Source organism: Lactuca saligna, chromosome 3 (assembly GCF_052625555.1).
Source record: "Lactuca saligna cultivar CGN05327 chromosome 3, ASM5262555v1, whole genome shotgun sequence".
In the NCBI taxonomy this organism is placed as follows: domain Eukaryota; kingdom Viridiplantae; phylum Streptophyta; class Magnoliopsida; order Asterales; family Asteraceae; genus Lactuca; species Lactuca saligna.
In genome coordinates, this window is record NC_136419.1 from 138,933,487 (window position 1) to 139,005,575 (window position 72,089).

The window sequence follows — 72,089 nt, forward strand, 5'->3', positions numbered from 1 at the left end:
GTTGTAGAGTATGGTCTCACCTTCGCGGGGATATAAAGAACATCGAAAACGGAGTTTGTATGAAGAAGATATGAATTTTTGAAGTTTTCTAAATAATTAATATATAAATTTAATTCAAAAATTCGGTATTATCCGAAGGGTGAGTCGCCGGGTTCATCCGAGTTACACGTCGCGTACGCGAGGCCTTGGTCTCGGTTCGTCCACATCGCCCCTATGCGAGCCTGCCCGTCCCATCCCATCCGAAGCCGAGGCAGTCGAGGACTCGGTCACGCATGACGCACGAGTATGCCCCGTGTAAGCTCGTACGCCCCGCGTACCGAGGTCTCTCAGCCCCCTATAAATAGAGATGCGAGGGTTCCGGGAAAAACACACCAATTCTCTCATTTCTCTTACGATTTTGCCTCGTTTTCCGCACCCGTACTACCCCGTAGCCCCGATCACTTTACTCGAGTCCCGAAGGTCATTTGTGCCACCGAGATTCCCGAGAATCCCGAGGAAATCCACTTTCTCAAGCCGAAATTCTATCCGATTTTCATCCTGCAACCTCCGATCTTGCAAGTGAGTTCATACCCTTATAATTCACACTTTTAAATGTTTTATGACTACTTTTACATGCTTTAAGGGGGGGGGGGGGTGGAATACAAGTAAAACACTCGATTATTATCGTGTGTTATATAAACTTTCAGTTTACACGTTTTATCGAAGGAATTATATGTGATTTGAAACTATCAAAGGGAAACTTTCATATGCAAATTATACCACGACAACATTTTATCTTTTGAAATGAGAAACCGATTTATTTATTTATATAAATCAGATACTTGCTTATACTACCTTTCTGTGTGTCGGTTTTGGCACTGCAAAAACTACACTTTTCATATTAAGTGAACATTTTTACTAAGGGTTTATTATACAAACGAAACACACTTTTCGGAAACTATAATAGGTATAGTTTCACGAGAATACTACGAACTTTTACATACATGGAAATACTATTTCAAGAAGCTACTTACATATACAATAACGAACGAACATTTTCACAAGTAAATCTGTTTTATACTAAGTTTTGTGAGACAATAACTTCATGTACGTTCGAGTACACATTTCAAGTTCTGTATTATATACCAGAATCCCTTGGAGGGGGAGCATGGTGTTTGTGTATAGATCTATACGGGCTTGACAACCCGTGCCCTGACTGTTAGCTATAGTCCACCATTTGGGGTGACAAATGTTAGAACATTCCAACGCCTGAAGAACGTTGTGTATAGGCATTTCTAGTCAATAGCATGGTTATAAAAATCACATGGAGTATTAAAAACACAATGATTTACGGGGTTTTTCAGACGTATTGGAAATTTTATACATACATACATTTACTAGAAACAAACATTGGTCTTAAAAGAAGGCTACATTTATACTAGTAGAAAATATAGGATTTTCTAGGAACAAGCAAACAAGGAACAAAAACATTTCATTTCATACAAACATTATCATTAAATACTTATGAAACTCACCAGCTTAAATGCTGATCTACTCTTTCAAAACTACTTGTATGTCCCAGGGATTCAGTAATTACAGGTAACAAACGGATTTTGGAGAAGGGACGCTGCGGCGCCAGTTTAATTTCATATTTTGGACATCATATTGTAATTGATTTTGAACATGTACACTTTTAAACAATGTAAACTTTCAATTATATATATGATGGTTGAATTGCTTTCTTTACTATGTATTCATTTGTTACGTTACCACATGAAGTCATCCGCCCCCGAACGTTTCCGCCGTTCCGGTTTGGGGGTGTGACATATATATATATATATATATATATATATATATATATATATATATATATATATATATATATATATATATATATGTACTTGGGGAATATGGGTTGTAAATGGGTTTACGACCATAAATGGGTTTACGGTCGTAAACACCCATTGGGCCGTAAATACAACTGCAAAAATATATTACATGACCAAAAACTATTAATGCCTAGAAAAGTAAAGTATAAACCATATTTTTGACCCAACAATCTCCCCCTTGGTTTATAGCTTTCTTTTCTAATTGACCCAACACACTCCCCCTAAAAAGTAGCTGCTTTTCTTGTGAATATTTATTTGGAGCTTGGCCTCAACTTTAATCTTCAATTTGTTCACAGCTTCAAGATGAACTTGATGAATCTTCAATGAATGACTTCATCTTGAGCAGTTGGGCTTTTCTTCAGAATTTGGCTTTGAACGCACGTTGGGTGAGGAGGCTTCTTGTAGAGATTCTTGAAAAATGGTGCTTTCATCTTGAGAATCTTCAAAGAGAATGAAAGAGTGAACTAATCTTCTGGATCACTTTAGTAGGTTCATAGATAGCAGCAGACTGATTGATGAGGTTTCAATGCAATATGTCACATAATCTTCAATTACAGTTTCATCTAGCTTCTGGAGTTGAAAGATTGAATGTTGAAAGAATAATCTTCATTTCTTGCTCCTTCGAATGAGAATTCATTGATGCTCACGGATGAAGCCTTGGCTCAGCAATCTCGATACAGTCTCCATGGGTCTCATCTACATATGAATTCACTTTTCAAGACAAAACAAAACTAAAAGAAAACTTAGCACAAAATACATTTTTTTGGATTTTTCATATTTTCCAACAAATCATTAAAACAGAAACAAAAATATTTTTGGATTTTAGATTTTTTTGAACAAGAAATAAAATAGAAATAACACTATTTTTTGATTTTTTTGATTTTTGTTTGATTTTTGATTTTTTTGATTTTTTTAATATTTTTTTAATTCTCCCCCTAAATTTGTGCATAGAGGAAAACTATGAACAAAAAACAAAAATATTTTGGATCAAAGTTGTCAGGCAATCCGGTATCATTTATCAGTACACGCCTGCATGTCTGGATCTGGTGTATCACCGGTATTGTGATCCACTTAAACATAAAGGATGTTGACAAGTTAGACAGGTTATAAGTGACAAGAAAGTGAGATCTATATTCTGAAATGGACATTTAGCTGACGACGACCAAGGATATTGGTGTCCACTTAAATTAAGCAGCGAGATCTACAAACAACCTATTAAATGGTTCAATTTTAGATGTACCAGAACGTGTTTCCCATTTCCCGACATACCTCGGTAATCAAGAACTTCCAAAGAACTCCTTACATTAAGTGAGTATTCAATCATTAAGAAAGAAATCTGATATAGAAGTGCATATGTTGTATCCCAAGTCGGATGTCTTCCAATCACACAGAAGGAACAAAATATGACTAACATAGATAGGGGTTAAAGGGGTAGTAGAGTGCATATGCTGTGTCGCAGGTAGGATCTTCCGATCACGCAGAGGGGACAACATATGGATAACAGATAGAAAGAATTTCATAGATATGGATATGCATAGAGATAGAGTTGCATATGTTGCATTCCAGGTCAGATATATTCCAATCATGCAAAGGAAGCAACATATGACTGACAGATAGAAAGCAAGAAAATAATTTCTTACAAACCTATTTTATCAGAAACCCCCAGTTGCCCTATCAATACTGAAATTAAGGACATGAGCCTATACATCAAGGAAATTTTGAGTTACAGTTCTAAATAATTAACTTTTAGTGTATCTCGCAGGCTCCCATGTTTATCTCATTGCTCAATCTACCCGAGCGTTGTATTGTCAGCCCAAATGAAACTATCTAAGTCCATATTGTCTAGTCCTTTCATTTGTCAATCTAAGTCTAGTCCTTTTAAATCCTTTGTGCTTACCAACACATTGAACACATAGTCTAGACAATTCAACTTTAGTTCATTACATGGATTTTATATTTCCCTTTAGCACTAGACTTCATATCACTTCCCAAACAATATCTACTAACAAAAAATTATAAGAAGATAAAAGATTGTCTTCAAAACGAATCAATTTAAGATAAACTTAGGAGTATAGATAAGAGAACTCTAACCGTAATTCACCGATTGAATTTGGATCTAGAAGGTCTGAGAATAACACGCATAATCTCAGAACAAATCCGAAAAGTCTTCATGTAATTAAGCACTAACCCCATGTGTGATCCCTTCCTTTCTTCCTTTCCCGTAAAGGACACATACTCTCACTTAAAGTTCTAAGTGTTGTACAGTTGAGAGATCTCCCCTATCATGTGCCTAGAACAACCACTACCAACAAAACGAAGTCTGATGATATGCCTCCATAGCTGCTCCGACACAGAGCAGGATCAATTGGTTTTTGGAACCCAGTCTATATTGAAACTCGGATGACCTTTTTCATCCTTGCATGGCACTCTCTCCCATGACATATAATGTTTATCACAAACAGAAGATGAAGAAATATTAGAGTAATTAGTTGATTTGGGAAATTGAAACTTCGAAACCCATCTATATTCGGGTTTAACCTATTTCTTGTTTGAGCGGATGGGTGCCTCAGTACTTGCTTTTGAACTGGAAACCGGCTACCGAGATGACTTCAACCTAACTGGTCTTGGCTTCATAGGAGCATCTCTTGAACTTGACTTCTTAGCCGACATTCCCTTCTTGTGGTTGGGAGTTGATTTCTTGCCTTGGGAGTTAAACTATTGCTCTTCTTGGCATTCCAATCGCCATTTCGCAATTGTAATCTCGAATGACTTCCTTTGGAGAATCTCCCTCTTGGCGCATTCTGCCAGCCTTGTGCACAGTAGGGAACGTATGCGTGATTAGGACAGTTTCTAGTAATGTGTCCAGGTGTTCCATAGTGAAAACATGTCTTTTTCTTCACTGAGAAGTTGTTTCTTCCTGCTATTGGTGGCATACCCTTGCCTTGTTTCTGGTTGTTCCCACATGAACACTTACAACATGCACTCTATTTAGCTTGAATTAGTGGCCTGTATATACCAACAATAGGTTGATTAGTAGAAATTGAGTTTGAAGCAATAAATTCAGAGTTCAAGGAGACATTGGTTTGTTCAGTAGTGTTCTCCTTGTTCTCATCTTCCGCTACTTTACCTGCACAAGAAGTAGAAACATCAGTACTTTTTATTTCAACACCCTCAGTTGGCCCTGATTGTTGGTTTAGGGAGTGGGCCATATTGAGCAGGTGTCTCTTCCTTGTTAGTCTCAAAGGGTGGGTTATAGTTGTCATTAAAGGGAGGTGGTGTGACATACCTATTTTCACAGCCAGAAAAGACCGGTTTTGTTTATACTTTTTTTTTTCAAAATCAGAGTAACCTTTTAATAAAAGAGTTGTGGAATTTGTTCCAAAACAATAATATGATAAAGATTTATCAACAGCATTTCCTTAGAAATGTATTTCATTAAAAGACTCGGGATGTCATGTTCGATACAGTACATAAGTATAAACAATACAATATAAGCTTTACTACATTATTTCATATCTACAGGCCTATATCCGTAATCCCTCATCCCAACACATCACAACTATGCTCGAGCTCCATTACCTGTAATACATAAAACTGAGTGGGTCAGGTTTGGGATCCTGGTGAGCACATAGGGTTTTCAACCCACAATAAATAAGTTTATTATTTTCAACAACAATAACACGATCACCCGTTCCCGTTATCCTCACATTACATCCATAAAACACCTATCATAAGGGACCTAGACTAAGGATCAACATCGGGATGGACACTATTGCCAAGGGGTTTCCTCAGCAATATATGTCCTAAGGAAACCATGTGGGGGATGGAGTACATCGGTGAATACATCATTCACAACACCTATAGGTTGCGAGCCTGCCAGCGTTCCACTAGACCGTCTAGAAGAATCCGTGGTCATCATCTATACTCGGATAGATGACTGGATCAACAACAACAAAAACATCGAGGCCTCTCACTGTAACGCCTGTATTTCTAGGCTTGGCATTTTTAGGAATGTAATAGTCTAGGTTAACCTTTGTAACCCATTTTGAAATAATAGAAGTGTATTATTTGAGTATTATGTGTTTCGTGCTTAATTGCTTAATTATGTGGTTTGATTAATTAAGAATAAAAATAAGCATCAAAATTTAAGTATAAAATAAACTTGATATCTTTAGATAATTTTGTAGTAGTTGAAACAAGGTTTCCGAAGATATAAAGAATGCCGAAATCCGAGTTATAACGAAGAAGTTATGACCTGTTGAAGTTTCGCGACAGAACCGGCAACGCTGAATGACGTAAAAAGTGAAATTTACGTTAGAGCGACAGTTAGCCTTAGTGATCTAAACGAGAATCGAAGATCTAGTTGTTAGTATAAAAGCGATAAAAAGTTAGGCGAGAACGGACGTCAAACGAAGAAGTTATGAATTTATAACGAAATTTTTTGTCCCGACCTATTAAAAATCAATAATAAAAACAAAGTCAAAATTAGCCAACAGAGTCTAAACGAAAGTTGTAGAGCGTAGTCTCACCTTCACGTGGATATAAAGAACTTCAAAAACGGAGTTCGTATGAAGAAGATATGAATTTCCGAAATTTATTAAATAATTTGTATTTAAATTTAAACTTTAATTTCGGCCTTATCCGAAGGGGAGTCACTGATCTGATCCGAGGTACGCCCTGCGTACGCCGAGAAGTGTCGACACTTCGGATGACGAACGCGATGACGACTTCGGAGCTGTACGCCCCGTGTAATTAAGGCTTCCAGCCTCCTATAAATAGGATGCGAGGACAGCCAGATCTTTTGCCATTTTCTCCCTTCTCTCTCCCGTTTTGCATTGTTTTGCGTGCCAGAAATACCCCGAAGCCTCGGTAATATTCCCGAGTCCCGAAACAAGTTTCGAGATCCAGAAGATCCCGAGGAGTGCGGTTTCCGAGCCGAAGCTCTGCCCGCGAGAAGTTCAATTTTTGTAGAGATCTTCCAGATCTGCTGAGGATTACTACTTTTGCAAGTTGTAGTGCTGTCCGATCATCTTCTGATCAAGTGAGTGTATACTACCTTTCATAAACACGATAATAATAAAGTATGATTTGAGTGTACTAAGTATATTGTTGTTTATATGTGTGAGTGTGTGGTTACTTTCTTCTAACACATAATTATCACGTATTTAATATAAAATATGTGTTATGTGTATATTTTGTTGTTATATGCGTGAATGTATATTCACTTTCTTCTATCTCATAGATATGATTTATTCTCTATGAAATACGTGTTATGTGTATGTGTCTCATATGTTGTTTTGGAATATGTATTGAATGAGAATGCTATGCAGGTTTTAAACTATGTATAAAAATATATATTTTTATCTACTAATATGTTGGGTAGAACATGGGTAGATAGTTGGTGTGTAATAAACAGACGAGAGGCCTCGATGTTGTTTTGATCCAGTCATCTAGCGGAATTTAGATGACGACCACAGACTTTTCTAGACAGTCCAGTGGAACGCTAGCAGGCTCATAACCTGTAGGTGTTAATGAACTTGGGTGTTCATTCACTGTATTCCATCCCTATCATGGTTGCCTTATTTGACTTATATTGCTGAGGAACCCCCGAAGCATGTGTTGTCACCCCGATGAAATATTCTTAGACTAGGTCCCTTGTGTTAGTTATTTTAGGGACATAAAGTGAGAATAACAGGAATGGGTAATTGGGTTATTGTTGGTTGATAATAATTAATTTAGTTATTTATTGTGGGTTGAAAACCCTATATGCTCACCAGGCTCCCAAGCCTGACCCACTCAGTTTTATTTGTATTACAGGAAGTGGCGTAAGGGCGTAAGATGGATGAACCATCAAGTTGTTTTGTTTACAAGTCTGTATATGTATATATTTGTTGAATGACTTGTAATGTTATCGTTTATGCTTATTGGTCTGTATCGGAACATGACACCCCGAGTTTTGATTATATAATGAAAATACATTTCTTTTATGAAATGCTTTGGTAAACATTGTTTTATCATGATTTGTTTTTGGGAACAAATTCCGCAACTCTTTCAAATCAAAAGGATTTACTCTAATATTATTTTAAAAGCATAAATGAAAATCGGTCTTTTCTGGCCGAGATTTTGGGGATGTCACAGTTCGTAGCAGAGCATTAGTTTAAGCGAACTAGGAATTTGTAGGATTCCTAAACTTAAACTTAGAATGATAAGTGGAATTTTGAGATGTGTGTCTGTTATATTTTAGACACGAGCACTAGTTTATTTTAGGAAAGTTGCCTAAAATGCTTTATGTGCTAAATGTTATATGTTGCCATATATGATATTATTTGTTCGGATCTATGGTCTGTTGCCGAACGGATCTAGAAACTTTATGTGTGTAGGATTCTAAGCGTACGTCTACGATATTAGAACTAGCATGTAAACGTTTCGGAGTGATAAGGATGATTTGAATATCTATCGTGAATGAGGATCTAATTTCACCTTATTCGGTGTGTAGATCAAAAATGGTGAGAACAAGAAGTGGAGTTGGAAACGCTGATGAAAACAGGAACCAACCACCAGTGATTGAACAAAGACCTATCGTAGTAGCAACACCTGAGCCAATAACCATGGCTGGTGTGCAAATGATGATTCAAACAATGTTGGATCGTCAGATGGATGAAACTAGATGGTTGCTTCAACAGAATCGTAAAGAACTGTCAATTCGTGTGGAAGAGCCTGAATTAAATGAAGGGCACTCGGAAGATGGAAACTTCAGTGGGTCTGTTGGTCAAGCCAACCCACCAATGGTTAGACAAGACAACCGTGATGGAAGGAATGATGGAATGGGATGCAAGTATAAGGACTTTCTAACTTGAAAACCATCGACCTTCAATGGAAAGGAGGATCCGACAGGAGTGATGGATTGGATCTCTGAAATGGAGTTAGCCTTCATGACTTGTGGCTGCAGAGGCATGTTGCAGACTATCTATGCAGTACGTCAGTTCCGAGGTGGAGCCGTTCATTGGTGGAACACTCTAGGGAAGACTTTAAGCCCAAATAAGCCACTGCAATTGACATGGGCAGAGTTCTTGGTGCAGTTCAAGCGCAAGTTCTGCTCGGCTCAAAATCTATTGGAACTAGAGAACAAGTTTCTGACATTGACGAAAGGCAGCATGTCAGTTGATGAATACACCAATAACTTCACCGATAAGATGGAGTTTGCCTTGCGTATCGTTCCAAACGAGCTGACAAAGGTGGACCGGTATGCGAAGGGACTCCCATGGGAGTACGAGGTGCCAGTACGTCAGGCACATACTCTAGAGGCAGCTATCTGGGCTGCCAAGTCTGTTGAGAACATGATTAAGGGGAGAACCACCAACAAGGTTTAGGTTGGTGAGAAGAGAAAGTTTGAGGGAACATCTGGTTCCGGTAAGAAAGGCAAATTTTCGAAATCTGAGTCGAAAAAGTTTGGAGGAAAAGGAGGCGAAGCAAGGTGGTGTGAAAAGTGTAAGAAAAAGCTCTTTAGGAAATGTAGCGAGGATGTAACCTGCTACAAGTGTGGGAAGGTTGGAAATTTTGCCAATGAATGTCCGAACAAAAAAAGGATGTGTTTTGGTTGTAATGAAGAGGGGCACATTTTGAAAGACTATCCGAAGAAGAAGGAGGCAGCTAAGCCCAACATTCCACCAAAGCCAAAGGCGAGAGCATTCTAGATGACACTGGAAGCTGCTAAAGATGAAGCTGATGTCGCTTCAGGTACCTTTCTCGTAAACACATTGCCTGCCCAAATTTTATTTGATTATGGAGCCAACTACTCTTTTATATCGCATGAATTTGGTAGAAAACTAGCTCTGCCTGTTGATAGACTAGATAATGCTTTATTAGTTGAAGTTGCCAGTGGCAAGTTTGTACCTGTTAGCCATCGTATGAAAAACATCTTAATCGACCTTAATGGGAATAAGTTTCACGAAGAATTATTACATATCGAACTTAATGGTTTCGACATCGTGTTGGGAATGGATTGGCTTAGCACCAATGATGCCGAAATTTTATGCAAGAAAAAGATAGTTAAAGTAAACTCGCCTGGAAAAGATTCGTTTATGGTGTATGGGGACAAACGCCGAGTGAATTCTGGAATCATTTCCCTAATGAAAGCCAGAAAGTGTTTGACCAAGGGATGTACATCATATTTAGCATTCGTGATTGATGCTAAGAAGGAAAAGAAGGTGATGCAGAGTATTCCAGTGGTGTGTGATTATCCAGAAGTATTTCCCGAAGATCTTCCTAGATTACCACCTGATAGACAAGTGGAGTTCAGAATTGACTTGTTACCAGGAACAACGCCAATTGCAAAAGCACATTATCGATTAGCACCGATGGAGATTAAGGAGCTGATAATGCAACTTCAGGAGTTGTTGGACAAAGGTTTCATTAGACCTAGTTCATCACCCTGGGGAGCTCCGGTGTTATTCGTGAAGAAGAAAGATGGAAGTATGACAATGTGGATTGATTACAGAGAGCTGAACAAGGAAACAATAAAGAATAGATATCCGTTGCCAAGGATTGATGACCTGTTTGATCAATTGCAAGGTTCGAGCTATTTCTCGAAGATCGATCTTAGGTCAGGATATCATCAGCTAAAAGTAAGAGAGCAAGATATCGAGAAGACCGCATTCAGAACTAGATATGGACACTACGAGTTCTTGGTTATGTCGTTTGGACTAACCAATGCTCCGGCAGCATTCATGGATTTAATGAACAGAGTTTGTAATCCGTTCCTTGATAAATCTGTGATAATGTTCATAGATGACATTCTGATTTACTCGAAAAGCCAGGAGGAGCATGGCAGACACTTGCGAGAAGTGTTAGAAATCTTGAAGAAGGAGAAGCTGTATGCTAAGTTCTCCAAATGTGATTTTTGGATTCATGAAGTCCAATTTTTGGGTCACGTGGTCAACCAAGAAGGGATAATGGTTGATCCAGCGAAGATTAAAGCTGTAATGAAGTGGGAACAACCGAAAAGTCCCACAGAGATCTGAAGCTTTTTAGGATTAGCCGGATATTACCGAAGGTTTATCCAAGGCTTTTCTTCGATTGCTACTCCATTGATAGCTTTGACCCATAAATGAGCTACTTATGCTTGGAGTGATAAGCATAAAGAAGCATTCGAGAAGCTAAAGAAGAAACTATGCGAGACACCGATACTTTCTCTACCTGATGGAGTTGAAGACTTTGCTGTTTATAGCGATGCGTCTGGTGTTGGATTGGGTTGTGTTTTAACCCAAAGAGAAAAGGTGATAGCATATGCATCTCGACAGCTTAAGGAGCATGAAAAGAATTACCCGACTCATGATTTGGACTTGGCAGCGGTAGTTTTCGCTCTGAAGATATGGAGACATTACCTCTATGGCACGAAGTGTAAACTTTTCACTGATCATAAGAGTCTCCAATACCTCTTCAATTAGAAAGAATTAAATATGAGGCAACGACGCTGGCTGGAATTACTCAAGGACTACGATTGTGAGATACTTTACCATCCCAGTAAAGCTAATGTAGTTGCTGATGCTCTCAGTCGGAAAGTCAATCTTGAAAGGAAAAGGCCAAGAGCGTTGAGAATTGAATTTGTCTCGACCATTGTGGAAGGCATAAAGAAAGCTCAAGAGGAAGCTTCTAAGAAGAATGACCGAAAGGAGGAACATTTAGGCAAAACGTTGGTGTTCGGTGTAAACAGTCACGGACTGAAGGTGTTCCAAGATCGGATTTGGATACCTAAGACAGGAGGAATCAGAGATCTTCTGATGGAAGAAGCTCACAAAACCATGTACTCGATTCATCCCGGTAGCACAAAAATGTATAGCGACCTGAAACCCTACTACTGGTGGCCGACGATGAAGCTTGATGTTGCAAAGTATGTGGCCGAGTGTGTGACTTGTGCAAGAGTCAAGACACAACATCAGAAACCGTATCGGAGTTTAGAACCTTTACCTGTGCCTATGGGTCAGTGGGGAGACATTGGTATGGATTTTGTCATTAAACTGCCCAGAACAAAGAATGGTCACGACATGATTTGGGTGGTCGTCGATCGATTCACTAAGAGTGCGCATTTCAAAGCAGCAGGGAGAAATGGTCTATGGGAAAGCTTGTGAATTCTTATGTGAAGGAAATTGTGAGACTTCACGGTGTTCCGCTAACAATTGTGTCAGATCGTGATAGTCGTTTCACCTCAAGGTTTTGGAAAAGTCTACAAGAGGAAATGGGTACCAAGTTATGTTTAAGTACATCTTACCATCCGCAGACTGATGGCCAGAGTGAAAGAACGATACAAACACTTGAAGATATGCTGAGAGCATGTACCTTGGAATTCCTAGGTAATTGGGATGAACATTTACCAATGGTAGAATTTTCATATAACAATAGTTTTCACTCGAGCATTAAGATGACACCTTACCAAGCTTTGTATGGACAAAAGTGTCGTACGCCGTCTTGTTGGCTTGAGGATGGGGAAAAGCAGTTTATGGGACCGGAGATAGTTCATCAAACTGCTGAAAAGTTGAAAATAATTAGGGAAAGAATGTTAGCAGCTCAGGATCGTCAAAAGAGCTTTGTTGACAAAGCGAAGACCGATGACTTTTGAAGTTGGGGATTTGGTTTTGCTTAAAGTCTCCCCGTGGAAGGGACTTATAAGATTTGCAAAAAGGGGAAAATTAAGTCTAAGGTTTATTGGACCGTTTAAAGTTCTTCAGAGGATTGGGAACCAAGCTTACAAGATCGAACTACCAGAAGAACTGAATGGAATTCATAGCACTTTTCATGTGTGTTATTTACGGAAGTTCACGGGGGAAGTTCCCGACATGATTCCACTTTCGGAGTTGAGAATCGATGAGAACAAAAGTTTGATTGAAGAACCAGAGACAATTGTTGACTGAAAGACTAAGAAGTTGCAACGCAAGATGGTCGAGTTAGTTCTTGTCCGATGGAAACACACGAATGGGCCGAATCTCACCTGGGAGACGGAGAGTGACATGATGGGTCGCTATCCACATTTTTTTGTTGAGGTGTGATTCCAGGGACGGAATCAACCTAAGGTGGGGAGAATTGTAACGCCTGTGTTTCTGGGCTTTCCATTTTTAGCAATGTAATAGTCTAGGTTAACCTTTGTAACCCCTTTTGAAATAATAGAAGTGTATTATTTGAGTATTATGTGTTTCGTGCTTAATTGCTTAATTATGTGGTTTGATTAATTAAGCATAAAAATAAGCGTCAAAATTTAAGTATAAAATAAACTTGATATCTTTAGATAATGTTGTAGTAGTTGAAACAAGGTTTCCGAAGATATAAAGAATGCCGAAATCCGAGTTATAACGAAGAAGTTATGACCTGTCGAAGTTTCACGACAGAACCGGCAACGCTGAATGATGTAAAAAGTGAAATTTACGTTAGAGCCGTAGTTAGCCTTAGTGATCTAAACGAGAATCGGAAATCTCGTTGTTAGTATCAAAGCGATAAAAAGTTAGGCGAGAACGGACGTCAAACGAAGAAGTTATGAATTTATAACAAAATTTTCTGTCCCGGCCTATTAAAAATAAATATGAAAAACAAAATCAAAATTAGCCGACGGAGTCTAAATGAAAGTTGTAGAGCGTAGTCTCACCTTCGCGTGGATATAAAGAACGTCGAAAACGAAGTTCATATGAAGAAGATATGAATTTCCGAAGTTTATTAAATAATTTGTATTTAAATTTAATCTTTAATTCCGGCCTTATCCGAAGGGGAGCCACTGATCTGATCCGAGGTACGCCCTGCGTACGCCGAGAAGTGTCGACAGTTCGGATGACCAACGCCATGACGACTTCGGAGCAGTACGCCCCGTGTAATTGAGGCTTCCAGCCTCCTATAAAAAGGATGCGAGGACAGCCGGATCTTTTGCCATTTTTCTCCCTTCTCTCTCCCGTTTTGCATCGTTTTGCGTGCCAGAAATACCCCGAAGCCCCAGTAATATTCCCGAGTCCCGAAGCAAGTTTCGATATCCCGAAGATCCCGAGGAGTGCGGTTTCCGAGCCGAAGCTCTGCCCACGAGAAGTTCGATTTTTGTAGAGATCTTCCAGATCTGCTGAGGATTACTACTTTTGCAAATCGTAGTGCTGTCCGATCATCTTCTGATCAAGTGAGTGTATACTACCTTTCATAAACACGATAATAATACAAGTATGATTTGAGTGTACTAAGTATATTGTTGTTTATATGTGTGAGTGTGTGATTACTTTCTTCTAACGCATAATTATCAAGTATTTAATATAAAATATGTGTTATGTGTATATTTTGTTGTTATATGCATGAATGTATATTCACTTTCTTCTATCTCATAGATATGATTTATTCTCTATGAAATATGTGTTATGTGTATGTGTCTCATCTGTTGTTTTGGAATATGTATTGAATGAGAATGCTATGCAGGTTTTAAACTATGTATAAAAATATATATTTTTATCTACTAATATGTTGGGTAGAACATGGGTAGATAGTTGGTGTGTAATAAACAGATGAGAGGCCTCGATGTTGTTTTGATCCAGTCATCTAGCGGAATTTAGATGACGACCACGGACTTTTCTAGACAGTCCAGTGGAACGCTAGCAGGCTCATAACCTGTAGGTGTTAATGAACTTGGGTGTTCAGTCTCTGTATTCCATCCCCCTCATGGTTGCCTTATTTGACTTATATTGCTGAGGAACCCCCGAAGCATGTGTTGTCACCCCGATGAAATATTCTTAGACTAAGTCCCTTGTGTTAGTTATTTTAGGGACATAAAGTGAGAATAACGGGAATGGGTAATTGGGTTATTGTTGGTTGATAATAATTAATTTAGTTATTTATTGTGGGTTGAAAACCCTATATGCTCACCAGGCTCCCAAGCCTGACCCACTCAGTTTTATTTGTATTACAGGAAGTGGCGCAAGGGCGTAAGATGGATGAACCATCAAGTTGTTTTGTTTACAAGTCTGTATATGTATATATTTGTTGAATGACTTGTAATGTTATCGTTTATGCTTATTGGTCTGTATCGGAACATGACACCCCGAGTTTTGATTATATAATGAAAATACATTTCTTTTATGAAATGCTTTGGTAAACATTGTTTTATCATTTTTGTTTTTGGGAACAAATTCCGCAACTCTTTCAAATCAAAAGGATTTACTCTGAAATTATTTTAAAAGCATAAATGAAAATCGGTCTTTTCTGGCCGAGATTTTGGGGATGTGACACTCATCATTTTATCACACATCGTGTTATTACATCTACCCATGTTTTACCCCAACATTTTTGTAGATATAAAATACATATATAGTTTAAATCATTTAAAACATGTATAAAAATCTTTCATCAACATAGACAACAAGTATTCAGACAATATGCACACATAGCACGTAGTTTATATTAAATATTTCATATTTATGTGTAAGATGAACGTAACGATGCACTCACTTGAGAGATGGTGACTCAGCATTCAGATAGCGCTTTGATACTCTCAAAACAATTTTCCTTCGATAAAACCTAGTATCAATACCACTAGGGTTTAGTCTAACGTCAACCGCGACTAATTAATAGTCTAGCTATTATTATTATTATTATTATTATTATTATTATTATTATTATTATTATATAAGCATTAAATAACACTCAATATAACTCATAATAATAGCCCAAATAAATATTTTAATGACCTAATAACATTACTATAATTATTTGAAAGCTATATTAAAAATTGCGTAAGCGTACCTTTCTTACAACGGGTTTTAAAGAAAACAAGGCTTTACTCGGAGCAGCGTTTTCGAAACCGAAAGACCCTTTTTCTCGGGACTCCGGGAGCCTCGGGGCTTCCTTCGGGTGATAGGGGATCACTTAGACTTAGGGGAGGGTTCAAAACCTTAGAGAGAGAGATGAGAAAGGTGTGTGAAATTCGGATGAATTCGCACCCTTTATACATGGCTGGGCTTCAGACTTTACGCTGGGCATAGGGTGGTTACGCGAGGTGTAGTCCTCAGATAAGAACGCTAACCGAAGTCAGCTGTCTCACACCATTGGATGGATTAGACAAGAGCTACACGGGGCATAACTTCTTCGTACGTAGGACGTACTGCGAGGGTGACGTGTTGCGAATCCGGAGCGAGGCTGATCGGCGATGGATGGCTCAGACGTTGCCACGTCAGCACGTCTCGCACCAGATTTCACATTTTTAGACCCAAACTTCAAAAATTCGTAAATTTCGCGTACGAGCTTTGTTATCAACATTCTTTATATCCACGCAAAGGCGGGGATGTACTCTACAACTTTCGTTTAGACTTCGTTGACTAATTTTGACTTTATTTTAAAAGTTACATTATTAATAGGCCGGGACATGATTGGTCCGTTAAATTCTCATAACTTCTTCATCCGACGTCCGTTTTCACCCATATTTTTCTCGTTACGCTACTCTTAATGAGATCTTCGATTCTCGTTTAGGTTGTGTCGGCTAAAAACCGCTCGATCTATTATTCGAATTTCGGGTTGTACACTGTTAATCTGAAACTTCAAAAAATCATAACTTCCTCATACGATGTCAGATTTGGGCATTCTTTCTATCGACGATCTTAGATTAACATACTCTACGACTTTCATTTAGACCGCTAAGGCTAAAACTCGCTCTATCGTAAATTCACTATTTACGCTTCCCGGTATTGTGTCGGTTTCATTGCGAAACTTCAACGGGTCATAACTTCTTTGTTATAACTCGGATTTCGGCGTTCTTTATATCCCTGGAATCCTTGTTTCGACCACTAAAACTTTATGCAGAGATATAGGACTTATCTCACACTTCAATTTTGACGCTTATTTTTATTCTTTCTTTATTAAACATTTATAAATACATAATAAGCATAAAAATTCACATAATTCACATAATACTCAAATATTTCATCTTTATTACTTCAAATTGAGTTACAATAGTTGACCTAGACTATTACATTTTCAAAAATGCTTAGCCCTGGAACTCGGGCGTTACAATTCTCTCCCCCTTAGGATGATTCTGTCGTGGAATCATGCATCAGCAAACAGATGTGGATAGCGACTCATCATGTCATTCTCTATTTCCCAAGTGAGATTCATCCCATTCGAATGTTTCCATTGGACTAGCACTAAGTCGACCATCTTGCATCGTAACTTCTTAGTCTTACCGTCAACAATTGCCTCAAGCTCTTCGACCAGCCTCTTATTCTCATCCATACTTAATTTTGAGATTGGAATTATGTCGAGAACTTCTCCCGTGAATTTCCTCAGCTAACACACATTGAAGGTGTTATGAATACCACCGAGTTCTTCGGGCAATTCCAGCTTGTAAGCTTGGTTCCCAATCTTTTGAAGAACTTTGAATGGCCCAATAAACCTTGGACTCAGCTTTCCTTATTTCCCAAATTGTATAAGTCCCTTCCATGGTGAGACTTTAAGCAAAAACGAATCTCCAACTTCGAAGGTCATCGGTCGTCTTTTCTTGTCAGCATAGCTCCTCTGATGATCCTGAGCTGCTAACATTCTTTCCCTAATCACCTTTAACTTCTCAGCAGTCTCATGGACTATCTTGGGGCCCATAAACTACTTTTCTCCAGCCTCAAGCCAACAAGACGGCGTACGACACTTCTGTCCGTACAAAGCTTGTTAGAGTGCCATCTTGATGCTCGAGTGGAAAATGTTGTTGTAGGAAAATTCTACGAAAGGTAAGTGCTCATCCCAGCTACCTTGGAAATCAAGGGTACACGCTCTCAACATATCCTCAAGTGTTTGAATCGTTCTCTCGCTCTGACCATCAGTTTGCGGATGGTAAGCTGTACTCAAACATAATTTTGTACCCAGTTCCTGTTGTAGGCTCCTCCAAAATCTCGACATGAAACGACTATCACGATCTGACACGATCGTTAGAGGTACACCGTGAAGTCTTACAATTTCCTTCACGTAAGCATTTGCGAGCTTATCCATAGACCAGCTTTCATTGGCATCTATGAAGTGTTCACTCTTAGTGAATCGATCCACAACCACCTAAATCATGTCGTGACTATTCTTCGTCCTGGGTAGTTTAGTCACAAAATCCATCGTGATGTCTTCCCATTTACCCACGGGTACAGGTAAAGGTTCTAAACTCCCATACGGTTTTTGATGTTGTGCATTAACTCTCACACAAGTAACAAACTCGGCCACATACTTCGCAACATCGAGTTTCATCGTCGGCCACCAGTAGTAGGGTTTTAGGTCCCTATACATTTTAGTGCTACCAGGATGAATCGAGTACATGGTTTTGTGTGCTTCTTCCATCAGAAGATTTCTTATTCCTCCCGTCTTTGGTACCCAAATTCGATCTTGGAATACCTTCAACCCTTGGTTGTTTGTACCGAACTCCAACGTTTTCCCCAAACGTTCCTCCTTTCGGTCATTCTTCCTAGAAGCTTCCTCTTGAGATTTCTTTATACTTTCCACAATGGTCGAGACAACTTCAATTCTGAACGCTCTTGGCCTTTTCCTTTCAAGATTGACTTTCCGACTGAGAGCATCAACGACAACATTAGCTTTACCAGGGTGGTAAAGTATCTCACAGTCGTAGTCCTTGAGTAACTCCAGCAGGCGTCGTTGTTGTAACAGCCCGAAATCTCAAAGTATTGTTAAATCACATTTTGGGGTGTTTTAAAGGGGGGACTCGGCGAGTTGGAGCCTGACTCGCCGAGTAGGATCGCAGATTTGGTCGTGGGTTCGCGACTGGACTCGACGAGTCCAGATAGGGACTCGGCTAGTCTGCGATGTGAATGTGTGCATGTGGACACAGAGAGGGCATTATTCAGGTAACATTTCCGGATTATATTCTTTTATGTGAATGTGTGCATGGATTAGGGTTTAAGGAACCCTTTTGTGATTAGATTAATGGTTACCCTTGTCCCCCAAACGCTTGTAACCCTGTGTTGGGACCCTTGGAGGTCCAGAAGATCCCAGGTCTGTGCATTTCGGGAATTGGTGAAGGTTTTGGATTGAAATCCTTATGCCTTAGGTTAACATGGGAATTATGAGTCTTGGGGTGTAGCATGAGCACCTAAATGAAAGCCTTTTGTGATGGACCAGCTTAGGAGGACCAGACCTATGATTGGTCGGGACGATTCTGATCTTAGGAAGCAGTTTGATCGACTGCATGGCATGGACTCGCCGAGTCGGATGAGCAGACTCGGCGAGTAGCTTGAAGAATAGTTGGGACTCGTCGAGTGGAGTCGGGGTGGCCCCGCGATTCTTCTAGGAGTAACTCGTCGGGTCAAGGAGGATACTCGACGAGTAGAAGGGAAACTTTAGAGGACTGGAGGATGACTAGACTCGCCGAGTCGCCAGGGTACTCGCCGAGTCCGGTCGAGTTGCTCGTGGACTGTTGACCAGAGTTGACCTAGGTGTGATTTCTTAGGGTCAGTTGTCTTGAAAGATAAAAGTGTTAATAAGGGACGTACGATATTACAGGGAGTCTGTAGCACGGCGGATCGAGTACGAGGGATTTCAGGAGTTGCTAGCTTTCAGTATCCACGAGGTGAGTCTTCTCACTATACTGTACCCGGAAGGGTTTGATTGTGTGACCGGAAGGTCGAATATGTTATGTGTTATGTATATATGCTATAAATGGAAAGTTAGTTGCTACGTGTGATATGGATGTTTATATGGGCCGGAAGGCAAAGTGTTATGTGACAGCAAGGTCAGGTATGATATATGATATATGTGCTTTATGTGTTAGAGTAAATGTATTATGTGCCGTATATGTTTTTAGGCCGGAAGGCAATATGTTATGGGCCGGAAGGCAATATGTTATGGGCCGGAAGGCAATGTACTATGGGCCGGAAGGCAACACGTTATGGGCCGGAAGGCGATTATCTCATGGGCCGGAAGGCATTGTGCAGTGGACCGGAAGGTCAGGGCCTGGAAAGGCGTATGTGCGTAAGGTGTATATTGGGGAACTCACTAAGCTTCGTGCTTACAGTGTTTTATGTATGTTGTTTCAGGTTCTTTCAGTAACGCGGGATGGCACCGGCTCGATTGTACACACCAAAGAAAGAGTTGTATTCTGGAGGATCCTGGTTTTCTACTAAGTGAAAATGGAACTATGTTTTTGTAATTCAAATGTGTATGAAATTTTAAACAAGTGATTTAATATTAATTTGATTAATTAAATGAAAATTTTGCCTTGAAAATCACGGTGTTACAAATTGGTATCAGAGCCTTGGTTTGAGGGATTCGGATGCGCCTTCGGGTAAATCTGGACTCAAACTGAGGAAATAAGAAAAAGCTTTCAAATAAATAGTTTTCTAAAAGTGGATAAGAGTTCAAAGAGAAAGCAAGAAAGAGCAGTGTGTACAATCAGCCAGAGCCAAACGGTGATTTCCCAAAATACCCTTACTTTTGTGTTATGAAATATCTATTATGCACTTTATGAGATATTATTGCATGCTAGAGACAGGCTAGGTATTTCATATCTTAGGACTAGAATGGCCTGATTTGTGATGCCTTAGCCTAGGATTTGTTGTCATATTTGCGTTATGCTTTTGAATATGTGATGAGCGAGAATATCCAGTTAGGACGCACGAGGGGTAGAGCTACAGAGTTCAGTGGTACTTCCGAAGATGAGCCGAGAAGGTGGAGCTATCACAGATAGGGAGTCCTATGTATTCTTCGATGCTCGAATGCTGCTTGCTTTGTGCTTTGTGGAATTCTCGATGATGGGAGTCAGCTACTACGTGAGTATGACGATACTCAGGAGGTAGATGGTTGGCATCATTAGGAGCTCTTCAGCAGCTGATAGCAAAGAAGTGGGAGGACGGCGGAAGGGACTAGGGAGTAAACCTAGCCAGATGAGTGCGCTGGTAGAGTAGAGGATTTCGCTGGGGAGTGAGTACGCACGATGGATTGGTAAAAGAGGAGGTCGATCAGCTACTTAGGAATTCTGGGATGGTCCGTGTGGAAAGTATGGGTAGATGTGGAAGGTAGCATGGGCCCGTACTACTGAAAGTAGAGGACCCATACTTGATACAAGGAGCATTCTGAAGGTCCTAAGGAACGGAATGCGGAGTGATGTTATGGTCAGGGTATCATACATCGGAATAGATTGAGGATAGATGTTATGGTTCGAGTACCATACATCGGAGCAGATTGAGGAGTAATGTTATGGTTCGGGTACCCTACACCGGAACAGATTGAGAAGGGACGTCATGGGATGAGTACCAGGGTTCGTAGCGGATGATGCTTGTGACTATCTTGCTATCGGGTCATGATCGATGAGGTAGAGATCGGACGCTATGGGTTTTAGGCCTGTAGACCACGATTGAGTATGGGGAGGCGTTCCCCGAGGGGAAAGGCGAGTGTCTATCAGAGTATTTTGGTAAGAAGTTAAAGACAGAGGAAAACTTCGGGTGAGTCAAACAATCAGGCGATAAGGGAGAGGCCATCTTCTAGGAGGGTGGTGCCATTTATGTTCGTGAGCAATACAGGAGGGGCTTGATGTGTCAGTTGTGGATTTGGGAGTACACCCTGCAGGTAGTTATCGACAATGTTTTCCCTCAGGGTATCAGGTAGCAGGTGTGCCGCGACGCAGTGATTTATCGTGAGCAGACAGTCAGTTGGGACTGAGGTAGTCGAAGACCACGCCACACCTAAGTGAGAATAGTAGGATGCGTTATAGTGGTAGCAGCGGGGAATTCAGCCAAGTTTTGCAGTGCAGAGAGTTTTCGTGTATGTTGGTAGTGGGTCCCTGTCCTTGGGACAATTCCGGTGTTGGAACATGGGTTGATGAGTTGAGGTAAGAGGAACGATGATTTTGCAGTGCAGTCTATGAGCCATGGATTTTATGGAACAATTGAGATGCTTAGTGTTAGATTGGTATGGGATTTGGAACAATTAGAGACAGTCGTGAGGAGAAGTTCTTGGAGAGTTAAGCAGAGGTTCAGAGTATAGAGGGTTGATTGACTTCCTTAAGGGGGGGATTTATCGGGCGTTGCGTAACACTTTCCTGGAGCAGGTACGATTTCGCTGGTGAAAAGTAGTTGTGGTTTGGGTGTGTGCTAATTGGTGATGGTTCGAACCCTGAGTGGGGAAGAACCGGGGGCAGTATGTAAGAAAGCAAAGATTTATCAAGAGTGGTTATAAGTGAAGTATAGGGATATGCTGTAAGGAATCATGAGACCAGAGGTGTCGATGATCGAGGAAAAGGGTCAGAGTGAGTTAATGCGGGAAGTACTTGAGGAGGAGAACGAATGTATCTATGACAAGGGTTTGGTGTCGTTACAAGTAGATAGAGAATGTTTGGGTCGGTATGCGCATTCTTGGTTGGATTTTGAGCGTCGGAAGAAGGGTTTCGGAGAATTTTCAGCATATTTCGTAGCGTCAACGTTTCTCGTATTCCAATCGGGAAATTATATGCGTCGGAGTTGTAATATGGGAAAATGTAGATCTATTTATGGGATTCCGAGGAGATGTATTATTGTATCTACATGATACTTGGGGCAGGAGATCAGTGGTCGTGGCAGGATCTTGTGATGTTCGGTTGAGGTATTCTGAGATATCCGGGTATGATATCTTTATTTCGGAGTTACTCATGAATCCTGAATTGAATCGACGTGTGGCATATCAAGTATCTGTGGATCTAGTGGGAGCCCTTCGGGTATGGGTATCCAGGGAGATTATTTGAGGGAGTGGATATTCGCAGAGATGGGCATTTGTTATGTTGATTGTCTCCATAGTCTGTGATGGATATTCGAGTCGCAGTACTCACTATTCAGAAGATGTTGTGATACCGCGTGGAGTTGCAGTACTCATTAAATGGAAAGAGAATACGATGTTGGAATGTTTTTCGAGCAGTTTATGGTGTGGAAGAGTTTTGGGTTTGAGTAGTTCTATTATTGAGTTTTTGGAGCCTAGATGTTGAGTCGGGGGCAAGACGGGGGTATCCGTCCCTGTCGGGAGATGCGGGGAGATACGCGACGAATATGCGCAGCAGAACCCAGAGATTAGAGTTGAGGCGATCCTCGGTTGGATTATATTTTCTCGCATGAGGAAAAGAGGATTTTGTGACTTACGTGTCACTGGGTCGGGATAGTGGTCACAGGGAGAAAGTTAGTGGGATATTTGGATCATGATATGGGTGACCGTTAGGGGCTCAGTCGTGGAGCCAAAAGCTAATCTGGTACTTAGTCTTGAAGAGGAATATGGAAATGAGCTTACCATGATGACATCGGAGGACACTTTAGAGAGAGTAAATGATCCAGACACTCGAAGGCATGCTTCGGGCATGTGCATTAGATTTCGGAGGAAGCCGCGGTACGTAATTATCCTTGGTTGAGTTGTCCCATATCAACAGCCATCATTAGTGCATTAGTATGCCGCCCTTTTGAGCTATTGCATAGGAAGTAATGTTGGACCCTCATTCACTGAGGAAGGGTAATGCATGGACCCGAGAGTCCTTGCGAGCAGATCCAGAGCATGTGATGCATGGAGTAGTGGCAAGGTTGTCAAGAGGATTTCCCTAGATAAAGGAAGAAGAAGGTATGTTGGGGCTAGTGCAGCATGTGCATGCGATAGCAAGAGGAGAACTCGGGAGAGTTGCTCTGAGAATTGAGAATGGGTCCCTCAGTTGTTCCGAAATGGATAAAGTGGGCTTAGGATCAGGGATCCGGTGATTCTTGGTTTCCTAATCCTTATGGGTCGAGTGATCGTTGAGATTTAGAGCAGAGTTGCATCTTGGGTAATTCTCGGTTACAGGGAGCGGTGGACAGTGCAGAGATCGTGCTTGAGTCGACAGAGCAGATGCAGCAGGTTAATCAGAGGTTAATGATCGTCTAGAGTTGACAGGAAAGTTATGAGGACAGACATCGTTGCAAGCATGTGTTTCAGGTCGGCGACTTCGTACTTCTGACGGTCTCTCCTTGGAAAGGGGTGATTCGATTCAGGAAGAGGGGCAAGTTGGGGCCCCGATATGTTGGGCCTTTTCGTGAAGGTGCGAAGGTAGGACGGGTGGCCTATCGTTTGGAGCTGCCAACGGAATTGGGATGGATCCATGACACTTTTCATGTGTCGCAATTGAAGAAGTGTATAGCCGATGAGTCAACAGTGGTTCCACTAAAGAACAATTAGGTGGATGCGAGCCTATGTTACGCTGAGAAGCCAATGGCCATCAGGGATCGGAAGATCAAGGTTCTGAGGAACAAGGAGGTACCTCTGGTATTGGTTCGATGGTAACCTTGGAAGAGATCGGAAGTGACTGGGGAGCCGGAACGTGAGATGCGGGAGCAGCATCCGGAACTATTTTCAGAGTGAGACTTCGAGGGCGAAGTCTGTTTCTAGTGGGGGAGAATTGTAACAGCCCGAAATCTCAAAGTATTGTTAAATCACATTTTGGGGTGTTTTAAAGGGGGGACTCGGCGAGTTGGAGCCTGACTCGCCGAGTAGGATCGCAGATTTGGTCGCGGGTTCGCGACTGGACTCGACGAGTCCAGATAGGGACTCGGCGAGTCTGCGCTGTTTAGCGTAAACCCTAGCCGTTCAGGTTTGGGGACGTATATATGGGATCATTGGCCGTCGTTGTTCCCTTTTAGCTGCTGAGAAGAACCCTAAATCGGTTGGGGGCATCTAGAGCAAGGATTGAAGGCTATTGGTGATTTTGAAGAAGTTATTGTTCAAGAAGGGGAAGGTTTTGGCTAAAGGAACAACAAGGGAATCATGTTCTGAGGCTTGGGGACACAGAGAGGGCATTATTCAGGTAACATTTCCGAATTATATTCTGTTATGTGAATGTGTGCATGGATTAGGGTTTAAGGAACCCTTTTGTGATTAGATTAATGGTTACCCTTATCCCCCAAACGATTGTAACCCTGTGTTGGGACCCTTGGAGGTCCAGAAGATCCCAGGTCTGTGCATTTCGGGAATTGGTGAAGGTTTTGGATTGAAATCCTTATGCCTTAGGTTAACATGGGAATTATGAGTCTTGGGGTGTAGCATGAGCACCTAAATGAAGGCCTTTTGTGATGGACCAGCTTAGGAGGACCAGACCTATGATTGGTCGGGACGATTCTGATCTTAGGAAGCAGTTTGATCGACTGCATGGCATGGACTCGCCGAGTCGGATGAGCAGACTCGGCGAGTAGCTTGAAGAATAGCTGGGACTCGTCGAGTTGTTCATCAAACTCGGAGAGTGGAGTCGGGGTGGCCCCGCGATTCTTCCAGGAGTAACACGTCGGGTCAAGGAGGATACTCGACGAGTAGAAGGGAAACTTTAGAGGACTGGAGGATGACTAGACTCGCCGAGTCGCCAGGGTACTCGCCGAGTCCGGTCGAGTTGACCATGGACTGTTGACCAGAGTTGACCTAGGTGTGATTTCTTAGGGTCAGTTGTCTTGAAAGATAAAAGTGTTAATAAGGGACGTACGATATTACAGGGAGTCTGTAGCATGGCGGATCGAGTACGAGGGATTTCAGGAGTTGCTAGCTTTCAGTATCCACGAGGTGAGTCTTCTCACTATACTGTACCCGGAAGGGTTTGATTGTGTGACCGGAAGGTCGAATATGTTATGTGTTATGTATATATGCTATAAATGGAAAGTTAGTTGCTACGTGTGATATGCATGTTTATATGGGCCGGAAGGCAAAGTGTTATGTGACAGCAAGGTCAGGTATGATATATGATATATGTGCTTTATGTGTTAGAGTAAATGTATTATGTGTCGTATATGTTTTTGGGCTGGAAGGCAATATGTTATGGGCCGGAAGGCAATATGTTATGGGCCGGAAGGCAATGTACTATGGGCCGGAAGGCAACACGTTATGGGCCGGAAGGCGATTATCTCATGGGCCGGAAGGCATTGTGCAGTGGACCGGAAGGTCAGGGCCTGGAAAGGCGTATGTGCGTAAGGTGTATATTGGGGAACTCACTAAGCTTCGTGCTTACAGTGTTTTATGTATGTTGTTTCAGGTTCTTTCAGTAACGCGGGATGGCACCGACTCGATTGTACACACCAAAGAAAGAGTTGTATTCTGGAGGATCCTGGTTTTCTACTAAGTGAAAATGGAACTATGTTTTTGTAATTCAAATGTGTATGGGATTTTAAACAAGTGATTTAATATTAATTTGATTAATTAAATGAAAATTTTGCCTTGAAAATCACGGTGTTACAGTTGTCTCATGTTCAACTCCTTCTGATTAAAGAGATACTGGAGACTCGAATGATCAGTGAACTACTTGAACTTTGTGCCGTAAAGGTAATGCCTCCATATCTTTAGAGCGAAAACTACCACTGCCAACTCCAAATCATGAGTGGGGTAGTTCTATTCGTGCTCTTTTAATTGTCGAGATGCATATGCTATCACCTTTTCTCTCTGGGTTAGAACACAACCCAACCCGACTCCAGATGCGTCACTGTAAACCGCAAAGTCTTCAACTCCATCGGGTAGAGAAAGTATCGGTGCTTCACATAGCTTCTTCTTCAGCTTCTCGAACGCTTCTTGATGCTGCTCATTCCACGTATACATAGCTCCTTTATGGGTCAAAGCTGTCAATGGAGATGCTATCGAAGAAAAGCCTTGGATAAATCGTCGGTAGTATCCAACTAATTCTAGAAAGCTTCGGATCTCCGTGGGACTTTTTGGTCGTTCCCACTTTATCACAGCTTCGATTTTTTCAGGGTCAACCATTATCCCTTCTTGGTTAACCACATGAACCAAGAATTGGACTTCTCGGATCCAGAAGTCACACTTGGAGAACTTTGCATACAACTTCTCCTTTTTTAGCACTTCTAAGACTTCTCGCAGATGCTTACCATGCTCCTCTTGGCTTTTCGAGTACATCAGAATGCCGTTGATGAACTCTATCATGGATTTATCGAGGAATGGTTTACAAACCCTGTTCATTAAATCCGTGAATGCTGCTGGAGCATTGGTTAGTCCAAACGACATAACCAAGAACTTGTAGTGTCCATATCTCATTCTGAACGCGGTCTTCTCGATATCCTGCTCTCTTACCTTCAGCTGATGATATCCTGACCTAAGATTGATCTTAGAGAAATAGCTCGAACCTTGCAGCTGACCGAATATTTCATCAATCCTTGGCAAAGGGTACTTGTTCTTTACCGTTGCCTTGTTCAGTTCTCTATAGTCTATGCACATTCGCATGCTTCCGTCCTTCTTTTTCACGAATAGCACCGGTGATCCCCAGAGTGATGAACTCAGTCGAATGAAACCGTTGTCCAACAACTCCTACAATTGCGTCATGAGCTCTTTCATCTCGGTTGGTGCTAATCGGTAAGCTACCTTTGCTATCGGTGTGGTTCTTGGTAACAAGTCTATTCAAAACTCCACTTGCCTATCGGGTGGTAATCCGGGAAGATCTTCGGGAAAGACCTTCGGATAGTCACACACAACCGGTATGTTCTGCACCTTTTTTTTTTTTTTTTTTTTCTTAGCATCGATCACGAATGCCAAGTATGATGTACATCCCTTGGACAAACATTTCGTGGATTTCATCAGGGAGATGATTCTAGAATTCACTTGGCGTTTGTCCCCGTACACCATAAATGATTCTTTTCCCGGTGGGTTTACCTTTACTATCTTCTTCTTGCAAAGAATCTCAGCATCGTTGGTGCTAAGCCAATCCATGCGCAAAACGATATCGAAACCGTTTAACTCTATGGGTAACAACTCCTCGTGGAATTTGTTTCCGTTCAGGTCGATGATGATGTTCCTAATACGGTTACTAACAGATATGAAGTTGCCACCGGAAACTTCCACAATTAGGGCATCATCAAGTTTTTCTATACGCAATGCTAATATTCCACCAAACTTATGCGATACAAACGAGTAGTTTTCTCCTGAATCAAATAGTATGTTGGCAGGTAAACCATTTACAAGAAAGGTACCTGAAGCGACGTCTGCTGCCTCCTTTACAGCCTTGAGCGTCATTTTGAAGGCTCTCGCCTTCGGCTTTGGTGGTATGTTGGGTCTCCCTGCCTCCTTCTTCTTCGGGCAGTCCTTCAAAAAGTTCCCCTCCTCATTACACCCGTAACATGCCTTCTGGGTGAGGGTACATTCGTTGGTACAATGCCCTAGTTTTCCACACTTGTAACAAGTGAATCCCCCATCACATTTCCCAGTGTGCTTCTTCTTGCACTTGTCACACCACTTCGCTTCTGATCCTCCTCCTCTCAAACCATACTTCGAGAATCTACTCTTCTTATTGGACTTTGAGGATCCATCAAACTTTCGTTTTTCACCAACCTCGACCCTTTTCAGACCCCTTTCTTTCTACTGGGTCTCCACATTTTTAGTTGCTCAAACAACTTATTTCAGTGCAGTTGCCATCTTGACTGTTAGGCCAAAGTCAGCGGGCAATCCATTCGTGAACCTCTCAATTTTGGAGAGTTTGGTTGGCACTAGGTACAAAAACAACGTCATCTTCTCCGTGAATGCACTAGCGTAGTCGTCAATGCTCATTCTTCCCTTCCTCAAGTTTTGGAACTCATTGTTCAGGTTGATCAAATCTATCTCTGAACAATATTGCATCTTCAGGTGTTCCAAGAACTCCTCCCATGACATCTTCAAAGCTTCTCATCTTGGCATCGTATCTGCCAACAATTTCCACCAACTCAAGACTCTAGTTTTCAGTTGTCTCACAGCGAAGATGATCTTCTGCTTCTCGCTGCAGTTGAATCTTTCAAACACCATCTTCATCTCGGAGATCCAATCAATTATCTCCATAGGCTTTGGGCTTCTTGAGAGACTTGGTGGTTTTGCACCTAATAAATTCTTGTACATCCGCCCATCCTTATTGTTTCTCCTTTCTGGGCCATTTCTTTTCTCACCTTGAGTCCTTACTTGAATCCCTTAGCGGCTGTAGTTCCCTTCCTCAGATTGCTTGGGAATTTGCTTGGTTGGATCAACGTGTATGGTAGGTTTGTCCTTATTTTCGTGGAACATCTGTCTCATTTCATCCCTTTGTTCAGCTAGCATAGCCTGAATCATGGCTTGAACTCCATCCATAGTGACTGGCTCAGGTGCAACTTCTACTACAACAGGTATTTGCTGAATCATTGGGGTTGATTCCTATTCCCATTCGCATTCCCAGCTCCATTGTGGGTTCTTGTCATTTTGATATATACACCGAATAAGGTGAATTCAGATCTTTATTTAGGATAGACATTCAAATCATCCTTATCACTCCGAAATGTTTGTATGCTAGTTCTAATATCATACTCGTATATTTAGAATCCTAAACACATAAGGTTTCCAGATCCGGTCGGCAACAGACCATAGATCCGAACAAATAACATCATTTAAGGCACAAAGAATTTAGCACATAAAAGCAATTTAGGCATAATTCCTAAAATAAGCTAGTGCTCACATCTCACAATCATCGCTTAACATTCTAGGTTTAAGTCTAGAAATCATACAAATTCCTAGTTCGCTTAAACTAATGCTCTGAGACCAACTGTGACATCTCCATTTTCACATCCAGAAAAGACCGGTTTTGTTTATACTTTTAAAAAAAAAAATCAGAGTAACCTTTTATTAAAATATTTGTAGAATTTGTCCCAAAACAATAATATGATAAAGATTTATCAAAAACATTTCCTTAGAAATGTATTTCATTAAAAGACTCAGGATGTCATGTTCAATACAGTACATACGTATAAACTATACAATATAAGCCTTACTACATTATTTCATATCTACAGGCCTATATCCGTAATCCCTCATCCCAACACATCACAACTATACTCGAGCGCCACTACCTGTAATACATAAAACTGAGTGGGTCAGGCTTGGGAGCCTGGTGAGCACATAGGGTTTTCAACCCACAATAAATAAGTTTATTATTTTCAACAACAACAATAACCCGATTACCTGTTCCCGTTATCCTCACATTACGTCCCTAAAACACCTATCATAAGGGACCTAGACTGTAACATCCGGATTCCCAGGTATATTATTTTATTCATTTATTATGGAGTTTGTAGAGGGACTCGGCAAGTTGGTGCTTAGACTTGCCGAGTAGGGTCGTGGATTCTGATCCGGGTTCATGACCGGACTCGGCGAGTCCATGTTGTTTAATGAAACCCTAATTTCCCGGGTTTCGCACCTATTTAAAGGCCCTTAGGGTCGTCATTTGCAGCTACCAAACCCCAGAGAGAGACCGTAAGAGATCTAGAGCGTTTGTGAGGGAGGAGAGTCCACTTTTGGTCATTTTGTTTGTGTAATTGCAAAAAGGAGGTGACCAAGGCAAGAGGAGACTGAAGGAGGAGCAGATCTGGTGATTTCAGAGTTCAGAGACTTCATCTTGAGGAATTTATTGTTGATTCTTAGAGTTAGGGTTTTCTAACCCCTTTAGAGAATGGATATGTGGATCAATTGGTCCCTTCTCGAGTTTATGCTTTGGATCTGGACTCAAAGAGGTCCAAAGACCCTAACCCTTGGAGCTTTATGGGTTATTTTGGGAGCCATGAACATAGGAGTTTATTTTTGGGGCTAAATCACCAAGTAGGACCATCTAGATGTTATATGAGTGTCAAGGTCTGAACTTTACGTGATTATCAAGCTTGGGAAGGTCAGATCTACGGGTTTAAGGAACATATCTGACCTCAGGAGGTAAATGGAGTTTTTGTATGGCATGAACTCGCTGAGTCCAAAGATCAGACTCGACGAGTAAGGTTAGGGTTTCCAGTAAATCACTTAGTGAGTAGACTCACCGAGTTGGAGGAATAACTCAGTGAGTCAGAGAGGGATTAGAGGACTGGTGTTCAAGACGGAACTCGCCGAGTTGAGTCGGGGTAGCCCCGCGATTCATGCCAAGTGTGACTCGTCAAGCAAGGGAAGGGACTCGACATGCTAAGTGAGACTAGGGGGTTAGTGGACACGCGTGGACTCGCCGATTTGCCCAAGTGCACTCGACGATTCAGGTCAAAGTTTAACCATTGACTTTGGTTGACTTTTAGGGTTTGGTCAACAATGAGGGCTTTTGAGCCCAAGGAGGGGTAAAATAGTCTTTTACCCTTCTGAGGGTGCCTAGAGAGGGTTGAGTCTATTCATGAGAGCTGTATTTATGAGAGTATTACTTTATGTGATTAGGTGGAGGCTAGATCGTATTTCTACCGAGTCAGAGATTTACCGAGACATCTGAGGTGAGTCTTCTCACTATACTTTACCTTGGGTGGTAATTAGAGTCATGTGATAGAGTTACTGTATGCTATTATGTGATGTGTTGCACTGCATTGTGTCTATGTGATTTATTCCTTGTGTATATTAGAGTATATCAGAGTTAGAACTGGAAGGTTCGCAGAGCTAGGACCAGAGGGTCCACAGAGTTAGGGCCCACGGGTCCACAGAGTTATAGCCTCGAGTGGCTAGTATGTGTTATGTATGGTATTTTGGGGAAACTCACTAAACTTTATGCTTACAGTTTTATGTGTTATGTGTTTCAGGTACCAGTGATGATCGCGAGAAGGCGCCGACATGATTCGTACACACGCATGGGTTTTTATGTATTTTGATATTGGGAAATATTTTGTGAAACAAAGTTATGATACAATGGGATTTTGTTAATAAATGTGTTTGGAAAAATGTGTTTAAAAATGCGAAAATTTGTTTTAAATTTTACGGTGTTACAATTTGGTATTAGAGCCTTGGTTTGAGGGATTTGGATGCATCTTCGGGCGTATCTGAACTCAAACTGAGGATATGAGGAATTTTTTTTAATAAAGTAAATTTGTAAAAAGAGTAAAAAGAGTTTTGAGACCAACAGAGTGGATCCGTGTGTACGATCAGCCAGCACCCGAACGGTGATTTCCCAAAATACCCTTACAATAAGTTTTAAAAGAAACGTTATGCTATGCTATATGATGAATTATATCATGCATGCTAGATTAAGACTAGGTATTCTTATTAGGACTAGAGTGACCTAATATATGATGCCTTAGTCTAGGGGTTTTGCTACTAGGGATGCTTGAGAGTGCTTAGATAGCAGCAAGGAGCTTATGAGAGATCTGCTAGTGAGTAGCACATGATTAGAGAGAATAGCGTACTTGGGATTTGGGACTCTGGGAGGAGGACTTGGTGTGAATGTTGAGTCGGTGTGAATGTTGAGTCGGTGTGGTCGGTAGTATTGGGCCCGTACTACCGAAGGCACCGGTTCAGTGCGTAACCCAAGTAAGAATCCTTAGGGTACCAACGATCAAGTAGGGTTGGGATATCGAGTGTGTGTACATCCGAGAAAATTACTGATATCTTATATTGTATTTCATAGAGGCATCATGGTAGGGACACGCCATAAACCAGGGACAAGTGGAGGGGGTGTGAGCGACGAGGAGCTCCACCAGATGATTCATGATGAGGTGGCTGCTGCCATCCGTGATGAGATTCCGGATATGTTCGGGTCTATCAAGACCACCCTGATAGAGACATTCAACGAGGGATACACTGCTCGTTCTGATGCTACTGTTGTTGCGGCCACTGCAACTGTAGCTGCGGCTAGACCGTAGAGTGGTGATGCGTTGCTATTCCGGGAGTTCAGCAACACAAAAGCTATGGAGTTTGATGTGACCCAGGACCCGATTGCAGCGATGAGGTGGATATCAGACATAGAGGGATGTTTCTTTACTTGCTCATCTCCTGAGCATTTGAAAGCCCAGTTCGCGCTGAACCAGCTTCGCTTGGGAGCGAAGGATTGGTGGAAGTTTGTGACGACGCATTATTCGCCTGTTGAGCTTGTTGTAGTGACTTGGGAGAGGTTCACTGCTATGTTCCGAGCTGAGTACGTTCCCCAGGTGGAGAGGGAGCGTTTGGCCCAGGAGTTTCTGACTCTCAAGCAGGGTACTGATTCTGTCACAGTGATTACGAGGAAGTTCCATGAGCGGGCGAAGTTTTGCCCTGAGCACGTGTCCTCCGAACAGGCACGTATGAGCCCCTATCTGAGTATTTTGAGGAGGGATATACGGGAGTTCGTGGCGAACTTGACGTATCGGACATTTGCTGAGCTTTAGGCAAATGCCCAGAAGAGGGAGATAGAGCTGGAGACCCATGCTAGGGAGGAGGCTGAGTCTCAGGCGAGGGATCGGCGACCGGTACAGTCTCAGCCAGCAGCCAAGCGGGCCAAGCCCATAGATTCGCGATCTGGGAGTCAGAAGGGCCACACTTGTGGCAAGTGCGACAAGAGCCACGAGGGGGTATGCAGAGCGGGGTCTTGCTACAAATGTGGCAAGGAGGGGCATATGGCCAAGGATTGCCCCAAGGGGTTTGCAGTATGATTTCACTGCAACCAGACCGGACACCACAAGGCAGAGTGTCCACATTTACAAGGGACTACCCAGGGAGCACCTCAGGGATATGCCCCTACTGCTATCAGAGCTACTGAGATCCGGCCAGTGAAGGCCGAGGTACCGAAGGCGCGACGGAGAGCCTTCCAGTTGACTGCGGAGGAGGTCCGCGCAACGCTCGATGTCGTGGTTGGTATGTATTCTTTCATATATTTACTTTTATGTTGAGATATTGTGCTTATATTATGATATGAGTAGGTACTTTTCTTGTGAATTCTGTACCTACCTTGGTGTTATTTAACTCGGGTGCGAGTCGGTCTTTTGTATCTTTGGATTTTAGTCAGCACATCAGTATTAGTTGAGAGGTGTTGAGTCGACCTCTGAGAGTTTCTATAACTGATGAGAGAGCGGTGTATGCCACCGAGGTGATCCGAGGGTGTGTACTCGAGATTTTCAGCGTTGAGTTTCCGATTGATCTAGTTCCTATTGCGATGGGAGATGTTTGTGTCATCGTGGGCATGGACTGGTTGAGCGAGTTTGGAGCGGTTATCGAATGCGAGAGATAGCTGGTGACCATACGAGACCCTAGTGGGGGAGTTCTTACCGTGTATGGTGAGGGTACGCATTATGGGTCGACATTTTGTTCAGCCTCTAGAGTGAGGCAGAGTCTACAACAGGACTGTACGGGATTTGTAGCATATGTGATGGATACGAGTGTTGATTAAGAGAGACCGAGGTCAGTAGATGAAGTTCCGAGAGTGCGTGAGTTCCCAGATGTATTTCCAGAAGAGTTACCGGGTGTGCCTCCCGAGAGGCAGGTCGAGTTCAACATCGATTTGGTTCCGGGGGTTGCGCCTATCGCCAAGGCACCTTATCGCCTTGCACCTCCAGAGATGCAGGAGTTATCCTCGCAGCTTCAGGAGCTACTAGGGAAGGCGTTTATTCGGCCGAGCAGGTCACCATGGGGAGCGCCTATCCTTTTATTAAGAAAAAGGATGGCTCACACCGGATGTGCATTGATGACAAGGAGTTGAACAAACTGATGGTCAAGAACCGTTACCCGTTGCCGAGGATTGATGATTTATTTGATCACTTACAGGGAGCATCTTGGTTCTCCAAGATCGATTTGAGGTCGGGATATCATCAGGTGAGGGTGCGAGATGAGGACATCCAAAAGACAATGTTCAGGACTCGTTACGGGCATTATGAGTTCGTGGTGATGCCTTTCGGGCTCACTAATGCGCTGGCGGTGTTCATGGATCTCATGAATAGAGTATGTAGACCGATGTTAGATCGTTCGGTGATCGTGTTCATTGACGACATATTGGTATATTCGACATCCAGAGAACAACATGAGGAACATTTGAGAGAGATCCTCGGAGTTTTGAGATCCGAGAGGCTATACGCCAAATTCTACAAGTATGATTTTTGGTTATGAGAGGTCCAGTTCCTAAGGCATCTCGTTAACCAGAAAGGGATATTGGTCGATCCGTCCAAGATTGAGGCGGTGATGAGTTGGGAGGTGCCGAGGTCACCTACAGAGATTAGGACTTTCCTAGGATTGGCAGGCTATTATCGGAGATTTATTAGGAATTTCTCCAAGATCGCCGTGCCACTCACCAAGTTGACCCGAAAGGGTGTTGCTTTCTCATGGGGCCCAGAGCAGCAGGCCTCCTTCGAGACACTTCGCCAAAGGTTATACGAAGCCCCGTTGTTAGCCCTTCCAGAGGGAATGGAGGACTTCGTGGTATATTGTGACGCGTCGATATTAGAGTTGGGAGCAGTGCTTATGCAGAGGGGGCACGTAATAGCATACGCATCGAGGAAGCTAAAGCTTCATGAGATAAGGTATCCCACCCACGATCTAGAGTTGGGAGCAGTAGTGTTTGCCCTCAAGATCTGGCATCACTATCTGCATGGGGTCCGGTGTACCATATACACGGATCAAAAGAGCCTGAAGTACATGATGGATCAGCCCAACTTGAATATGTGGCAGAGGAGATGGTTGGATGTGGTAAAGGATTATGATTACGAAATCCTGTACCATCTGAGTAAGGCTAATGTGGTAGCCGATGCCCTGAGCCGTAGGGAGGAAAGCGCCCCGATGCGAGACGTTTGCATGAGATTGACAGTAATGAATCTGGTGTTGGACACCATTCGAGGGGCCCAGGCTGAGGTTGTGAGATCTGAAAACCAGAAGAGGGAGCGAGTTATCGGGCAGGTATCGGAGTTTGTTACGATAGCCGGGGGCTTATGACATTTCAGGGTCGGATTTGGGTACCGTTTGTGGGTGGGATGCGTACCATTTTAATGGAAGAGGCACATCGCTCGAAGTTCTCGGTCCATACCGGGGCCACTAAGATGTATTTGGACCTAAAGAAGGAGTATTGGTGGCCCTATATGAAGAGGGACGTCGCGTGGTTCGTTGAGAGTTGCCTAACCTGTCGTAGGGTTAAGGCTGAGCACCAGAGACCGCATGGTAAGTTGCAGCCGTTAGAGGTTCCTAAGTGGAAGTGGGAGTAGATTACTATGGATTTTATCACCAAACTGCCGAGGACTGCGAGGGGAGTTGATGCAATTTGGGCGATTGTAGAAAGATTGACGAAGAGCCCTTACTTCCTTGCTATTAGCGAGAGCTCTTCTGCGGAGAGGCTACCAGAGTTGTATATGAGAGATGTGGTATCGCGGCATGGAGTACCAATCTCGATTGTCTCAGATCGAGATGTGCGTTTCACTTCCAGATTCTGGAAGAAATTTCATGAGGAGTTGGGTACGAGGCTGCATTTAAGTACTACATATCACCCACAGACTGACGGGCAGAGCGAGCGGATAATTCAGACGCTCGAGGACATGCTCTGAGCATGTGTGTTGGATTTTGGCGGGAGTTGGTACACATATTTGCCCTTGGCAGAGTTTTCCTACAACAACAACCATCATTCGAGCATTGGTATGCCACCCTTTGAGCTGTTGTATGGGAGGAGGTGTCGGACCCCCATTTGCTGGGGAGAGGTAGGGCAACGTGTGATGGGTAGTACAGAGATTGTACTTCAGACGACTGAGCAGATACAACAGGTCAGACAGAGGTTGTTGACCACTCAGAGTCGTCAGAAGAGTTATGCGGACAGGCATCGGTTCGAGCTCGAGTTTCAGGTCGGCGATTTCGTGCTCCTGAAGGTCTCTCCTTGGAAAGGAGTGATTCGATTCAGGAAGAGGGGCACGTTGGGGCCTCAATATATTTGACCTTTCAGGGTGATCACGTGAGTAGGCAGTGTAGCCTACCGTTTGGAGCTACCTGCGGAGTTGGGTCAGATTCACGACACTTTCCACGTGTCGCAGTTGAGAAAGTGTATAGACGACGAGTCGGCAGTGGTACCATTAGAGGATATTCAGGTGGATGTGGGCCTGAACTATGTTGAGAGACCGGTGGCAATTAGTGATACGAAGATCAAGGTTCTGAGGAACAAGGAAGTGCCTCTGGTGCAAGTACAATGGCAGCATAGGAAAGGGTTAGAGCTGACTTGGGAGCCGGAGCGTGAGATGCGTGAGCAGCATCCAGAGTTGTTTGCAAAGTGAGAGTTCTACGGCGATGTCTGATTCTATTGGGGGAGAATTGTGACATCCGGATTCCTAGGTATATTATTTTATTCATTTATTTTGGAGTTTGTAGAGGGACTCGGCGAGTTGGTAATTAGACTCGTAGAGTAGGGTCGCGGATTCTCATCCGGGTTCATGATAGGACTCAGTGAGTCCATGAGTGGACTCGGCGAGTCCATTCTATTTAATGAAACCCTAATTTCCCGGGTTTGGCACCTATTTAAGGGCCCTTAGGGCCGTCATTTGCGGCTACCAAACCCCAAAGAGAGACCCTAAGAGATCTAGAGCGTTTGTGAGGGAGGAGGGGCCACCTTTGATCTTTTTGTTGGTGTGAGTGCAAAAATGATGTGACCAAGGCAAGAGGAGGCTGAAGGAGGAGCGGATCTGGTGATTTCAGAGTTCAAAGACTTCATCTTGAGGTATTTATTCAGACCTTCTTCAGTTTTGTTGTTGATTCTTAGAGTTAGGGTTTTCTAATCCCTATAGAGAATGGATATGTGGAGCAATTGGTCCTTTCTCGAGTTTATGCTTTGGATCTAGACTCAAAGAGGTCCAGAGACCTTAACCCTTGGAGCTTTATGGGTTATTTTGGGAGCCATGAACTTAGAAGTTTATTTTTGGGGCTAAATCACCTAGTAGGACCATCTAGATGTTATATGAGTGTCACAGTCTGAACTTTACGTGATTATCATGTTTAGGAAGGTCAGATCTATGGGTTTAAGGAACAGATTTGACCTCAGGAGGTCAATGGAGTTTTTGCATGGCATGAACTCGCCGAGTCCAAATATTAGACTCGGCGAGTAGGGTTAGGGTTTCCTGTAAATCACTCAACGAGTAGACTCACCGAGTTGGGTGAATAAATCAGTGAGTTAGAGAGGGATTAGAGGACTAGAGTTCAAGATGGAACTCGCCGAGTTGATCTTGAGACTCGGCGAGTTGAGTTGGGGTAGCCCCGCGATTCATGCCAGGTGTGACTCATCGAGCAAGGGAAGGGACTCGACATGCCAAGTGAGACTAGGGAGTTAGTGGACACGTGTGGAATCACCGAGTTGCCCAAGTGCACTCGACAAGTCAGGTCAAAGTTTGACAATTGACTTTGGTTTACTTTTAGGGTTTGGTCAACAATGAGGTCCTTTGAGCCAAAGGAGGGGTAAAATGTTCTTTTACACTTCTGAGGGTGCCTAGAGAGGGTTGGGTCTAGTCCTGAGAGCTATATTTATGAAAGTATTACTTTATGTGATTAGGTGGAGGCAAGATCGTATTTTGTGACAACCCGGAAATTTCTAGCTTATATTCTTCATTTATATCAAAGTTAGCTTCGTTTTGCTATTTTATGATGAGGTTTTGGGTCTAAAAGAGTGCTTAAAGCATAGTATAATTGAGATACGTGTCGGATGATGGGTTAGATTGGGTGTAGCATCGAAAAATTGGGCCAAACACACCAAACCAAGTGTGTGCGGCCGCACACTAGAGTGTGCGGCCAGCCAGCCGCACACAGGCCAACCACACACTCCTCCAGCCGCACTCACCCTCCTATATATATACTATCCTTGGTCATTTTGATCATTTCTTACACTTCTACAAAGCTAGGACCTTAAAATCCTCTCAAGTATCATCACGAAAGGTAACATCTTTCACTAAGAACACCAACACATGGCCGCACACACGGGCTAGCAGTACACCTGGCTGCACTCCTGGCCGCACACACACATATAGTGTGTATTTTGGCCATAGAATCTCTTGTATAGCCTTATACCCTTCGTACAATCATATATGGTTGTAACACTTCAATATAAGTGTTTACTAGTCCCTAAGGTGGTCCCAAATTCAATATTTAGTGGTTCGTAACGCTAATTATATTCATATATGTAGCAATATATGCTAAATAGGATTCGCATGTGTACTCAAGTCAACACTTGGCACTTAGCAACTGATCCAACATTTTCTTCAGAACCACTCACTACAGGTGAGTTCATACCCCTTAAATTAGTCTTTTAAATGTTTTCAAATGTTTATAAATACTTTAATGGGGGGGGGGGGATACAAGTAAAGTTACGATAGTTATTATCTCAATCACATGTGATTAATAACTATCGGCAAGTGAATCTCTTACTTTCAAACTGTTTTACTAAACTGTTTTACTTCAAATTGTCTTAAAAAACTCTTTTACATATCAAAAGCTTTTATGAAACTTCTTTTATACTTTTATATTATCAATTACATGTCTATTTATGTATAGTTATATAAGCAATGTTTAAAATGCTTAGGAAGGCCTATCCGCCCTATTTCCTTTTCGCGCTTGAGATGTGGTCTGGTGGGATATCGGGTACCCGTCCGATGGTCGTTTAAATATTAGTTATACATCATGTGTACATATATAGTCATAAAAGTTCTTCCAGTTCATTACCCTTGGGTAGCAAGGGTATACTCCCATGTTCATACGTACAAGTTATATTACTAGTAAACTACAATAGGTGTAGTTTAGGGTTTTACTAATACTAGAACAATGAATCACACAAAGAGTCCATTCATACATGAGTCATAATACATAGTAATGAGAAACAAACATAATATATAGTGAAGAGAAACAAACATAATACATAGTGATGAGAAACAAACATAATACATAGTGAAGAGAAACAAACATAATACATAGTGATGAGAAAAAAAACATACATGCTAGATAGAGAGAGAACACACAGTACAACTAGCACACACAGAATATTACAATACACTACTACACTATTACATGATTACACTTACATGAGTACGTTTACATAGATACATTTACATGAGTGCGTTTACATATACGATAATAGAACAAACATCACTAGGTGCTATAGCATGGAACGATTTCAGGATCTAATTATACCAATGAATCACAACGCATTGTGATAGTTATATTGGGTATAAGTGATCATAGTAATGTGGATGTTCATGGCTTGTAGATATGCAGGGGTCGTGTAGGTGTCCCAAAATCCCTTTGATAGGGGAGCGTCTAGCTTGGAATCTAGCTATCACATTATGTCTTATCCCTCAAATAAGGCAATATTAGTACAAAAGTAGTAACTTATTACAAATACTACAATACTTATAAAATTACAATAGTCTTAAGGTAATTAGTTCGATTGTAGTTTGTCACTACACCATAGTACTATTTCATTTTCCCATTACATTCACTTCGCGAACATTCACACGATGCACGATAATGTAGAAGCTATATTTTAGGTTAATGATAGTCGGATTTCGGAGAATACACACTCTTACAAGAGACACACACACACAGTTACTAGATGCCTGGGTAGAAGGCTACCTTTATTAGGAAACATAGGGTTTTCTAGGATAGTTCCAATAAATACAAACTTTACAAAACTTATACATTACATCTTACAAATTCTTTTATACAAACACAGACACTAATATACTTATGATCTCACCAGCATTAAGCTGATTCTCGCTTTCAAAATAACTTGTATTCTCAGGTCACCACCAGACAGGTACAGGTGCTGGGCTTTTGAGAAGATGGAGTTCGTTCAAGACTCGTCTTTTATTTGGATATGTATATTTTTGGTGTCTATAACCTTGACAGAACACATGTATGAAATTATATTATTAATGCAATGGATGATGTTGTTGCTTGTTTACTACTAGTCATTGTTGTGATACTGTACATGACGTCCTCCACCCCAGAACGTTTCCATCGTTCATCAGTTTTGGGGGTGTGACAGATTGGTATCAGAGCATTGTTTATAGTGAATTGAGTGTATCAACCCATAAAAGATATACGAACTATAAAGACAAGAGGGATTAAAATACTCTGATTTAGAGTTTATTCTTTTAAATAATAAAATATTTAACTAAGTATACATACATGCATTCATACTTAAATCAGTGTCACTAAGACAGTACAAAACTAGGAAGATATAGCCTGATCAACTATATTATCCGAGGGATGACTAGCATGTGCCTAAATATAGTTGTGTGGTTGCAACAAGTCTAAAATCTTACTAACAATACCACAATGAGAGGAGTAGAACATAACCTTAAACTTAAAATACTATAGGTGTATTTGGTGTTACTATAAGTACTTTATACTTGAGAACTAAAACGGGATCTTCATTAATAAGTTGATAGTTGCTAAGTGGATACACTAAGACTATATGTAAGTAGGATGTTATAGATTTAGAATCTATGAAAATTTTACTTTACCCCTATTCTATATGAATTTGGAGTTAAGGTCACTTATTCAAAGGCTTATCCTGTTTCGATTACATATAACTGGTATGCACTTCACAAATAATGATGTAACTAATGAATATTTTCTAAATAGTTATCTAGATAGTTCGTCTAAGAATTATTTTCTTACCCCAATTCTCGCGTAGATAACATGTCTGGACTCCATCCCCACGACACCTAGTATCTTCCAAACGAAGTCATTGTTGGATGGTTTGGAGAAGAACCAGAGAATGGTCATCCTATCCCTGTGAATGATCACCACGATGATGACCTTGCAGATGATGGTAACTCTGAACCCGAGGTTGAGAACCTACCCCCGGTAGCTCCCATTCCAAATCCTAACCCTCGACTGGCTTTTCATGGCCCGACGCCCCCATGGGTTGAATGTTTGGAAGCATGGAGCAAAGATCAAGATCAACCTATGCCATTTAATGGAGACCGAAGCTTCTACAACGTAAATGAAGGTAGCACAGCAAACAGAGTTCTACCAATCCTGATCCGTAGAGTTGTCCGAAATGAAATTCAGGGCAGGACAGCTCTACGTCGTATAACGGAAGTTGACACCAATGGAGGGATGCATATCCTTCACACCAACAGTCTTGAACATGCTCGTGAGAGATCTGAGAGAGACCACGAAACCCTGCTGCAAGCACTAGCAGAAACCCAAGCCGAAGTCATAGAGCTCTGAGTACGTCAGAGGGTATATGAAAGATACTTGCTTGATATGGAACATCAACTGGCTGAACTGAGAGTTGACTAGAGGGATGATCGTCGCCAATAGTAAATGCCTTACGTTATTTTCCTTGTTAAAAGGAATTGTTTTTTGTCTATACCTGATGGGGCATTTTCTATGAAACTATTTTGTACTTTAAGTACTTTAGTTAGGCCTCTATACTGTCAAGAACTATCTCCTCTGGATATGATGTAAGACCTGTTACAAGGTCATTTTCCCAAACTTTTACGTCATGAATATCAAAGATATTGGCGGTCGGCTAACTTCTGTGTCATTTTCTTTATTCAAATACTCCCATCATACTTTCATTTGAGTATACCTGAAGCATTCTTTAGTCAAATCATTGGACTATAGTAATTTAGCTCCGGAGACATTTCCAAGTCTCTTTTAGTGGTTGGATCCTGTTATTCACCAACCAACGATACCTCTGCTTGAACGACAAACATCTTGAGACCATTCTACGAACTTACTTCCACTCAGTAATAGGACTGCATCATAGGGATGTAGGTCAAACCATCGCGATCATACCTCCAATCCGTACTAGGAATCCATCATAGGGATGTAGGTCAAACTATCGGGAACATGCTCTTACTCTTTACTTGAAAAATCGAAGTACATCCAGGGTCAACCAAAATCGCTCACAAAATCGTTATCTTTCATATTATAGAATCATGTCTTCATCCGGAAACAGCCACCCGTTACCCGCTTTTCCTATGGACGCTGCTACTTTCCAAGCTGCAGTTACAGTTGTCGTGGTAGCTACCATGGTAGTTGTCCTTGCAAACCGTAACGCTGCCAATGCGAACAAGACTGATAGTGGAGTTGACAATCCCGATCGTGGTGACGATCCGGGAAATCAACAAATAGTAACAGTCACCACCACCAAAGACAACAACTCAGAGTTCAAGAAAAGAAAACATCAAGCCAAAGTGGAACGAAAGAGATTTCAGAGGATGGCCATGCCACAGCAACCAGTGGCAACCCTTGCCATCCCAACACCGGCTAAGCGATATGAGGGAACACTCCCAAAGTGTGACCGATGCAACTATCACCATACGGGAATTTGCCGAGCAAAGCAATGCAAAAATTGCAACAAGATGGGGCACATCGCTCGTTTCTATAGAATTACCGCCACCAATGGAGCTAGCCTAGTTTGCTATTATTGTGGTGAGACTGGGCATTATAAAAGAAATTGCCCGAAAAGGGAGAACAAGGAAAGCGCCCGTGTCCCCATGACTCCTACTAAACACTTCACTTCCACTACCGATGCTGGCACTAGCCAGATATGTCATTTATGTGGCGAGATGGGACATCTCATGATGGACTGTCTAATAACAAAGAACTCGGGCACTGATGGGAAGATTCTCAGGATTACAGCTGCAGGAGAACCTACTCCGGACCCACGTAAAAGAATTTAAGGCGTTTTGTGGTAGCAGACTTATAAACCATCCAAAACTAGTGCAACTAGAGTCTTATCTTTTGCGAGATCCCGTCAGTATAGGGATGCTCGTGCTGCGCATACTTGTCTTTTGTAGTATACCTTATTCGAAGCAATAGTCTTGTAGTAAGTCTAAAGTACTGTAACTCTATTGATGGTTGCACGGTTGTGTTTTGTCTGTAACGCCTTATGTTCAAAACTAATGTCTTTAAGTTTCCTTATGATTCCGAAATTATCATACGACTCGATTCAATTTGATCCACACAAAACCAGCTTCATACGTACATCTCTTTCTTCGAAACCGCCTTCCTGCGAAGCCGTCATATCAGAACACCGAAGTGCTCATGCATGGAGTACCTCATAGTTCTTTTCCTCTCCGAAGAAATCCCCGAAGTACCACTCATACAGTACGTCAAGTTCAATCCAAAGATCCATACGGTTGATCTATTGCTGAAGAATGTATACATAGGGGTGATATATAATCAAGGTTCTACAGGTTTAGAATTGATGATTCCACTTTAACTTCTTTTTCCTCGATAGGATGTGAGCTTAAAGAAGAATTAGTAATCCGACTATCTTTTCAATCGTAATTATATATGACTCGTATACACGAGATGGTGAGCGTTGAACCATGTATGAATTCTAATATGAACTTCAGGACGGAGAACTGCCCAAGACTACGAGTAATCGCATTGTCATGCGAACAAACTTAGAGTTCGGTATGACTCCTGTAACCAGATCGCCCTACAGTCTAGCACCTGCAGAGATGCAAGAATTATCCTGTCAACTTAACGAACTACTCAGCAAGGGCTTTATAAGACCAAGCTTCTCACCCTGGGGAGCTCCAGTCTTGTTCGTCAAGAAGAACGATGGATCGTTTCGTATGTGCATTGACTACAGGGAGCTCAACAAGTTGACTGTCAAAAATTGTTATCCTTTGCCTCTGATCGACGATTTGTTTGACCAAATTCAAGGGGCGAACTTCTTTTCAAAAATCGAATTGAGATCCGGATATCAGCAACTGCGAGTGCTAGGGGAGGATGTTCCAAAGAGAGCCTTTCGAACTCGTTATGGACACTACGAATTCGTAGTGATGCCGTTCGGATTGACAAATGCACCCGCATTATTCATGGACTTAATGAATCGGGTGTGTCGTCCTGACTTGGATCAGTTCGTCATCGTCTTCATTGATGACATACTTATCTACTCTCGTAGTAAAGAGGAGCATGGTCAACATCTGCAACAAGTCCTCGAAACATTACGTTCGGAGAAGCTCTACGCGAAGTTCTCAAAATGCGAATTTTGAATTCGACGAGTTGAATTTTTAGGGCACGTGGTTAGCAAGGAGGGAATACACGTGGACCCTTCCAAAATCAAAGCCATTGAGAACTGGTCAGCACCAAAGACGCCTACGAAAATTCATCAATTTCTAGGCCTCGCTGGCTACTACCGCAGGTTCATTCAGAACTTCTCTCGCATAGCGAAACCTCTTACAACACTGACCCAGAAGGGCGTGGCCTTTGACTGGGAAGAGAAGTAGGAGAGAGCGTTCCAAACGCTCAAATGAGCCTTGTGCACCGCACCAGTACTATCCCTCCCTGAAGACACAGAAGACTTCGTAGTCTATCGCGATGCATCGAATCAAGAGCTCGGATGTGTTCTGATGCAGCGAGGTAAGGTCATTGCTTATACCTCGAGACAACTGAAGACACATGAGGTAAATTACACGACCCACGATCTTGAACTTGGAGCAATTGTGTTTTCTCTGAAGATCTGGAGACATTACTTGTACGGTACGAAGAGCATGATTTTTACAGACCATAAAAGCTTACAACACATATGCGACGAGAAGGAGCTCAACACGAGACAGCGATGGTGGGTCGAGCAACTCAGTGATTACGAATGTGAAATCCGTTATCATCCGGGTAAAGCCAACGTAGTAGCTGATGCCCTGAGTCGGAAGGAATATTCTGGTCGTAAAGTCAAATCATTGACTATGACTATCCATTCACACTTGTCCACACAAATTAAGGCAGCTCAACTTGGCGCTTTGAAGCCTTAAAATGTGGCGGGTGAATCCCTAAGAGGGACGGATAAAAACTTGGAGGTTAAGGGTGGCGGAGCTCATTATTTCATGGACCAGATCCGGACCCCGAAACTAGGTGGTTTCATAGACTTGGTCATGAACGAGGCGCACAACACTCGTTACTCAGTGCACCCGGGATCAGATAAGATGTATCTGGACCTCAAAAAGTTATACTGGTGGCCTAACATGAAAGCAGAGATTGCTACCTTCGTGAGTAAATGCCTTACTTGCGCAAAGGTCAAGGTTGAATACCAGAAACCTTCTGGTCTATCACAACAACCCGAGATACCGGAATGGAAGTGGGAGCGGATAACTATGGATTTCATAACCAGGTTGCCCAAGACAAAGAGTGGACTTGACACCATATAGGTCATCGTTGATAGATTGACCAAGTATGCACACTTCTTGCTGATCAAAGAAATAGACAAGATGGACACGAGTCATCGTTGATAGATTCACTTCTAGATTCTGGCAGTCACTACAAAGTTTCGTAGGAACTAGGATGGGCATGAGTACAACCTACCATCCACAAACAGACGGACAAAGTGAAAGAACTATCCAAACCTTGGAAGATATGTTGCGAGCCTGTGTGATCGACTTTGGGAGAGCATGGGATACTCATCTACCCCTTGTCGAATTATCCTACAACAACAGTTATCACACGAGCATAAAGGATGCTCCATTCGAGGCCCTCTATGGCCGAAAGTGCAGATCCCCTCTGTGTTGGGCTAAGGTGGGTGATACCCAGTTATCTAAAGGAAAAGTTCCTGACAGCACTGTCACGGGTCCGTAAATCATACGAGAAACGATGGAGAAGATCGTTCAGATCCGCAAATGATTGAAAGCCTCCAGAGACTGACAGAAAAGATACGTTGATAAACGTAGGAAACCGTTGGAATTCCAGGTGGGTGACCGTGTTCTATTGAAGGTCTCACCATGGAAGGGCTTGATATGATTCGGAAAGCGTGGAAAGCTAAATCCAAGGTACATTGGGCCTTTCGAGATTCTCGTAAGAATCGGCCTGTAGCTTACAAACTTAACTTACCGCGTGAACTCAGTAACTTACATTCTACTTTCCACGTATCTAACTTGAAAAAGTGTATGTTCGATGAGACTCTTGTTATCCCACTCGATGAGATCAAGATCAACGAGAGCCTTAACTTCGTGGAAGAACCAGTAGAGATCATGGACCGAGAGGTCAAGCAAACGAAACAAATCTGTATCTCGATAGTGAAGGTTCGCTTGAACGCCAAGCGAGGACCTGAATTCACTTGGGAGCGAGAGGATTAGATGAAACTGAAATATCATCATCTTTTTACTTACTATTTGTAATAACATTAGTTACTTAAACTCTAATTTCAGGAAAAAATTCCCTCTAACAGGGGGATGATGTGACAACCCGGAAATTTCTAGCTTACATTCTTCATTTTTATCAAAGTTAGCTTCATTTTGCTATTTTATGATGAGGTTTTGGGTATAAAAGAGTGCTTAAAGCATAGTATAATTGAGATATGTGTCGGATGATGGATTTGATTGGGTGTAACATCGAAAAATCGGGCCAAACACACCAAACCAGGTGTGTGCGGCCGCATACTAGAGTGTGCGGCCAGCCAGCCACACACAGGCCAACCACATACCCCTCCAACCGCACTCACCCTCCTATATATACTATCCTTGGTCATTTTGATCATTTCTTACACTTCTACAAAGCTAGGACCTTAAAATCCTCTCAAGTATCATCCGGAAAGGTAACATCTTTCACCAAGAACACCAAGAACACCAAGAACACCATGTGTTCTGGCAGCACATGCCTTCTGGCCGCACACATGGCCGCACACACGGGCTGGCGGTACACCTGGCCGCACTCCTGGCCGCACACACGCACATATAGTGTGTATTTTGGCCATACACTCTCTTGTATAGCCTTATACCCTTCGTACAATCATATATGGTTGTAACACTTCAATATAAGTGTTTACTAGTCCCTAAGGTGGTCCCAAATTCAATATTTAGTGGTTCGTAACACTAATTATATTCATATATGTAGCAATATATGCTAAATAGGATTCGCGTGTGTACTCCAGTCAACACTTGGCACTTAGCAACTGATCCAACATTTTCTTCAGAACCACTCACTACAGGTGAGTTCATACCCCTAAATTAGTCGTTTAAATGTTTTCAAATGTTTATAAATACTTTAATGGGGGGGATACAAGTAAAGGTATGATAGTTATTATCTCAATCACATGTGATTAATAACTATCGGCAAGTGAATCTCTTACTTTCAAACTGTTTTACTAAACTGTTTTACTTCAAATCGTCTTAAAAACTCTTTTACATATCAAAAGCTTTTATGAAACTTCTTTTATACTTTTATATTATCAATTACATGTCTATTTATGTATAGTTATATAAGCAATGTTTAAAATGCTTAGGAAGGCCTATCCACCCTATTTATTTTTCGCGCTTGAGATGTGGTCTGGTGGGATATCGGGTACCCGTCCGATGGTCGTTTAAATATTAGTTATATATCATGTGTACATATATAGTCATAAAAGTTCTTCCAGTTCATTACCCTTGGGTATCAAGGGTATACTCCCATGTTCATACATACAAGTTATATTACTAGTAAACTACAATAGGTGTAGTTTAGGGTTTTACTAATACTAGAACAATGAATCACACAAAGAGTCCGTTCATACATAAGTCATAATACATAGTAATGACAAAAAACATAATATATAGTGAAGAGAAACAAAAATAATACATAGTGATGAGAAACAAACATAATACATAGTGAAGAGAAACAAACATAATACATAGTGATGAGAAACAAACATACATGCTAGATAGAGAGAGAACACACGTACAACTAGCACACGCAGAATATTACAGTGCACTACTACACTATTACATGATTACGCTTACATGATTACGTTTACATATACGATAATAGAACAAACATCACTAGGTGCTATAGCATGGAACGATTTCAGGATCTAATTATACCAATGAATTACAACGCATTGTGATAGTTATATTGGGTATAAGTGATCATAGTAATGTGGATGTTCACGGCTTGCAGATATGCATGGGTCGTGTATGGGTCCCAAAATCCCTTTGACAGGGGAGCATCTAGCCTGGGATCTAGCTATCACATTATGTCTTATCCCTCAAATAAGGCAATATTAGTACAGAAGTAGTCACTTATTACAAATACTACAGTACTTACAAAATTACAATAGTCTTAAGGTAATTAGTACGGTTGTAGTTCGTCACTACACCATAGTACTATTTCATTTTCCTATTACATTCACTTCCTGAACATTCACACAATGCACGGTAATGTAGAAGCTATATTTTTGGTTAATGATAGTTGGATTTGGGAAAATACACACTCTTACAAGAGACACACACATAGTTACTAGATGCCTTGGTAGAAGGCTACTTTTAGTAGGAAACATAGGGTTTTCTAGGATAGTTCAAATAAATACAAACTTTACAAAACTTATACATTACATCTTACAAACATCTTACACATGCTTTCATACAAACACAAACACTAATATACTTATGATCTCACTAGTATTAGGCTGATTCTCGCTTTCAAAATAACTTGTATTCTCAGGTCACCACTAGACAGGTATAGGTGTCGGGCTTTTGAGAAGATGGAGTTCGTTCAAGACTCATCTTTTATTTTGATATGTATATTTTTGGTGTCTATAACCTTGACAGAACACACATGTATGAAATTATATTATTAATGCAATGGATGATGTTGTCGCTTGTTTACTACTATTCACTGTTGTGATACTGTACATGACGTCCTCCACCCTAGAACTTTTGCGCCGTTCATCGGTTTTGGGGGTGTGACTTATTTCTACCGAGTCAGAGATTTACCGAAACATCTGACGTGAGTCTTCTCACTATACTTTACCTTGAGTGGTAATTAGAGTCATGTGACAGAGTTACTGTATGCTATTATATGATGTGTTGCACTGCATTGTGTCTATGTGATTTATGCAATGTGTATATTAGAGTATATCAGAGTTAGAACCGGAAGAGGTTCACAGAGCTAGGACTAGAGGGTCCACAGAGTTAGGGCCCACAGGCCCACAGAGTTATAGCCTCGAGTGGCTAGTATGTGTTATGTATGGTATTTTGGGGAAACTCACTAAGCTTTATGCTTACAGTGTTATGTGTTATGTGTTTCTGGTACCAGTGATGATCATGGGAAGGCGCCGGCATGATTCGTACACACACATGGGTTTTTATGTATTTTGATCTTGGGAAATATTTTGTGAAACAAAGTTATGATACAATGGGATTTTGTTAATAAATGTGTTTGGAAAATGTGTTTAAAAATGAAAAATTTTGTTTTAAATTTTACGGTGTTACATAAACTAAGGATGAACATCGGGATGGACACTACTGCCAAGGGGTTTCCTCAGCAATAAATGTCCTAAGGCAACCATGTGGGGGATGGAGTACACCGGTGAACACATCGTTCACAACACCTACAAGTTGTGAGCCTTCCAGCGTTCCACTGGACTGTCTAGAAGAGTCCGTGGTCGTCATCTATACTTGGATAGATGACTGGATCAACAACAACAACATCAAGGCCTCTCATCATTTTATCACACATCGTCTTATTACATCTACCCATGTTTTACCCCAACATTTTTTTAGATATAAAATACATATACAGTTTAAATCATTTAAAACATGTATAAAATTCTTTCATCAGCATAAACATCAAGTATTCAGACAATATGCACACATAGCACGTAGTTTATATTATATACTTCATATCTATGTGTAAGATGAAAGTAACTATGCACTCACTTGAAAGGTGGTGACTTAACACTCGGACAACACTTCAATACTCTCAAAACAATTTTACTTCGATAAAACCTAGTATCAATACCACTAGGGTTTAGCCTAACGTCAACCGCGACTAATTAATAGTCTAGCTATCATTATTATATATGCATTAAATAACACTGAATATAACTCATAATAATAGCCCAAACAATTATTTTAAAGACCTAACAACATTACTATAATTATTTGAAAGCTATATTAAAAATTGTGTATGCGTAGCTCACTTACAGCGGGTTTTAAAGAAAACTGGGCTTTGCTCGAAACAACGTTTCCGAAACCGAAAGACCCTTTTTCTCGGGACTCTGGGAGCGTCGGGGCTTCCTTCGGGTGCTAGGGGATCACCTACACTTAGGGGAGGGTTCAAAACCCTAGATAGAGAAAGTTTAGAAAGAGAGAGATATGATAAAGGTGTGAGAAATTCGGATGAATTCGCACCCTTTATATAGGGTTGGGCTTCGGACTTTACGCTGGGTGTAGGGAGGTTACGTGGGGCGTAGTCCTCGGATAAGAGCGCCAGCCGAAACCATCTGTCTTGCACCATCAAATAGATCAGACCGGAGCTACGCGGGGTGCAACTTCTTCGGACGCGGGGCGAACTGCGATGGTGATGTGTCGTGAATCCGGAGAGAGGCTGATTGGCAATGGATGGCTCAGACGCTGCCACGTCAACACTTCTCGCACCAGACTTCACATTTTTAGACTCGAACTTCAAAAATTCCAAACTTTCTCATCCGAGCTCTATTTTCGACGTTCTTTATATCCACGCGAAGGCGGGAACGTACTCTACAACCTTTGTTTAGACTTCGTTGGCTAATTTTGACTTTATTTTAAAAGTTACATTATTAATAGACCAGGACAAGATTGGTACGTTAAATTCTCATAACTTCTTCATCCGACGTCCGTTTTCACCCATCTTTTTCTCATTATGCTACTCTTAAGGGGATCTTCGATTCTCTTTTAGGTCGTGTCGGCTAAAAACCACTCGATCTATTATTCGAATTTTGGGTTGTACACTACTAATCTGAAACTTCGAAAAATCATAACTTCCTCATACGAAGTCAGATTTGGGTGTTCTTTTTATCGACGCTCTTAGTTTAACATACTCTACGTCTTTCGTTTAGACCGATAAGGCTAAAACTTGCTCTATCATAAATTCACTATTTACGCTTCTCGGTGTTGTGTTGGTTCCGTCGCGAAACTTCGACGGGTCATAACGTCTTCGTTATAACTCGGATTTCGGTGTTCTTTATATCCCCAAAATCCTTGTTTCAACCACTACAACTTTATGTAGAGATATCGGGCTTATCTCACACTTCAATTTTGACGCTTATTTTTATTCTTTATTTATTAAACATTTATAAATACATAATAAGCATAAAAATTCACATAATTCACATAATAGTCAAATATTTCATCTTTATTACTTCAAAATGAGCTACAATAGTTGACCTAGACTATTACATTGTAAAAATGCTTAGCTCCGGAACCCGAACGTTACAGGTGGTACGCTGTGATACCCTAACCCCTTAGTTTGATTGTCTTTGAATGTTAATTGTTTTTCAATGATCAATGCAAGTACCTCACTTGATACATCAAATTTCTTAAAGTTGAATTCAACATCTTTATATTTTGCTTTTAATGCATCAAGTTCGACAATCACAACATCAAAATCTTTCTTAAGATATCTATAATGAACGCATTTGTCACTGTACTCTGACTGTAATTTCTTAAAGTTATTATTATTGGCCTCTAATTGTTCTCTTAATGGTTTAATGCCTTTCCTAAGTTAGTACCCCTCATATTTAACTTCCTCATTTTCTCTTTTTAATAAATCGATGTGTTCATGTAAAATTTAATAGTTTTAATGCAAGTTTGAGAGCATGAAACGTCATTGACCAGAATGTTTGAGGAACTCATTGTTTTAAAATATTTCGTTTAACTTAAAACCTCAAAAGTCAACCATAAAAGTCAAATTTAAAAAGTCAAACATTGAAAAGTCAAACTTAAAAGTCAAACCAAAAAGCTAAATTTGAAATTGTGAAAGTAAAACGAGAAAGTCAAGGTTTAAAGTCAAAGGTCATACTTGGAAGTCAAAGTCAAAATTTAGGATCAAAAGTCAAAAATAAAAAACTAAAAGTTTGGTTGAAAAATGGATTTTAAAATTTTAAAAAAAATTGATTTTTGGGCTGAAAATGACAAATTTGCGAAATTAAAGGCGAAACAACGAAGCTTTATCAAATAAAAAGGGAAGGAAAGGAACATCTAGCAAGATAGATGACGTGGTAAGCGAAGGGAGGATGAATAAGATGACTCGGATTCGATCCCTGGCACCCCCAAAATCTCTTTTGATTATTTGTTGCTGCTGTGAAGTGTATAAAATTTAAATGAGTGAGATGTTAACGTGTTGCCTTGTAGGTCAACTGGTAAGACGCCTTGTTAATAAACCAGGGGACCCGGGTTTGATCCCTGGCAGCCCCCAAAATCGAAATTAATTGTTTTAAATAAACACTGAATGAGGTTGCTAAGTGCTGACGAAAGTGGGCCGAACACGTGTTGGGCCGAGAATTATCCGATGGTTGCAAATTCTTGTGGGCCGTAAGCCTGTTTACGGCCGTAAATGGGTTTACGGCCATAAACTTTTCAATGGCCGTGAACCCTTCTTCCGGGCCGTAAACCAGCTTCAGATACGAAAAAAAACAACGATTTTTGCTCCCTTTTCACCAAAACTTGTTTTTAGGAAAAATGTAAAGAACAAATCCCCTTTATTTTGCCAAGATCTATCCAAAAAGGCAAAAATCGTTCAAAAATAATATCAAATACGCTCCAGATCTAAGAAATTGATTGATACAATCCAAGCTCTGATACCACTTGTAAGTTCACAATCTGCTTGTGTATCAATTAGATCCGTTTGATGGTTTGGAATCCCAATCAAACGGATGATGCAAGATCAAAATAGAAGAGAAGAAGAAAAAGAATAATATGAATTTTGTTTGATTTGATTAGAATGTAGATCCAAATACAAGATTCACACACTAAGACACACTTATGCTCCTTTCTTTCTCTCTTGGGCGTAAACTCTCATTGTTTGATCAACCACTCCTCACCCCTAACACCTATATATATACTTGGGGAAATTGGGTCATAAATACAACTGCAAAAATATATTACACGACCAAAAACTATGAATGCCTAGAAAAGTAAAGTATAAACCAGATTTTTGACCCAACAAAAATCATACCACTCTTTGTAAAAAATACCCGATCTTCATTTACCTGAAGAAGGTATTAGATTGGTTGTGGCTTTTGAAGTCAAAGAGACTACTCCAGCTTCAGAAAGCTTAGAATCAAAGACAAGTTCCCTTGAATGTCCTTGTGTAGAATTGAAAGGTATTTCCAAAAAGACTTGTGAGTGTGTACCAGGGGGCTTCAAGAGACTGTGTTCAGTACCTGCACTATCTTTTGAGGAAGATGGGGGTAGATTATGTGTAGACTCCATATGAGTGCGTGCATGTGATATTGAAACTCATAAGGGTACTTTAGAAGAATGAATGGTGGGGGTAGGCTATGATCTAGATTCAAATCGAATGTCAATTTGTATATCCTATTGAGAAGATGCACTTGCTTTGGTTCTCTTTTTAGCTTAGACTTTTGATGGAGATTACTTTTGTTTGACCATCTTCTTCTTACGCCCCCTTGAAGAAGTTGATTTGCTCACATCCGAGGTTGGATCATTCGACATTCGAATAGAATGTGTGGGGATCATACACAACCTAAATCTCAAGATGATGTCTGAGATATGGTGAATCAAAGGGAAATGTGGCTAACATATGTTCTAAGAAATGTCAAATAGGTATGAAAGCGGATTGATTCGGTAAACTATAAGTTTTTATAGCTTTAAAGAACAATATACCTCTTTAATATTGGAGTTGATAGGAATGGATTCTAATCTTTTATCGTATAGTTGTTGAAGCGTCAGAGCCCAAAATCTTGAACTGGATATCTAATTGGGCTTCCTCTTGATGGTGAATTTCGAAAGTCCTGCCATAGCACCTCGGTTAGGTCAACTGCATTCCGGACAAGATGTTGTACACAACATATAGCCAATCCTTGCTCATGGTGTTTGTACCGCCATGAATCCCGGATAATCCTCAAAGGATTAAGTGCACTAGTATAGACTATAGACAAGGAACAACAAACTTCTTGAAATCCTTTGACTTGAATTATCCATTATTCCTAATTTGATTCAGAAACGAATGAAACTCTTTAGTCGTTGGTACTTAAGCATGAAAACCTTTGTGGTTTCTACAATGTTGATGACCTTGAGGAAGGTATTCTTGTGGAGAGGAACAATTTTATCATCAACTATCTTCACCTCCAGTACATCATATTCAATCTTAATTCGTTCAAATGCTTTATGAAGAATGTGAAGAAGAAGTTTAGGGTTAGGGATTTTGGTGAGAGGAACTACGATAGGGATGGTAGGAGATGAACTCGATCATGATGCAGATGGATTCATCATAAACCATGGGATCAAGAGAAAAGAGTTAAGTGGTTTCTCTGAGGATTATCTCAGTGGATGAAAATGAGGCAGAATCCTATGAAGATTTCTTCTTTAATGAAGGTTTGAAAACTCGAGGAGCAGTTTGAGAACACATCATCCATGAAGGTTTGAGAGCTTGAAGAATAGAGTACATATAGAAAGTGACTTTTGTTTCCCCCCAAGCAAAACTGAATTTTAGCATACCAATACCGCACAAGACAATCCAAATTGAACCCAACCATTATGCTACGACCGCAATGCATGTGTTTGTGTCTAAATTATCCTAAGAACCTCCCTAATCCCAAATACTCATAATCGTCATAAATACTTTCCCACTTCTTTTGAACAATGCTCATTTTATGCATCCCTTCGAATCCATCCCTAGAAAACTTTCTTAACCTTAAGGTATTTTTGGTTAAACCCCAAGCATATATATGGAAAATTAACCTAGAAAAGAAAAATACAATAAAATAACAATAAAGGACTTGATAACTTTTTCCTTGAGTCTTCGATAATTTGCAGCTTTTTCTTCACGATATTTCTTAATCTTCATGGCTCTGTAGACTCTATTCTCTCAAAATTTTATAATTTTTTTTTCATACTCACTTATTTCACTCAAAACTAAAAATGCTAGAAAATCATATGCTTAAGCAAGGGGATTTAACTTCAACCTTTATTGAATAAAGACATTAGTCTCATGTGCAATGACTACTTAAGCTTTCCTTGATACATTTCAGGTACAAGATACTAAACATGTTGCGTCCCTCAAACTAAGCAAGGTCGTGTTTTCATTCCATGATTTCACTAAGATAGGGAAGCCACAAATACACTATAACATATTTTGGCTCAACTAAACATTTATGTTCACATTGAATCATCAAACACAATATTAGCATTGAATCCTAAATAAGGAGAAAAGGAACAGACTCCCCTAGGATAGAAGTGGCGAGGTTTATATTTCTTCTCTTTAGCTCCATGTTCAGCTGACTTTGGCATGGGAACAGCTCATCAATGCCTTGAGTTTCAAACATCCTTTGTGGTTGACAACTCTAAATGTACTGGAAAGAGCTTCTTAGAACACCTCGAAATGGACTTTAGAAATGTGGACAACGCCCGCCTGGAATAGGATCAAATTGATGACTTGAAAAAGTTGAGTAAGAACTGAACACACCAAGTTGGTAAGGGTAACATGGTGTGTTGAATTTTTATTTAGACAGAATGTTGGGTTATGACCACGGTGTGTTTGATGGTCATCTCGTGATTTTACTCTTTTCTACTTCAACGGCGATTCCTTGAGTAAAAAGGGTATTAATGCAATACATCTTTCTACATCTTCTGTAACATGGCCCCCCTTGGCAATTACAATCATCGTGATCAAAATTATCACTCAAAATCTTCTATTTTCTCTTTAAAGACTCGACCCCTCACTTGGCTCCTTTCTTTGCCTTGAAAATCCGTTTCACTCCTCAACACTACTAGAATAAGATCAAACTCTAGAGAAACACATGATCATTCAGTTAAACTAAGATAAAACTAGAAATAAGAACTAAAACTAAAATGATATTAATAAGAAAAGAAAATGCAAACTCTAAACATTGGGTTGCCTCCCAAGAAGCACTTCTTTTTATGGAGATGTGAGCTAGACTCTTTTCCATTCTATGTTGTGCTGGTTGGAAGCGTGATCTCCATATTCACCTTTTGTTCCTTCCATCTTTTCTTGTAAGCTTGAACCCTTATTATGTATGCCTTTTCGAGTTTTCCATTTTCTTTTGAGTGGTGATTTCTTCATGTTTTCACTTCGTTACCTTACTTATTCCAATGAGTTTTGTCTATTCTTCTTCCCTTTCTTGTCCCTTGGTTTCCACTTTCATCTTGTCAATCTTGATTTCTTTTTTATTCACTTCTTCATTATTAGTTGAAATCAAAGTTTCTTATTCACTTTCTTCATTTACTTGAGACTTTGGTGTTGTATAAGCGAAAACTTTAAAAATTATGGGAACCAAGGCACGAGGCTTGGTACGTTCTACTTTCTCTACGTGAGGCTTCTCCCATGTCTTCAACTCTTCCTCCATTATCTTCTCTATTTCATTTAACTCATCAAAATTTTCTTCCATAACATCTGTCTTTAACACTTCATCTCTAGGCTCATTCACTTCCACTTTTTGGTTAATCTCAAAAGTTATTTCCTCATCTTTTACTCGAAGTGTGAGCTTGCAGTCGCGGATGTAACAAGAGCTATTGCGGTACTAAAAACTGGTCTTCCCAAAATAATGGGAAGGTCTTCATCCTATTTCATATCTATAACTGGAAAAACAAAATTTCCCATCTTTACCCATAAATCTTCAATGATTCCACGTGGGTTATTGATTGTATGGTCTGCTATTCTAAGAGTCATCTTTGTGTCTTGGAGCCTTGGTAAACAAAGATTCTTGTAGAAAGAATATGGAATAAAATTAATGCTAGCCCCCCGAATCGGCTAAAGCATAATTGAAGTAAGATTGCCAAATTCACAAGGCAAAGTCAATTGGCACGGATCTCCCATCTTGATTGGCAACCCATCGAAGATTATAGCTGAGCATAGCTCACTAAGCACGATTGTAGATGCTTTTTTCAGCTCCTTGCGGTTTTTCATCACATCAATAGCAAAAGTAGGAATTTTATCAATAGATTTGAGGATTGGGGCATTGATGGAGAGAGAGAGAGAGAGAGAGAGAGCACTTGTTCTATGAACCTTTTTGTTTTGGCTCCAGATTACGCTTAAAAGCTTGAGATGGAAATAGCAGAGGAAGCTGATAAGTTTTCAAAAAAGGAGTTTAAATTTCCTCTGATGAACAGTTCGTGTTGAGATCACCACGGTGTGGTGGCTGAGCAGAATCCATTTCTGATTTTTAGTTTACAATTTCTTCTTCCAAATATGGACCGACATGTTCGGTACTTGTATCATGCATATTTGAAGGCTCATAGTCTTCCTCATTCTCGGTGTATATTAATGTGGTTGTGATTGAGGATCGGGAATTTTAGGAAGTAATCTCTCATTTACGAGTTTGGCCAATTGACCTAATTGAGTGTCACACCCCCAAACCAGAATGGCGGAAACGTTCGGGGGCGGAGGACGTCATATTCAGTATCATAACAGTTCATAGAAAGGAAAGCACACACCACCATAGATATTAAGTTACATGTTCAAAATGTTTACATAATTGTATTCGTTACATGTTTAAAAGATAAATACGTAAACATCTTTCAAAAGAAGTAATTAACGTCAGCATGTTAATCCCCAAAAGTTGATTTCCAAATCTGCTTAGCGGTTCCCTGAGAATACAAGTTATTTCAAAGAAAAAGTGTCAACAATTAAGTTGGTGAGTTCATAAGTAGTGTTTTGAGAAAATGTATGCCATTCGAAAGTTCGTGTACGTTTTCCAGAAAACTCGGTATTTTCAAATGAAAAGAATTATGATTCGTTGTGTTGAAAATGAATGTATTAGATCCAGAAAATCCCATATTTGTCCCTAATAGTTGAGATATGATTTGTTGTGTTTTCCAAGAAAAACCCTTATTTTCTTATAAAAGTGTGAAATGCATATGAATGTTCGTGTTATAAGTTGTAAATAGTTGCACCAGGAAAATTCCTTATTTTCATATTAGTTGCATGTTTTAGATGCAGGAAAAACCCTTATTTTCCTAACATAACTGGCAGTCTCTAAGACCGAAAATCGCAAGCAACCGCCGTGCTTAAAAGGTGTGGCATAGTTTTATATAATAAAGTTATGCGAAGATCGCACTTGTTAGATGAAGAATAGTTTTAATAGCTACTCGTTCATAAAAGCATAATACCATAATAATTTTATATCCGGTCAGTTTTATAAAAATACTAAACATAATATGCCTGTAGCGACATTCTTCCGGCGTCGTAGCGTTATGACAAACTGTCACCCCAAAAGACGGACTGTAGCTAACAATCAGGGCGCGGGATCATGACTTCCCGTATAGATCTATACACATTTGACACGTTCTCCGAACGGGAGACTCTGGTTATAGACAGGACTTGTAGTGGTACCTTTTAGCAAAATGTAGTATTTGAAGATGTACACGTCTCACGGATTCTCAACTAAGTCTATTAAAGTAGTAGTTTTGTATACAAAGTTTATCCTTTTTCACCACGTTTGACAAAACATAAAGTATAAGTCCTTTTAAATGCATAAAACAATTTAACAATGAAGGATACTTTGGAAATACTAAATACTTTGTATAAATCTAGTGCATGCAAAGTATGACAAGAGTTTTCACATAGTAGTAATGAATCACATGTGATTCATTTGATAAAAACGAGTAAAGTGAAACTTTATGAAATACACGATAATAACCGTATGTTTACTTGTATTCCACCCTTTAAGAGTATAAAAAAGCATTTAAAAACGTATTTAAAGTATGTTTGTTGGGGTATGAACTCACCTGATAGATTGAAGAAAGCGAGACGAAAACCGAGTAGAGCTTCTACTCGAGAAAGCATATTTTCTCGGGATTCTCGGGAATCTCGGGAGTCTCGGGAGCGTGAAACTTCCTCCGGGGCTTGAGTATGGGAACCGGGGCTTCGGGATAATTATTTCACGGAAAACGAGGCAAAACGCAAGAAAAACAAGAGAAAATGAGCAAGTTTCCCCGGAACCCTTGCATCCCTTTTATAGGGGTGCTGAACCGCCTCGGTACGCTGGGCGTACGAGGGTACGCGGGGTGTACGCAACGTCATGGCTTACCGCATCCTCGTACGAAGCATCGAAGCGACATGGACAACCCGGAGCCTAGCATCCGAGTACGCTCGGCGTAACCCGGATTGGTCCGATGACTCCTCCTTCGGATAATACCGGATTTTTAATTTAATTTATATTTTTATATTTAGCAAACTTCGAAAATTCATATCTTCGTCATACGAACTCCGTTTTCGATGTTCTTTATATCCACGTGAAGGGGAGACTATAATCTACAACTATCGTTTAGACTCCGTCGACAAATTTTGAATTTATTTTTAATATTATATTTTTAATACGTCGGGACATGAAAAGTCCGTTAAAGTTCCTTAACTCCTTCATCCGACGTCCAATTCCGTCACACTTTTTACCGTTGCGCTTCTATTGTTGAGACCTTCGATTCTCATTTAGCTTTCATCGGCTAAAAGTCTCTCGATCTCTATTTCGAGTTTTTAGCCGTCTACTGTTATATTCGTAACTTAGAAAAAGCATAACTTCCTCATACGAAGTCAGATTTGGACGTTCTTCTTATGTATGATCACGGTTTAATGATATCTATGACTTTCAGTTAGATACTTAAGGCTAAAAAGTATTGTATTGGAACTTCGCGTTTTTCGTTTAATCAGTGTTGCTGTTTTTTGTCGGAAATCTTAGAATGGTCATAACTTCTTCGTTATAACTCAAATTTTTGTGTTCTTTATATGTATGAAAACCTTGTTACAATATCTAGCACTTAGTATACTTAATTAAGGTTTTATTAAAGTTTAAATTTTGACCTGAATTTTGCTGTTGTTAGATTATCTCCCCGTTATAGAGAATTTCGTCCCGAAATTCGCTTTTGACTGGGACTCCAATTCTTGCGGGCTCGCGTGAGTGCTTCTGGTCCATTTGTTCCTCTTGTTCCTTTATGAATCTAGATCCTAATGTGCGTGTTTCAGCGGACCTTCATTACTCCGCCTATCACTTCGACCGATCGGGATCGTGTGGTTTTGGGTTTAATTACTTATGTTCTTCTAAATGTTAGCATATTCACTCCTAGTTTCTGAGCTTAGATTTGACTTGTTATATGCATGGTATTTCTGAATGATCTGTTGGGGGATACTACGGGAAGGTTGTAAAGATTCCTCACATGAGTACCTCGGGGTTTTGAAACTAGAAACCAATTGGGGTTTGTGTCGGGTTTGTTGTTATAAATCGATTGGGTTTCATTAGTCGATGTTTAAAGTGAAAGTGTCTTTTATAACACATGGAACTGGTATGGGTAGGGCCACACCAATCCACGTCGAATGTCGATGACGGTACTTCTCATTGTACGACGTTCGTTAGTAGGATAGTGCATTTTACGTATGTGTTTTCAGTGCTTTTTAGTCTATCTCTATTATTACTACTATGAAAGTTTTGTTTAATGATTGGGGTGTTTGTTCGAGTAGATTTTTAAACTTGCACCTCACGGAACTCCTTTGCGTCCCCACTATCAAATGGAATGTATGTAAATAAGTTATCAAGGAGAAATGTACCCAAAATAACTATAGGGTCTGCAATAGCCTCCTCTTGGCCCATTGCGAATACTCGGCCTCCTCCACCAGCATTCATTATGTTTGACTCTAGGCAGTCCCTTCGGAAGTGTCCCGTTACTCCGCACTCATAACAAGCACGGTCTACTCCTACATTTGTGGCTGGAGTAGTTGGTTGGGCTAGTTCTCTGCAGTAGCAGACGGTGTGTCCCATTCTATTGCACCTAACACAATGCATTTCACGGCAGGGTCCGTGATGATGAAAGTTGCATCGGTTGCACTTAGGCTGCTTGCCATTGTACGACCTTTTGGGTGTAGGAGTATGGTTTGTTGATTGCTTTTTGGCATTTCTTTGAGTTGATTTGCCTCCCCTCTCGCTCCAGGGTTTTCGTTTCATGTTCTTATGTCCGCACCTTGCGGTATTCTTATAGGTAGCTATTGGTAGGTGGCTTCAATGGTTTCTTTGATTAGGATTTTTGATATCGTTTCCTTCCCTGATTGAGTTGACAGGGTTATTGTATGCTATAATGGCTGCCACTGCGGCTATAACTGTAGCTTGCAGTGGCAGTGTCCAATCGTAGGAATGGGGTTCCGTTGGTAAGTTGATTATTTCCGGCCCTTGTTGCGCCACTAAAGTTTGCTTGAAACAGTGCAGCTGTTACTGCCGCAGTGATAGCATATTGCACTATGTTGGGGTCATATTGGGGAAGTGGTGGTGGGGTTGCGTTTCTACGTGCTGATCTATGAGGAGCCATTGTGCTGATAAGGAAATAACAAGAAAAACTATAAGTTTTAATGATTCGAAAGTTACGCATTAGTGATTTATTATATCAGAAGTTTGGTTTACCCTTGAATAGGATTTTGAGTTCGACTCATAAGGAGAGTAGATAAACTCATGAATTGGAGGGGTATGCGAAGGGTTTAATAAAGGAAATACATGATATATATTATAAAACATGGTGCGTTACATTTTGTAGTTAGGAAAAATTTGACCTATCTAAAGGTCTCCGATTACAAGGTTAAGAAAAGTAAGGACTTTATCCGAGGTCTTATGTTATGAAATTTTTTTGGAAGTTAGATGGGTATTATTTGTTACGCGAGCTGGCTACATGGGTCTTAGATTCCGCCAACTGATGCTCCATCTCGAGCATATGCAGTTCATGTGTTGCCTGACGTGCCCGAAGTTCTATCACTTCGGTTCGAGTTACCGTTAGCTCTCTCTGAAACGCTTCATTTCGATTTACGATTCTCTCGTGAGCTAATCCTAACTGCCGGATGCAAACTCTGTTCACTCCAGTGTTCACATCATTCTCCTCAGTTCGATGGATGGTCGTCCGTCCTTGTTCACCAATGCGAGAAATCCGATGAACCAATATAGGAAGGGCTCTGTCTGCTAAGCCTCCCTCGCTTAGATTGTAGAAGCTTTGGTCTCCATTGAATGGAAGCGGTTGATCCTGAACGCGGCTCCACGTATTCAGGTTAGTTTCCCAAAGGGGCGTCGAGCCATGAAATACCGGTCAAGGATTAGGATTTTGAATTGGAGCCGTTAAGGGTAGGTTATTGTCCTCGAGATCTGAGTCTGATTCTTCTTGCATTCCTTCTTCAGGATCATTCTCTATCCTTTCTCCATTACCTTGGTTGGGGTAGTAGGGGTCACCGGGGTGATGGAATCCAGTCATTGAGTCTATACTCGAATAGGGTTAACAATTGCCTATAAGCTAAAGCACATGGAATTTACCCTTAAGTTTAATGGTCGTAGGTACTCGAATACTCCCTTAGTATTCTTTAACGATATGCTTTCGGTAAGTTTTAAATTTGTTGTCCATTGCAGACACTCCTTGGCATACGTTAGTCGGCTCTCGGACAAATATAGTTGATCAGGCTATATCTATTCTTTAACGATATGCTATATTCTTCCCAGTTACGATTACATGTCCCAAGGCATACCTGCACTGCACAACTTATTTATAATACTTCTATATTGTTTTAATTATGATACTGACCTTGTTATTAATATGAAATGCATGCGTGCCTACTTTACAAAAACTAAAAAAATTTAATTTTAAAAGTATGACTCTTACTCAGAGTGTTTTTGCCCAGCTATGTTTATAGTTGTATACCAAAAATGGTTTCGATATACTTAATTCACTATAAACCATGCTCTGATACCAATCTGTCACACCCCCAAACCAGAGCGGCGGAAACGTTCGGGGGCGGAGGACGTCATATTCAGTATCATAACAGTTCATAGAAAGGAAAGTACACACCACCATATGTATTAAGTTTTTCAAAATGTTTACATAATTGTATTCGTTACATGTTCAAAAGATAAATACATAAACATCTTTCAAAAGAAGTAATTAACGTCAGCACGTTAATCCCCAAAAGTTTATTTCCAAACCTGCTTAGCGGTTCCCTGGGAATACAAGTTATTTCAAAGAAAAAGTGTCAACAATTAAGTTGGTGAGTTCATAATTAGTGTTTTGAGAAAATGTATGTCATTCGAAAGTTCGTGTATGTTTTCCAGAAAACCTGGTATTTTCAAATGAAAACGGTTATGATTCGTTGTGTTGAAAATCAATGTATTAGATCCAAAAAATCCCATATTTTTCCCTAATAGTTGACATATGATTTGTTGTGTTTTCCAAGAAAAACCCTTATTTTCTTATAAAAGTGTGAAATGCATATGAATGTTCGTGTTATAAGTTGTAAATAGTTGCACCAGGAAAATCCCTTATTTTCCTATTAGTTATTTGTTTTAGATGCAGGAAAAACCCTTATTTTCCTAACATAACTGGCAGTCTCTAAGACCGAAAATCGCAAGCAACCGACGTGCTTAAAAGGTGTGGCATAGTTTTATATAATAAAGCTATAAGAAGATCGCACTTGTTAGATGAAGAATAGTTTTAATAGCTACTCGTTCATAAAAGCATAATACCATAATAATTGTATATCCGGTCAGTTTTATAACCATACTAAACATAATATGCCTGTAGCGACATTCTTCAGGCGTCGTAGCGTTATGACAAACTGTCAGCCCAAAAGACGGACTGTAGCTAACAGTCAGGGCGCGGGATCATGACTTCCCGTATAGATCTATACACATTTGACACGTTCTCCGAATGGGAGTCTCTGGTTATAGACATGACTTGTAGTGGTACCTTTTAGCAAAAGGTAGTATTTGTTGTACACGTCTCATGGATTCTCAACTAAGTTTGTCTTAAAGTAGTAGTTTTGTATACAAAGTTTATCCTTTTTCACCACGTTTGACAAAACATAAATCATAAGTCCTTTTAAATGCATAAAACAGTTTAACAATGAAGGATACTTTGGAAATACTAAATACTTTGTATAAATCTAGTGCATGCAAAGTATGACAAGAGTTTTCACATAGTAGTAATGAATCACAAGTGATTCATTTGATAAAAACGAGTAAAGTGAAACTTTATGAAATACACGATAATAACCGTATGTTTACTTGTATTCCCCCTTAAAAGAGTATAAAAAGCATTTAAAATGTATTTAAAGTGTGTTTGTAGGGGTATGAACTCACCTCACAAATTGAAGAAAGCGAGACAAAAACCGAGCAGAACTTCTACTCGAGAAAGCATATTTTCTGGGGATTCTCGGGAATCTCGGGAGTCTCGGGAGCGTGAAACTTCCTTCGGGGCTTGAGTATGGGAACCGGGGCTTCAAGATAATTATTGCACGGAAAACAAGGCAAAACACACGAAAAACGAGAGAAAATGAGCAAGTTTCCCCGGAACCCTCGCATCCCTTTTATAGGGGTGCTGAACCGCCTCGGTATGCTGGGCGTACGAGGGTACGCGGGGCGTACGCAACGTCATGGCTTACCGCATCCTCGGACGAAGCATTAAAGCGACATGGAAAACCCGGAGCCTAGCATCCGAGTACGCTGGGCGTAACCCGGATTGGTCCGATGACTCCTCATTCGGATGATACCTGATTTTTAATTTAATTTATATTTTTATTATTTAGCAAACTTCGAAAATTCATATCTTCGTCATATGAACTCCGTTTTCGACGTTCTTTATATCCACGCGAAGGTGAGACTACGATCTACAGCTATCGTTTAGACTCCATCGGCAAATTTTGACTTTATTTTTAATAGTATATTTTTAATACGTCGGGATAGGAAAAGTCCGTTAAAGTTCCTTAACTCCTTCATTTGACGTCCGTTTCCGTCAGACTTTTTACCGTTGAGCTTCTATTGTTGAGACCTTCGATTCTCATTTAGCTTGCGTCGGTTAAAAGTCTCTCGGTCATTATTTCGAGTTTTTAGCCGTCTACTGTTATATTCGTAACTTAGAAAAAGCATAACTTCCTCATACGAAGTCAGATTTGGACGTTCTTCTTATGTATGAGCACGGTTTAATGATATCTATGACTTTCATTTAGATACTTAAGGCTAAAAGGTATTGTATTGGAACTTCGCGTTTTTCGTTTAATTGGTGTTGCCGTTTTTTGTCGAAAATCTTAGAATGGTCATAACTTCTTCGTTATTACTCGGATTTTTGTGTTCTTTATATGTAAGAAAACCTTGTTATGATATCTCAAAGATAAACAGCAAGAAATCCCGAAAATAGCTCCATCTGACGCTCGAACTCGTCGAGTACCCCTATGGACTCGTTGAGTAGGAGCAACTCATCGAGTCCACAGTGGGACTCGCCGAGTCCATCATGCAGAACCACAAAAAACGAATTTTTTCAACATACAAGGCATCAATACAATAGAAACCAATCTAGGCTCTGATACCACTGATGGGTTTTGGTCATAAGAACATCCTATGTGCTCATACAAACCCTAATGCTTGGATCTAGGTTTTCTCTATTGTACATGCAAGTTATCCAAGACTATAAAACCTAATTCTAACATACAAGTAATCATATTAACATAAGAATAGGTTTAAGATCATACCTTGATTGTTATGTAGCAATAACAATCCCAAATCTCCTTGTATTGACTTTAGAAAAGCTTGGAGTCACAAATGTCACTCCTCTAATGGTTCACAAACACCATAAGCAAGAGGATGAAGAAGAGAGAGGATGGAGGCTGCCGAAAACGTGTTCTAACCCTAGAAGAGAAGTTCCCCACGTTTTTGGGTCATAAGGGGTCTTTATATAGTGAGGCTATTATGGTTATCTAACAAGGAAACCCTAATTTGGCTGCTTAAGCCCTAAGCAACCCATGGACCCCTTTCCTTAAGGCCTTGGACAATTTCTTATGGGTTTCACCATAGAATTCGTCCACTGCTTAATATAAGGCAATCCGTGGCCCAAATTGCAATTATCTTATAATTACAATTCTCGTCCCTTAAGTTTAATTAATCTCTTTTAGTCACAAAACTAATTACCAATTAATTCTTGACTAATATTAATTAAACAATATGATTTCTCCTTTAATATATTATTCTCATAATACATTAATAAATCATATTTAATCCTTTCCCTCCATGATTCATCCTATCAAGTTGCTTTGATGAAGGCAACCCAAAAGGACCATGCACCATCGGGTCAAGTACATACCAAAATAGTTATGGACTTAGACACTAATCCAACACTTATAGGAATATTTGTGAGTGCTGAATGAACTCTTCACGCATCTTTGGCCATGTGGTTATTGATCTTGGAGTGAGCGCTTTCAACCAATCCTTTGTGGTACCCTTAAATGTACTGGTAACATCCTTAGTAGCACAATCTCTGTTGGGCCTTAAAGTGTTTCATCATTGTTGTTATAATAGCTTAGTCTATTTTGTATCAGGGTTAGGCCTATCCACCCGTTGATTAGAGTTTTCCTATTTATTGTGCACGCATGCACTGTATCTTGTAATCTTCACTTTTGTAAACCCTACATGCCTTTACACCAGTAGTTCTTTATCGAGCTCTTCTAAGGATGTGATTGATTAATCATTCGACATATTTTATATTCATTATGTATTCTTGATTTATTTACCTGTTTGAATGTATCGATCATTCAAGATTTAATCTCAACAATTGGTATCATAGCAGGAGACTGTGTAATCCATACACATCTCTACTATTAAAGAGTTTTAGGGTTTATGCTTTAATAGGATCTGTAGTTTGTTGGATTCGTGTCTATGTCCATAACTATATTTGGTATGTACTTGACCCGATTGTAGCTTGGTCCTTTTGGGTTCCCTTCACCAGAGCAACTTGACTGGATGATTAATGAAGAAAGAGGTTGTTATGGTTTATTAATATATTATATGAATAATATATTAAATGAGAAATCATATTTGTTTAATTAATATAGGTCAATAATTAATTAAGAGCTAATTTTGTGAACAAAAGAGATTAATTAAACTTTAGGGACTGAATTGTAATGATTGGATAGTTGAAAAGTAGGTTGAGAAACCCTAGGGACAGGGTGGAAGAAGTCCTTATGGATAGCCCAAAAGATTTCGTCCAAGGTAGGGATCTAGAAGGTTCTTATGGGCTGCTTGGTGGCTAAGTAACTGGATAAGGACTCTTACTGAAACCCTAATCTTCATACCTATATATAGGACCCCTATGCTTCATATTTCAGCTACCACTTGAACCCTAGAGATCTAAGAGCCAATTTTGACCCTTTACCCTCTCTCCAAGATCGTCCAACTTGCTTTGGTGTTTGTGATTCATTAGAGGCATCACATTTGAGGTGCTAGGTTCTCATAAGCTAAAGATCTTCAAGCAACGATCAAAGGTAACATCTATACTTTTTTTTATTTATGTTGATTCAATTTTTTTTGTATGCTTGATTAGGGTTTGTAAGTCTTGGACAATTATGCATGTACAAATAGAAAACATAGATCCAAGCAATTAGGGTTTGCATGAACACCATAGGAATGTTGTTTTGCCTATAACCCAATACTGGTATCAGAGCCTAGATTGTTTCTCTTTTGTATTTGATGCATTGGTAACTTGTTCAAGCTCAAAACTCGAAAAATCATGCCTCTGACTGCTTGACTCGTCGAGTCACCAGATGAACTCGGCGAGCCAGGGCTACGCGACGAGTCGACTAGTGTGGTGGCTGATTTTTCGGGATTTTAACTCTTTTTGGATTGGGATAATTACCAAAACATTTTTTATAGATAAAGTCTGATTTTTATTATATTGGTATGATTATCCTAACCCAAATAGAAGATAATTGTCATAAATAAGATAATTACTTGTTTTATAAGATAAATTTAATTATTTGCATTTTTTATTTGAAATATCTTGTAAGGAAATTAAATTAGGTCAAATTATGTGATAAATAATAATTATATGATTAGTTAGTTATTTTTGAAATTTGATCTAATGTTTTGAAAAGTTTCAAAACTTGCCCTCAAGTTTTGGAATTTAAATTTTGATTAAAAGTTTAATTATGAAACATTTAAATTCTAAAACCCCTAGAGTTTTTAAAAGTTAAAATTCAATCCTTATATTATAGTAATACTAAAAGATTAATTATTATATATGTATAAGAACATGGCGAGTCTTACCGATAGTAGGCCTCATTCACGAAGCTGATCTATAAGGGGGGTATAAGGTTGTTGCCTATAAAATGGTAGTTTAATGAGTGTCCATGCTCACCCACCGCTTCCTTAATTGGTTGAGGGTCATTAGCTGAACGGGTATGATAGGGCATGTAATTCCTCATTAAAAGTATAATAACTAATAAAGTAACTAAATGTTTTTAAAATTCCCAATCTTAGTTACTTTAGGAAAAATGTGGAATGATGATATTCCATTAAAATTACACTTTGCACCCTTGTAAAGTCGTTGCTGGAGCGTGTGTGGTTAACCGACACACTAACTTGGACTGTAAAAGGCGGTAAATGGTAGCTTGATGTTTATCATAGATCAATTGAGAGTGTGTGGTTAACCGGCATATTGATTAGGTGATTTGTAACATCTTGAGTACCAAGTACATTTGCATGGTAATTCACACCTTGTTTGTGATCCTCAGTATCCCGGTCACAAACTTGAAGGGCATATCGAGATTTAAACATGCCATTGAAAATTTTAATGAATCTTAAAAGATCTAGGAGTTTCAATACATTTAAAACTTAATTCCTTTTTTTGTATTTACAACGCTTCTAACTCAAGCCCTGCTGGCTCATTCTCACTCATGAATTTGTGTGGGAGGGTGATTTTTGACGGAACCCATTTCAATGATTGGATCCGTGATATCTACATGGTTACCCACTACGAGGACAAGGAGTATGTTCTCGATAAGGAGCTGAAGGAGGTTGACACCAACACTACTACTCCCAAAGAGATTGCTGCATTTGAAGCTCACGAGAAATATGCTACGAAAGTTCATTGCATCATGCTCGCGACAATGACTTCCGAACTCCAAAAGTCCTACGAGGATTACTAACCCTACGAGATGCATCAAGATTTGATGGATAGGTACCATCAAAGCGTAAAGAAGGAAAGGTATGAGATCATCGCTTTGATGATCACTATCAAAATGAAGGATGCAGAGTCCATCATGGCCCACCTGCAAAGAAGGCAAAGGTATGTGGATCGCTTGCTGAAGTTAAATGTTAACTTTGATGAGGTCACTCTAAGAAAGCTTCAAGGCCTACTAAGGACTGCTGAGAGTAGTCTAAAAGTCAAATCTGCTGCATCAACTCCTGCTGCTACCACCCCTATGTTGGCTACTGGGCACGGGAAGGGTAAGAAGAGGAAGGCTCCTTCTAAGAGCCACCATAAGGAGAAGTCCCACAATGGCACCTCTTCTACTGGAACCAAGGCTGTTCCTGCTGCACCCTCCTCAAACCCGAAGGATGCTGATTACTTCTACTTCCACAAGAAATGGAATTGGAAAGGAAGCTGCCCGAAGTACTTCAAGATATCAAGGATAGGAAGATAAAGTCGTCCTTCGCAGGTATTTATACTTTTCATTCTAACAAATCGTCACATGCTATGTATTGGGTCCTTGATACATGGTGTGGTTTTCATATTTTTTCTGATTTGCAGGGCCTAACAAGAAGTAGGGATGCGGAGCATGGGAAGATAAACTTAATCATGGGAAATATGAAAGTGTTGCCTATCACCAAGATTAGAGTTTACTCTTTAGTGCTTAGTAGTGGGTTAGGTTTAGATTTGAATAATTGCTGTTACTCGTCAGAAATGACACGAAACATTATTTCTTTTCATGGTTTATATAAACAAGGCTTTAGATTTTCGTTTGATAATGAAAAGGGTTCTATTAATGCTTTCTTTAACAGTACTTGTCACACCCCAGCCGTCGGCAAAAACACTGGGTAGTGTAACGTCATTTTCGTATCACAGTATATAACATACATTGAACAATACTTAAAGAAAGTACATACCTTTATTAATGTTTGAAAGATACATTATTGTTTTCCGAGTATTTATTACATAATATCCGACTATGACATACTTCTTAATGAATAAAAAGATAATAGTAAAACTTCCTCTGCTCGAATACATACCAGCTTTTCAAGTTTTTGAAAACACATGCATTTTAAAATACGTCAACATAAAGTTGGTGAGTCTACAGGTTTTGACTCCATAAAATAATACATTTTTACACATTCAAAAGTATAGTTTTGAAAGTATCATTTTGACACTCCAACATTAGGTATAATTGTATACTTATTAATTAAGTGTTATACCTAAACATTTCTTAATCTTAAGGTATAAGTAGGGGAAAACTTATACTTACCATTGATACTTGTATACGACAAGGTATAATGTTTCTAACAATGTGCTACCATGAGCTTGTAACTGCTGCTATGTCATAATACCTCTGATAGAACAATACACTCATGATTTACCATGAGAACAACTACACTCATGATTTAACATGAGAAACAACACCGTACGCTTCATCGATGCCTGAATAATAACAAATAAAAGGATAGTTCATCACTTGCTTTTGATTGACTATAGCTAACAGTCGCAACTTGGGTCATCAGCCCGTATACTAATTATACACGACTTCCTCGCTCACATGGGATTAACGGTTACAGTTCAGAGGATTTCCGCTAAGATCCCCAATCTTAGTTGATGAATACAATTACTCATGTAGACTTTGACGGCTTCCTATAGCTCTAGCAACAAAAGCATCTTCATGTCTAAAACCTTAATTTACTAGACTCTGCTTTTAAACATTACTCCTAACTTCATAATATTTAGGCAGTATAACAACTATATCTTGAAGTGAAAACTAGGTTTTATCTTGACCTAAAACCAATAATAACAACATATAATGTTTCTAGTCTTATCTTGACATAAAACTATGAATAACAATACCAAGTTTTATCTTGACATAAAACTAACAATAACAACATATAACATATCCAGTTTTATCTTGACATAAAACTATTAATAGCAACATACTATATAACTTAACATTTAGAACTTTCGAATATTACTTCAGTATTATATCGCACACAACATATATATAGAATCCTAAGTATAACTCAAGATCTACATTAGTAAATTAACATACTGATAAGTTAATAATAGTTGTATGTATTCAAAATGTTATATTTAGAACAATCATATCTCGATTATCGTAACTATATACTATCATATAGACATCATAATAACATATATACAATGACTAGCATGCGTTTCCCCTCGAAATATTTGAAAGTGTGGCCGTGAAACTCACCCTATTAGCATGATTTTATGATATCTAAGCAAAACGGTCATCGTGCGAGATCGCCGGGGCTCGAGATGCAAGATGGCCTCAGAAAAGGAAAGAAAGGGAAGAAGTTTTGGTGTAAGAATGGCTGAAGTTGAACCTGCTATTTATAGTAGGAATTTATGACACTCACGTCGTGAGTGTCATATGGCTCACGTCGTGAGTCTTGCCTGATCTCCGTAGACTTTCCATTTGCGTCCCTAGCTTCGGAAGGTGGCCATGTGACTCCTCATGTTGTGAGTTTCATAAAGCTCACATCGTGAATTTGGATCCTATCCTCTCGCAGCCTCTAGATTCCGAATTATTACAAAATGACTCGTCACATCGTGAGTTTCATAAAACTCACATCGTGAATTTAGTTAGTTTAGGGTTTTTAAAAGCTAAACATTTAATTTGTCTTATTATAGACATTTATAGACATTTATAGTATTTGGTTATTATAACTTAAATAGCTAA